General features: G+C 42.4%; 2 protein-coding genes across 3 annotated transcripts in view; both read left to right on the forward strand.

Moving 5' to 3' along the window:
• Positions 1-1,600: 1,600 nt before the first annotated feature.
• rnf217 (ring finger protein 217) lies at positions 1,601-32,673 on the forward strand. The gene is made up of 6 exons (XM_063223105.1): positions 1,601-2,599; positions 20,344-20,787; positions 23,994-24,158; positions 27,989-28,190; positions 28,852-28,923; positions 31,623-32,673. The coding sequence occupies exons 1-6, from the start codon at positions 1,718-1,720 to the stop codon at positions 31,697-31,699; spliced, it is 1,842 nt and encodes a 613-aa protein (XP_063079175.1). The 5' UTR covers positions 1,601-1,717; the 3' UTR covers positions 31,700-32,673.
• Positions 32,674-56,503: 23,830 nt separating this feature from the next.
• tpd52l1 (tpd52 like 1) overlaps positions 56,504-65,000 on the forward strand; it is a 42,882-nt gene continuing 34,385 nt past the window's right edge. For both annotated transcript variants that reach the window (XM_063223098.1, XM_063223099.1), the window contains exon 1: positions 56,504-56,642. In XM_063223098.1, the coding sequence (XP_063079168.1) occupies positions 56,624-56,642 (19 nt within the window). In that variant the 5' untranslated portion in view covers positions 56,504-56,623. The remainder of the gene's footprint in view (positions 56,643-65,000) is intronic.

A 65,000-nucleotide genomic window follows, 5' to 3' on the forward strand; every position in this document is an offset into this window, starting at 1 on the left:
TGACTGACTACTGTACGTACACACGCAATCAGAGTATTTGGCTTTTCATAAATGTGGCAACCGTGCTGACACAAATCTGGCTTAATGTCTTTGTTCAATTTTTTCGGCAATTTGTGTGGCCAAAAACTGCAGAACTAAACCAATAAGTCATAGCTTGCCTGAAACACTCGACTTTTTTAACACTTTGACAATTTTATGAAAAGGTGAGGACAGAACATACTGTAAATGAATAGGGAATCCACCATGACATGCAGGCGATAAGGGACAATAAGACCCTATGTCACCAATGTATTATCTAATAATAGTTGATATGGATTTTAGTTGTGCAATTCACAATGACATAAAAGCTAGTGTCGAAGCATGGCTATGACCTAGAGCATACCAACAACCGTAGTGATGTTCACTCCATCACATTGATAATCAGAGCACACCCACAACCCTAGTGATGGTCACACCATTACACTGCCTTCCCCTTCAGGAAGCAGACCCATACACACTTTACAGTACTCATTTCAGGTGACTCCCACCATACCCCCCACATTCTATGCTTTACCCATCACAACCGGGGTCTGGGGGACCCTTGCATGGCTAACACACTGCACAGTGCTGTAGCTCACTTCTTCTGACACCATTCAGCGAAGGTGAGTTTCCCCACCCAGCTTCAAATAGCTGAGGTAGGCCTACCAAATATGTGCTCTGACCAGGGTTACCACTTCTGTCTGACAAAAACACCTGGACATTTTAAGCTCAATCAACCTTTTTTACTTGTACGCAACGGTATCCTTCATTCCGTTAGTGTCCAGGAAAGTCCCCCCAGATGATCTACAAACATAAATCTAATGTGGTTTTGATGTAATTGTGATGTCAATATCTGATATTGATTTTTAATGACCAAAATGTCACCATTATGTATTTTCCATCAAATGTAGGTAATGCACCTCAACTTTAGTGAGTATATGCTTCAGACCACTTAAATGTCCACAAAGTTTTGTGATACTAATGGAAATTAAAAATAAAAAAAACCTTGAGATATCCTTTCCCCCCTGTGCCTATAGTTAGGCTACTCTACTACCCTCTAGCGTTAATTTGGGTAGGCGATTCATCTCTCCGTTTGACCATGCACAATTTCTGCTCCATACAAACCTAGCCTTAGAAACCATATTTATAATTAAATGTTGGTTAGACCATAGCTCATTTAAAGTGATTTACTGGTAATTGATACTAGGCGCGACAAATGCGCAGGCTAGCCCTGTCGTTTGTTTGGTAACGCTTTAGAGAAAGAAACGTCATACAGACCAAACACTACTGATATATTTTAGTGTCGCAGAAGGGTTTGCACTTGAATTTGGTGAGGTAACTTTTTAAATGCGCATTATCATGGAAATACATGGCAATAAATAACATAGCCTAAATCTCGTGCGTAATTGTTATGTCGTGCGTAATTGCTCTAAAAAACACACAATTTCAGTTTTTTTTCAGCCACATGATGAAAAGTTCTTGCACAGGTGTACAGGTCAGGGTTATTTGAGTGGTTCCACTTTATGTTACTTCACTTCAGCGAGAGTGGCCGCTATGCTGCATCTGTATCTCTAGACTGGGACAGCTGCATCACGGAGTTGTGGAGACCCGGAAGTAGTAGCTACTTGGTCTGTTTGTGTGTGTTTGAGTTTTGCGTAAGAGAATCGACAACACTCGAATGAGAAGTTGAGCGGCGGTGATGGAAAATAATGGCATTGTCCTGAATGCCTACGTGAAGACGATGCCGAGCTTTATTTCTTACGACGAGGACAATGTTAACAATTTAACAGAGGAGTCCAGCGAAATTGCGGCACCCAGCACAGATTTTGTGCTGGCTGATATGGAAACCAAAGTGTGTGTTCCAGGCAATGTTTTGGAATTGCATAAGCATAGACTTGAAAACAAAGATAGTTTGGACAGAGACAGAAAGACTACTGCGGTGGATATTTTGAGAAGAAACTTCGGACGATCTAGATCACGTCGAAATGTTAGTGTTGCAGAGGATTACGGAGACTCGGAGGATGTCGTTTTTACAATTAGCAACATGCAAATGGGACGCTCGGGAAAAAATGAAGAACAATCGGACCACCATGAAGTCGTGGAAATAAAGTTGGAATATGAGACGGAATCGGAATTTACAGAAGCACAGGAAGTCGAAAGAAGGCCCAGCGATGTCGGGGAAACTTTTGAATGTCAAGTTAATTCTAATGAATTTGTCGATGTTCATGGTCTGGAACATCACGTCTACTGCTCCGTTTATTGTATCGCCAATGAGATTAACACAAATCCCGAGGACAATGCTGGTGAAGAGGGAAATAGGAATGTAATTCCTTCGACATCATCGAACACCTCACAAGAACTGCATGCGCTGCCACAACAGAGTGATTCAGAACATTCAGGATATCCTGAGCCTTTTACACTATCCGACCTGGTGGATGCCACAACACTAAACAACGTGGATTCGAATTATTCCGTTGTCTTAACTTGTCGCATTTGTCTGGAAGACAATTACACAAACCCGCTACACTGTTGCCAAAAAGCTGTCTGTGGAGAATGTCTAAAAACATACGTCAGTTCACAGGTAACTACCAGCGCAAAGTTTGCATCCTTATCATTGTTATTATGGTTAGGCGGCCCTATTATAAATTGTACATTTGTTTGTCTGACATCATCTTATGGAAGAAAGTTACACGTTGACAGAGTTGAATGCAATCTGCGGAATGACTACAGGTAGGCCTAAAGCTTTTTTTGGTGAGCCTGTAACTTTAAAGGGACTTCCCAGTCCTTTGTCTGTCTGTGTTGACAGAACTACTGTCGATTGTTCTGAATCTTTGGAGAGTGAGCGCTTCCTGGGCCCGCGTTCACGACGATCCTTGTCTAGATACAGTGACATCAGGGATCTCTTCCCAATGCGCAGACAACTGTAACAACAGATGCCGAGCTTTCTCTTCCTGCCTTTGTGCGCGTCTCATTGGCCGCTGAAGTGAGCAGCCGCTGGCACGTCTCGTCGGAATGGATTAGGGCAACCTTGCCTTGTAGAGCGAGCGAGGGCCTCTGTTTTCCCTCACGGCCGAGGCTTGTTGGGATGTGGGAGGGAGCTTGTAGCCGTGTTGTTTCTGTAATTGATTGCCTAATCACCCAGCTCTGCCTTCCCCGGCCCATAATTACATTACCCTTGCTGCTCAGCAAGGGCCTCCTCGCTGAGGCGTATCTTCACTTCGCCTACACCACGATGCCCGTTGTCTGGCTGGAGGGACGTTGTCACTGTAATCATGTAACCGCCCGCCTGTCACACCAATTTGATTTTGCTTAGTAAGAGTCTCTCTCTCTCTCTCTCTCTCTCTCTGTCTCTCTCTCTCTCTCTGTCTCTGTCTCTCTCTGTCTCTCTCTCTCTCTCTCTCTCTCTCTCTCTCTCTCTCTCTCTCTCTCTCTCTCTCTCTCTCTCTCTCTCTCTCTCTCTCTCTCTCTCTCTCTCTCTCTCTCTCTCTCCCTCCTGTGGTGATTGGGGTTGGAATATTGTAAGGACAAAAACAAAACATTGAAACAATGTACTGGCTTCCTGGAGTTGGAGGGTGATTGCGGGCTTGCAGGTTTTGGTCTCAGTGGAGTGCAGCTTTGAAATCCTTATCAGTGTGGCACTTCCTCTTCCAGTCCCTTTGTGGAGCAAAACGTGTCTGGCGATACAGTTGAGTCCATACCATAGACATGTGTGGGCCATTTCTACACTGACTGCACAACCTGTGACAAGTCGATGGCATCTTGAATGTTGCCAAACCTGTCCTGAAGCTGCTCTTTTGGAGGCGACGTCATGGGTGTGTGTTATGGTGGACCTGGTATGGTGTGTGTGATTGTACGTACAATCACTCATCGGTGAACCTGACCCATGTGTTGGGTGAAACCAAAATGGCCATACATGCCGTAAGACTTTCTAATAATCCCTTGCCACCTCTGTGCATCAAGTGTATATTTGGTGGGATTTGCTGACCTGCTGTGTTGAGGCCTGCCAGCTTTAACACCACATGCAAGTTGCCCTCTGCCCTCTCTCTCTGGCTCTCTCATTTCATTTTCAACCCACCCCCTCCTCCCTCCCTTCCACCACATGCAGTGTACATTACCTCACACTCTCACTTTCTCCTTCTCTCTTGTTTCTTCTCTCTCTCTCTCTCTCTCTCTCTCTCTCTCTCTCTCTCTCTCTCTCTCTCTCTCTCTCTCTCTCTCTCTCTCTCTCTCTCTCTCTCTCTCGCAACACAAAGAGAATGATGTGTGAGTGTTGCACTCCATTCACACACCGTTTACCGGAAAACATAGAAGTACGCCCGTAAATTTCCCTGCAAGAAAAAAAAAAACAACAGTTACTCACAAGGGAGAAAGAGCAACTTGTGCAATCAATACAAGAGTAAACTCAAGGCCCTTTGCCAAGCAGAAAGTGATTGGAAAGCATTATGGAAAAAAATGAGAGTGGAGAAAGAAAGAGGGGAATGGGTGTTTGTCAGGGACGTGTTGTTTGAAAGTGGACAAGCATCACAGAGGAAATGGACTTAAGGATGTTGGAGCAAAATACATCTGAGATGTGGTTTTTTTGTATTCCATCGAGGAGAACCGGGGTATTGGCTGAAAATCATAGGTCGACCTCCCACCACCCCCATAGACTTTTTTCCCCTCATCATGAATTTGCCCTTGTCAGGACCGAAACAAACAAATACAAGCTGGGGCTGAGGCTGCTGGGCAGATGAAAGTCCTGGAAATGTCTCCCTTGATCTGGGTAATCAACTCAGTACAAAGACAGCATGAGCAGAGTAGGCAGCGTTGGTTGAAATGATGGATTTCTAAATTAGACTAATGGTGAAGGAGAGAACAGCTTAGTGAAAGTGTCACATTCATGTTGGAGGATGGGGTAGAACATGATTTGTTGCAAACCTTTTCTGTTTTTGGTTTAGGATAGAGCGTAGCCAGCTTCAGTTGTTTTCTTCTCTTTCTTTTACTTCGGAGCCATGGCCTAATGGTTAGGGAGTTGGTCTGTGAATCAGATGGGGGTGGTTTGACACCCCCCTCCCCCTTTTTCAATAAGAAGAAATGTGTACATGTATATACTGTACGTCCATCCATGGCTGAAGTGCCATGGCTGAAGGCACCTAACCCCACGCTGTTCCAGGGACCATAAAGAAGTAACCATACAATACTGTAATTGTGTCAGCTCTGTGTAATTCAATGTACTAAAACGGCCATCTATGCCACCTTGTTGGGGATATGTAAAGGTTGCCAAGCGATAAACATGATCAAGAGATAAGCTTGGTGATGTACTGTAGGTTCACAAGTTGCATTCAGGATCTTCAGCGTACCTGCATGTTTCTTTTGAATTGCGTTGCTATGTTTTATGCCGGGCCTACACTGTGCTGTGCACTGTGCACTGGGAAATTTTCCACTCACTGTGAAGCTGCATGATTTCATGGTGCAATGACAGAGCTTGGCTGATGCATATATTCTATTATTATACATATATTATGTATATATTATGTTATAACATCCATGTTCTGGAGCTTTCTGCTGTTGTTCCCTGAAGTGTACATTGTAGTGTCCGCTAGACTAGCCTTGCCCTTGTGGTGAAACTGTATGAATTCACTGTACAATGACCGGTCATGGCTGATGCATAGGCCTTGCAACATCCATACTTTGGAACCTTCTATTGTGTAAGTTTGTAGTTTCCAGAAGTGCACATTGTTGTCGATGTGTCAGCTAGACTATCCTTGCCCTTGTCGGGAAACTATTTTCTGTGTAATAATGACCGATCATGGTTGATGCATACAGAACATCCAGTTTGTAGGAGTTCAAATTGTTGTCAATTGTGTCTGCCAGACAAGCCTGGCTCTTGGGGTGTTTTCAACATTCCCAAAGTCTGACTTGGACTCCTGTGAACCCATATGGCAGATGACCCAGCTGATGAACACTTGCTTATTAAGTCTCCTGTCATCCGCCACGGCTATGCTGAGCCACTCTGACTCGGGGACAGAACAGCAGCACAGTTACAAAAACACGGAGCAACGCTCCAACACTCTGTACTTTTAAGGGATAACTTCTGCCAATTTTGACATGCAGTTGTAATGCTCTCACTACCCTGGACTTGTCAGTACCTGAGAATATATTTTATTCAGCCTTTTCCAAAATCCTGGTCATTGTAATGGGGGCAGAGTTTGTTTACATTTCAAAAAAACATTTTAAAAAATGCAGTACCGAGTACTGACAAGTCAAAGGTAGAGTGCGCAATGCAACAGCATATTGAAATTGGCAGAGATTTTCCTTTAACCCTCATCCCAAGTGGGAAAGTCTTGGATGATAAGAGGGCGTCGAGTTCAGACGAGCACAATTCAGGTATTTTTTTTGACGTCAACACCATGTTGTATACAGCACATTTGTGGTGTTACATGCATAACAAAAAGACACCTTTCAGTGTTTTGTTACCAAAAAAATATACAGTTGTAGCATTTGTTGCCGGTGTCATAACTGGTTCAACCAGTTTGTCATGCAGCTTTTCTATTTTTGTTTTGTGTCTTTTGTCAATGAGAGTAATGTGAACAATGGGAATCAGGTGATTGCGCTGTGCCTATTGAGACCGCTATGGTTTTCCTGAGGGCATTTGACCGGGCATGCCATGCTTGGTGCAGACAGAGTTGATCTGTGCAACCTGTCATTAGTCGAAGGGAGCTATTAATAGACAACAGGGGGGCAGAGAAAGTGAGATGACGACTAGCTCCTCCCTTCTTTTATTACCACAAGATATCTTGGGAACACAGAAGCTGTATGTATCATGTTGTCTTCACTCGCTCCTGAAAGGTTAAATGTGAGCATTCATACTCATGCTGGGCTCTAAACGGGGATAAAACACAGTCTTTGTGATTGACGCCGTTTGATCTTACTACCACCTTGTCATGATTCATGTCACATCAAAGAGGGCCTAATTTATGCTCTGACGTACAGGTCTCTGTGAGGATGTTGAAACAACGAGATTTGTTGTGACCCCCTGGGCCATATGAATAAGTGTACACAATATATGGCCTGGGGAGGGAGGGGGGGGGGTGCTATGCACTGTAAGATGTTTAAAACGGCAACTGTAGGCTACATGATGGAGAGCAAGCATGTGCTGTGTCCCACTATACCATGAAGCCCTGACCCTGCATTTACAACCCATTGGATTACAAGGAGTAGCATATATCCCAACAGTAATGATCCACTGGGATGCGATGACAACTTTGCATTGCACTATTGAATATAGCAGTGGTGCTCAAACTGTGGTACGCGTACCACTGGTGGTACTTGAGATATCTCTGGTGGTACTTGGAAGAATTCATTTTTTGTGCATTGATTTGAAGGAGAAGTTGTTGCAGTGGAAAATGTCTCTTTGGTCTCACATTTTGTAATATTGAACTGTATGAACCTGAAAACATAATGCAGAATAATACTGGGCAAGCAAGAAATTTGAAAAACAAACTTGCACTGAATGTGACCGTAGCTGTTGATGCCGTTATGAACCTCTCCTGTAGCCTATTGACTGGCAAAAGTGAATATGGAAGGCCTTTGCTACGATATTCTAATGTTGGTTGTCAAGGTGGTACTCGGAGAGCTCAATATTTTCTCGGGTGGTACTTCACACAAAAAGTTTGAGAACCACTGGAATATAGTATATTCTATGAGAAGATTTGGCTCCTGCACAGTGTGCGATGCGCTCCTAATTGTGACTGCTGTGTCCAAAAGTTGAGAAATCTCCAAGTTCATGCAAATGTATCTTCCGTCTTGTATCGCAAGGCCAGAGCCATGGAATTCAGAGTTGCCACAACTGGGGTACCCGGAAGTAGATTTACGACTTGCTTGAATGTAGCTTGAAACGGTGCCCTGAGGCACCGAACCACAACATAACAAGCCAACATGAAGGAGAAACAAGCTACATTTCAGGGTAATTACCAACAAAAGCATTTTCCGTTTTTGCCCCGCCCTCTCTCATATACTCTTCCTTCCTGCCTCTCCCTGTTTGTGTGTCTCCCTCCCTCCCTCAAGCTCTTTGCCTCTCTCTCTCTGACTCTTATTTGACACTGAATAGCCCACTTACAGAGAGGCATGGGCATAAACAACGTCTGTGCATCGCCTGTGTCACTCATGCTTCCACACAGTGTGGTGGCGGCTATACACCCTGGAGGCTTAGGGTGCGTTCCAATATGTGACCTTACGTCCTCCACTTGTGCTTGTGGCCTCGTACCAGGAAGTAATTCGTTGTGATGACATCACTGACAACACCATTATATTTCAATATCTCGCAAAAGCTCAATTTTAAAGTCATCTTCTCATTTGCTAACTGGACGGTGAATGAAGAATAGTCCCCCAAAAATTGTTGTAGCTAGGCTGACAGCGGGGAAACGTAATTGTTTTCTCCACGGAGGCGGGGCATTAGCAAAATGTGAGGCCACAAGCACAAGTGGAGGATGCAAGGTCGCATATTGGAATGCACCCTTAGAGTGCCTGCTGAAGTGCTGAGGAGGGGAGGACGGGATAGGACAGGAGACGAGAGTTGTCCAGTAGTGATGCCTCTCCTCGCTGGCTGTACCGCACGCACAATATTCTTATCCATCAATGACAATTGTATTTAATGCTAAATTGAAGAGGCATAACAGTAGATATATAATGTAAAATGTACAAAACATGTAACAATACAGCTAGAATGTCTCTTTTTCTCAAGATTAGACATGGCACGTAGGTGCGTGGTGTACAGCCTGGGGGTTCTGTGTCGGAAGAGAGAAGAGATGAGACGTTCAGTGGTGGCGTCAGAACAACTCACCTCTCCTGACTAGCTACACAACACAGCATTCTTAACCCATGGGTGACAATTACATAAAAGGCATAAGTTGAAGAAGGGGATGCAGCTAAATCTAATAGACTATGTATATAAATAAATGTAGACCTACAGAAAGCATGCATTAGGCCTAAGTCTTTGGCTCTCATGCTTGCCCTAGGGCCTAGGCAATAACACACTACATCCTGTGGGGCCTTAAGGGTGGTTTATGCCTCCAGTCCAGCGTCCCTGCGTCGTGATGCAGTGAGCCGCGCAGTTAACGGAGTGAAGCCCCCCCCCATCACGCAGGTACTCTGGGGCACCTCCCCAAAATTGTGTCTCGACGCAGGGAGCGACGGCGTGAAGGGCGAAAATAGGTCTCTGATTGGTCCTCTCGACCAGCCTGCTCTGTCCTAGAGTCGAGAACAAGCGCTACTTTCTTGTTCTAACCTTCGTCGGTCTACGGACTGTGAGCTCTTCATTAAATAAGTTGCCCGTGCTTTGTTGTTTGATTTATTTACACGAACCAAAGACAACACGTGCGCTTGCAAGTTACGACGCTGAAGTTATTTGGACAGTTGAACAGTGGTTCCGAGGTAGAGGAAACATTCCGCTTCGTCCTCGACAAATGAGCCACTTCTTTGTTCCAAACTACTACGGTGGCTGCCAGTGCGATCAAACACGTGATATAAAGATTTAATGTTTCATTTTCATTGTCGTCGAGTCTGTGAATCTAAAAAACAACCGACACGTCTATTTTACTCTTTGTATTGAAGGCAGTTTGAGCGTGGAATGACATCGCGCAGACCGTGCTTCAAAACAGGGCATAAACCAAAATTAACTGCATCATGGCTGCGACAAGCTCACTCTGTGGCACAAGTAGGAAGCATAACCCGCCCTTTAGTGTCCATCAAGAAGGAGAGAGGTGTCCAGTGATGTTGTCTCGTCTCGTCTCGTCTCGTCTCTTCTCTTCTCTTCTCTTCTCTCCTCTTCTCTCCTCTCCTCTCCTCACATGTTATGGCTCCTCTTCCCTCTCCTCTCCTCTCCTCTCCTCTCCTGACGGGTCTATGACTCCACAGTCACCTTACTTGCCAAATGGTTTTGCGTTCATCATCACGATACTATCTTCAAATATCCCAAGGAGGCTCCTTATTAAAACTTCTTGCATTTGATTGGATAAATAATTTTTCGGGTCATCTTTACTCATTTAACCCGACCCGTGGCACAGGTGAGAACGGCATGACTCTCTAGGTAGGTAGGGAAAAAATCCATAACATCAGCCGCCCACAGATGGAAAAACCCACCCAGCGATCCTGATTGGCTCATTCATTCAGAAATGATTCTTACTTTCACGAGACTCAGATGGTTGTGTGTGTGAAGAAACTGGAGGGCCAGAATGGCGTAAGTCAGGTTAGGTCCTCAGGGCCTCCCCTGGGCTTCGTTATCGCCCCCTGGTCAACAGGCAGCATGCTGTGCCCTCGCCAACCAGCCGACTGTGACGTCCCACCCAGGAGTCTGGGGGCCTGAGAGCCCACTCATGTGTCACTCTGTTTGTTCCCTCTCCCGCATCCTGGGAGTCTAGCAGCAGGAAGAGGAGGGCTGAGGAGGACAGAGGAAAGGGGAGGAGTGGGGAGGGGAGGAGAGGAAAGGACAGGAGAGGCTACAGTGTGGTGAAGTGAGATGCTGTTTGTGTCATAGCTGACCTCCTCTGAACTCCTTTGTCTCACTTCAATAAGCTTAACACTGTCACTCACTACTGCTCTCTCTCTCTCTCTCTCTCTCTCTCTCTCTCTCTCTCTCTCTCTCTCTCTCTCTCTCTCTCTCTCTCTCTCTCGCTCATGCGCACATGCTCATGCTCATGCTCTTTGTGTTTTTCCCAGAGTCCCTACGGACTCGCCAAGCATGAGTTTGTTTACCGAGGTCGTCAAGCATCAGCATAGCTGGAAGTCTGGCTCATGCGCGGGGGGGCTGGGGGCTGGGGGTGGGGAGGCCTCCTCGTACAGTACATGGATGTCCCAAGACTTGCTTCGATGACTTAATAAGCCCCTAAGGAGTTGTGGCCATTCCTTGAATTGTTTGCTAAATGAAGCCAAAGGTTTCCTCCTCTTATTTTCTGACTGAAAGACATATTTTATGAAATGAACCTTAAAAGTGTGCCTTCCCAATACTGGCTGGCTGTGTTGCTCCATGTCAAAGGTCATGTCCATCTCAGTCAGGCTGATCAGCCTATTTTCACAACTCTTCTTTGTCTGCAGAAATCCAGAAGCAGGAAAAAACAAACGTCATAGTCCTTGGCCTGATACATTATAGCTCTTCCCCAAGTCATAGAAAAAAATGTTCTATGCCTCAGTGTTTACACAGTAGTACACACTGGTAAGACACCTACTGATCCCACCTCTCATCCTACCCGTGCCTGGGAGGCCATATAAAGCTCCATGGGCTTGATTTAGCAGCCAGGCAACTTATCATTTAGTCATGGGCAGCGGTTCGGGAGTCAGGCATGTGGCCCGAGGTTTGCCGGTCTGATTCTGGGCCTCGTTTCCGAAAGGGCCTTAAGTACTACTTAACGCTACGTGCTACTTAAGTTCACACGTAACACCATCGTAGAGCTCACGGAGCGTTTCCCAAAGCCAACTTAGCAAAGAACCATCACAGGTTGACACGTAACTCTAAGAGCAATCCACGAGTGGTCTAGAGTAGTCTTAACGCGCTAAGATGGGGCACCTAAGTCTCCACCCCTTCCGGGCGGCTTCTGGGGCTGGCAACGGAAAAACTTTTGACTGGGTTGTAATGGACTGATCAAAGCTATTTTCCGACCCACCTCGCATTTCCCCGTGGATCACACATATGCTGTGCCTCAGAATTAATAACAACCAATGGTGTGCTTGTTGACTTCACTTGGCAAGCGATTTTTGAGTTGTGAATGTGCAAAAATATGTAATTATTTGGACTACACAACAGACGTCGCATGTCCGACGTGCAGCCACTTAAGCCACGGTGCAGCGGTAGGGTTGGCTGTGCCTCGGTTCACGTCAGATATGCGAGGCGCAAGTGTAGTCTCCAACACAGTTTTGCACAAAAGCTAAAATAACGTTTCTTGCGTGCCGAAAATGAGTGGTCTTACGACGCAAATCCAAACCTTTCAAATTCACTGTCATCATATGTGAAATCCAGAGCACATGCCAAACGGGATGAGGATTTAGCTTGACTCGCTCCATTAAGCCCATACGACTTCATTGCGAGCGTCGACGTTGCGCAACGGACGTCAGCGAGAACTTGCTGTCACCATGTGGGTGTTATTAAATACAGCGCATTTAAAGTCGGCCACAAATATGAACGAGACGATGAGCTCGCACCGGTTTGCTCTACTAACACACCACGTGTGAGGAGTGGGGGGACAGGCAGTGAGGAGGAGCTGAAGTGGGGACCTGCGCAAACTTGTGTAGAGGTGTGAGACAAGACCCATATACACACGTGAGTGAGTTGTTGACCAACCAGTTCATGGGCGCGTGACCTCGGAGGCAGTCCGCCGACGAGCGCCGACGAGCGTTGAAGGGGATAAGCAACTGCAGAGGGTGCAAGATCTGTCTGCAGCCGCATTCATCCCGCGATAGTTTTACACCATGTGACATGTCACCTCGTCAACGCAACGTCGACGAAATTTCGAAGTTTGACAGGAAATCTAACCGTCATGCAGCATTTTCATCCAGGGTGCATTGCTGTCTAAATGCGCATTCATGCGTTGATGACAACTCGATCGCACCTACTGACTCGCATTCAAAATTTTGCGAGCTCCTGCCCCATGTATCGGAAGTAGAAGGGCGTGACTTAGGTGCCCCATTGATCGTAGCGGCATGGCACAGTGGAGACACCCACAGGATATGAAGGGAAAAGAAGAAACCTGCGCATAAGATTGCTGTTTTAAGACGCGAGAGGCATGGCACAGTGGAGACACCCATAGGAAAAGAGGAAACTTGCGCTTCAAGTTGATGTTTTAAGACGGGAGTGTAGCCTAAATATCATGGCAGCACAGTTGACACTGCAACGAAAATAAGAATGTAACATTAATTGTGGATGTGTAGGCCTATAAAATAAAAGTAATGTGTTTGGAAATAGTTTACAGGTAGTAAAATAGTTCGACTGTGTTTGATAAACCTGGGCATAATTAAACTTTGATCAATCATAATTTGTGTGGGTGCTTCATGAACAAGAACAAGGCAAAATGAATAAGGGGCTTCTTCGGCAACCAGAGACAAGAGTGTTAAAGAGTGATAAAATGATAAAAAGGCAGCGAGTAGATTTTTTGTGTAGATTTTTTGTTTTAATAACAGCAGACTGCCGTGCAAACATGTCCTCACAGTTGTGAAAGTCTTGACCGTGCGGTACTTTGCGCACCGCTCACCACATGTGCCAAGCTCCTCTCCCTATTCCGACTCTAGTAGGCTAAGCAATAACAAAAAGGCAGCGAGGGGATGTGTAAGTTTTGATGGACATTGTTTTTCATAACAGCATGCTGACGTGCTCCCGACAGTTGTCAAGCCTTGAACGCCTTGAGGTTGTAACTTTGCGCATCCCAATTTGGAACTCCAACTAGGCCTAGCCTACTTGTCTTCTTAAATATTAAGCTGCAGTAGCCAAGTGCACGCGCTTTATCTGGGTCTTAACGGCGTAGCTCATTATTGCCGTCAGTTGGGAGTTTTGCATGATTTCATTGTGTGTGTGCATTTTATTTCATTTGCCAACAATAACTCCTGTCGATAGTTGCAAACTGCTACAAATGTAGTCCCACCCTTATAGAAAACAACTTTTGATACTGACACACGCCATGCATTTTGTAAATGGTTTAGCAGCAGATGACAGCGCAGTTCACTCCGAGTACACTTCAGCACCACATATGTGGACAGCGATCCTTAAGAGCGACGCTACGAATGATCTTAGAGGCTGTGCACGCGCGTTCATGTACGAGTGTCTTTGGGAAACAGTCGTAGGAAATCTAAGAACATTCGTAGGATCACTGGTTAACGACACACGTAAGGCTAAGAACCATCGTTATCGGGAAACGAGGCCCTGGACATTAGCAGCAGGTGGTTGGGGGAAATAAGAGACAGAGAGACTGACTGACTGACTGACTGACTGACTGGAAATGAAGAGCTTCCAGGGGGTACAGATGGAGGACTTAGAGTAGGGTTAGTTGATTGCCTTATCGATCGACTTACGATTAATTGATAAGTGGCATTTCCCCCCCGAAATCTCAATGTTTCTCGAAAAAAAACTTGTAAATCTAAAAATTAAAATTACAAAGTGAGATAAATACTACATTTCAATGAATTCTATTTCAATTCTTCTATCCAAATGTGATTTTAATATTCCCTTCACGCTCCTCTTCACACACACTCTTCATATGCCCATTTCATCTGGGTGTCTTGTCAGTTGAATTGGCAATTAATTGTGATTAATGTTTAATGTTTAATCGATTAATCATTTACATTCCTAGTTTAGAGAGATGGTGTAGACTCAAGCCTCAATTGTACCCAGAATGCCCAGTATTGCTGTAATATTCAGCACCCTTCTCTCTCTACCGGACTCCACAGCCAGTCATGGCCACTTATGGTCCTTTTTAGAGATGTCCGATACTGTCTTTTTTGCAGATATCCGATATGTCTATATTGTCCAACTCTTAATTTTCGATTCCGATATTGGCTGATACCGATGCCGATATATGCGGGTTTTCCTCATAAAAATTTTAGGTAACATTACAAATCTGCTGTTGTGGAACAAAATATGCTTAACTCTATTGTAATGCCCCACTAGATGCATTCTCGAATGCAACAAAGCTTTCCAAATATTAACATCGTCTGTGCAAAATAGAAAAATAATTAAGGAGAAAAGTGTACAGTAATTCAAGCATTATTATATCGGTTTTGATAGGTCAAAAATCCGATACCGATATTGACCGATGTCACATTTTATGCTATTATCGGGCCGATAATATCTGTGTGCCGATATTATCGGACATCTCTAGTCCTTTTACATTTCCGTTTGAAACTGTTCCTCTTCCTTGTTCCTCCTCTTGCTGGTTAGATTTTAGACACCCTGCTCGCTCGCTCGCTCCCTCGCTTCCTCAGCTCGTCACCGTGTAATCCTGCATGTTATGACTTGCTTCATCTCTTTGCAAGCGTCTCTGGATGCCTCAGTCACAACCTCACTCGGTGAGGCCCAAGTTGAACTTCAGTTGGTTCGGTTGGCAGCCAAAAGCTCTTTAGTGTTTGGAGGCAGGGTGCGCACATCCACAGGTAGTTGTCCAGGTGCTAGACAAAAAGTAGTAGGTAGTGTGATGAAGCGGTCTGCACACTGTGTATTAACTCCAAAAATACTTAATTTCATTTAAACATATGGCAACGTTTCGATCCAACAGAGGGATCTTCCTCAGGCAATGAGAACAATGGTCTAAGTTGACTTATATCACATGACCTCCAGGTAGGCCACCTGGCAGAAAGGTGAGCGCACCCTAAGGTGACAAGTGGCATAGCATGCGCCTTGGCGCGCTGGCATACAAATTCAAGACCAGTGAAAAGCTCTTTACAACCATATAGCATGTAGTGATCTACTGTATACCACAATGTATAATGCTGTACCTCAGCTGCAGTAGACAATTCAATTTAGAGTGTATTGGTTAACAGCAATGTGCACTTCTAGGTAATAGGCACACATAATGTGCATACATGCATACATGTATGCACAACACCAGTTTACATACATGATGTGACAAAATGCACAAGCTGGGACAAAGCAAGGAGGGAAATGTGGCCATAGACAAAACCATGGGACGGTGGAGTAAAAAATAAGGTCATCTTATGGCATAATTGCTCCCTCCTCGACTCAAGTCCTCGTCATTTTAGTCTCCTCATTCTCTGAAGACAAACTAGTGATTTAGTTGGGCCAAGACGGCCTGAATATCTCTTGACTCAGACACCCCCCCATCCCAGGCAGGCTTTGCCACAGATCCCCACTGTCTATCTTCCTCCACACCACCCTGGCCACTCAAATCAGGCACTAAATGTAGCACTCAGGTCAATGGGACCAAAGGCCCTCCTCAGCTGGCCTTATTTTTACCTTGCCCACGGAGCCGACTGCAAGACCAGACTCCCATGGCAGCAGCTGCCGTTGCCACGACTCCCCCTCTGCAGACAGAGGAAAGGTCACGGAGAAGAGATGGGTCGACTCTGTCTTAAAGGGCTAGTCCAAAACTGCTGTCCCCAAACACCAAAACAGTTTTGGAAACTTGAATTTTAAGGTGGGGGAAAAATACTTACTGTTGCTTTGAATTCAGTAGGTTCGTACGTCCTCACTTACGTATCTGTTTAGTCTGACTAGTGTTTTTTCTTCTCTGGGGGGAGGCTAGCGATAGACAATGGCTACGGTTACATGATGTGTTATAATTCCAAATTAAATAGTTCCGTCGAGTTTACTTTTTGATCTTTCATTTAATTCTGAATTGTGAAGTGTTAACATGACGTTTTCAAAGCGGAATCAACCTTTATTCAGAAATTAAGTGAGTTCATTCCGAATATAGTGTCTCATGCAAACGTAGCAAATGACAACAAAGTTACGTATCATGAGTCATAGCCAAATGAGTCCAATGGCACAGGTACTCTGCCAGTTATGGTGAAGTGCATCTTGAGGACCAGTGGGCTAGTTGACTGCCACTTTATCAAAGGCATACAGTGATTTGCCCACAGCACAGAGGAGACTCTGAAAACACACAAAGTCTACAGCTAGAGTATACATAATATGTGTGTTTGTTGGCACAGTAAGGAGTGGGAAAGTGGACTTTGTCCATTGCTGCTTAACTATACATGGAGCTATACGAGAACTTGCATTGATGGATTTCCCCTAATAGAATCATAAGCTGGCTCTGCGTCCCGCTTCATCACACGGCCTGGACCCGAGGCTGTTTGCACAACCTATTGATTGCAGTGCGGGAGTTTCTGTCGGGGAGCTTTCATGTTTGTTGCTGCAGTTAGATGTTCCTACATGGTAGTCTGCACAAACCCCACTGCTGACTACAGGGGCTTATAAAGAGATTCATATCATAACATTTTTGACATTACATTGCACGTAGCTGACGCTTTAATTTATTCAAAACGACTTACAGTTATTATTTGTCAGGGTATTGGTTACAGTCCCTGGAGAAATGTGGGGTTAGGTGCCTTGCTCAAGGGTACTTCAGCCATGGATGGAGATGTAGGGAGAGATCAGGGGGGATTCGCACCTGGGTCATTTCACGTGAAATCAGACACTTTGGGACCCGACCGTCACGGATTTCAATCATACTTGCTTTGTCTGTTTAGTAGCAAGGTAGCACCCCAGAACTGCCTTTGTGTGAATCTGACAGCAATATTAAGGGAGAAACAGACTAGCAAGGTTTATATATGAGGGTAGGACACTACGCATTCAGCCTTGATTATATCAGTCAGTGCAAGTCACAAAAAGATGTCTGTGGTGTTATTTGAAAGCTCTTTTCTGGCTCTACAAATTACACAAACAGCATGGAATACAACAACCCTCAGAATATGAATTATCATAAATTGAAAAATTTAAAATTGAATATCAAAAAAATATATATTTCAAAATTCTGGACTCGACCGACACGGATTTCAATCATACTTGCTGTGCCTGTTTAGTAGCAAGGTAGCACCCCAGAACTGCATTTGTGTGAATCTGACACCAATATTAAGGGAGGGCAGTCATGGGTGAGCGGTTAGGGCGTCAGACTTGCATCCCAGAGGTTGCCGGTTCGACTCCCGACCCGGCAGGTTGGTGGGGGGAGTAATCAACCAGTGCTCTCCCCCATCCTCCTCCATGACTGAGGTACCCTGAGCATGGTACCGTCCCACCGCGCTGCTCCCCATGGGGCGCCACTGAGGGCTGCCCCCTTGCACGGGTGAGGCATAAATGCAATTTCGTTGTGTGCAGTGTGCAGTGTGCACTTGTGTGCTGTGGAGTGCTGTGTCACAATGACAATGGGAGTTGGAGTTTCCCAATGGGCTTTCACTTTCACTTTTCACTTTCACTAGCGAAGGTTTACATATGAGGGTAGGACACTACGCATTCAGCCTTGATTATATCAGTCAGTGTAAGTCACAGAAATATGTCTGTGGTGTTATTTGAAAGCTCTTTTCTGGCTCTAGAAATTACACTACAGCATGGAACACAACAACCCTCAGAATATGAATGATCATAAATTGAAAAATTAAAAATTGAATATCAAAAAAACGTATATTTTAAAATGGCCAGTTCCTTGTCTAAACATAGCCTGCAATGTCATGAACAACACCTGAAATGCTGGTGTTTGGTTCTTTATTCATTTCAGAGACAATGGGACTCAAAAATATGGCATGATACAAATCACCTAGTAATAATATGGTGATACCATAGTAATATCACATGACAGCATGTCTATCGGAATATGTGAAGGATGGAGATGGTCCATGAGGATGCAGGAAGTTCAGTTTCACCTCTCCAGTGCTCGGCATACTATCCTCAACACATGCTAGCCACTAGTTGCCATCATATACAGCTACAACATACCCTTTGATGCTTGAACATAAAATAAATAAATAACATAAAAACATAAAAATCCTTTACTGAGCTTATTCTTTCAACCCTGCCTTCTCTGAATGCTTAAAATGGTCTAGCTTCCACTGTGTCCATTGACAATGGGCAGAAGCCGTGTAGTTTTTGAGTACCTGGAATAGGGTACCTCAGGACTTGTGTTATCCTTTATCGATTCTTCGTTAGTAGTCAGGAAGGAACTTTGTCTTCGGTTTTTATCTTTACTTTTGGCTTTTTCAATACAGTTTTTACCAGACTGCATCCAGCTCTTGTGTGTGAAGTTTTCTCTCTCCTGCCTTACTCCTTCGGAATTACACACCGAGAACAACTCACTGGTAGTCAGTCCATCATGTGCTCACATATCGACTCCAGGGCTGATTTTGTAGAAATGGCATTGGGCAGTGATGGTATTTGGAACTACAAATATGAGGGCCCATCTGGTCCTAACAGACGAATATTGACAATTGTGTTAATCATCACTCATATTGATGTCAAAGAACCTGACATGTGACACACAGAAAGCCAATACAGTATGCCTGGCTGCTATTCAGTGCTTCTGCACTTAAACTTCTTAATTTCTTATTGCAACAACCATATTGTACCGCAGACCTGTGACCGAGTCATAATACATAAGAAATAATACAGAAACACCTTATAGGAAATGTATCATTAAAGGAAAATCCAGCACATGAAGTGTAAATAAGACATAGTTCAGTGTGTCTACTACTTGTTGTTTTTTTTGTCAAATAACAGTTGAATAGTCTTTGAAGATGCAGTACGACTGTCGTCAGGTCTGTCAGTTGATATGTAACTTAGAGAGAATGTGGTCCAGGGTTGGGGTGCATGTAACCATTGAAACGGGCCATATGCTGACTAGGGATGTAAATAAAATCGAAATGTATCGATGTATCGGAAGTATCGGCCGGCAATTTAATCAAATCGCATCGTATCGTGGGACATTCTTACGAATCGAAAAGAATCGAATCGCTGGCCCCTGTGCAATGCCCTAGCTCCAGAACACAATAGTAGTGGAAAAGTAATTGGAAAAAAAATTAATCTAACCGAATCGCATCGTATCGTGGGGAATTCTTAAGTATCGGGGAAAAAAAATCAAATCCCTGATTTAAGAAATCGATACCGTATCATATCGTCATGAAGGCTGTGATTTACACCCCTAATGCTTACTAGTAGAGTAGGCCTAACGGGCCATATGCTTACTAGTAGAGTAGACCTAATGGCTTGACTGAGAATGAAAACAGAGTAGCGTATTTTTGTTCTGTTCCCTTCTGTAATTTTGTCATTGCTGTCTTTTATTGTGAGTCTCTTTGGCCACAATGGTAAAGTATTCATTATCTATTTTAAAAATAATGACGTCGTTCACTGGTAATCGCCATTTTAACTTTGAATGACCCGACAATGGCATTGTTATTGTATAGTTATTATTACATGGTCACGTGTGTGTGTGTGTGTTTTGTACTTGTATACCTTTCAAGCTTCAGCCTCTTAGGATATTACATGATGCCATGTGCTATGACATGATGCCATGTCTTTGGAACCCGACCGACTCGTATTTCAATATGATTTAGTGTGCCATTTCAATATGATTTAGTGTGCCATTTCAATATGATTTAGTGTGCCATTTCAATATGATTTAGTGTGCCATTTCAATATGATTTAGTGTGCCATTTCAATATGATTTAGTGTGCCATTTCAGTGGCAAGGTAGAACCCCAGAACTGCATTTTTGTGAATCTGGCACTAATATTAAGGGAGAAATGGAATATAAAAGTCCACCACCTCTACCTCCACTAATTATATTGAGATCCCAAAGTGTCTGATTTCCCGTGAAATGATCTCTTTCGTACTTAACCATCCGCCTCTTCCTTGGCCTGACAGGTGCGCGTGGGGAGAGCAGCCATCGCCTGCCCCATCACGGAGTGCAGTGGCTTCCTGGAGGAGGGCACAGTGCTGGCCCACCTGCCGGCCGAGGACGTGGGCAAGTACAAGTACTTCCTGGAGCTCAGCCGGCTGGACGCCGGCACCAAGCCGTGCCCGCAGTGCAGCCTCTTCACCTCCCTCAAGGGCCGCAGTAGTAACCTCAGCAAACGCAGCGGCGGTGGTGCCGGCGATGGTGCCGGCGATGGCAGCAGTGGCGGCGGTGGTGGTGGTGATGATGGCGACAGCAGCAATGGTGGTGGTGGTGGTGGCGTCAGCGGCGATGGTGGTGGTGGTGACGGTGACGTCAGCAGCAATGGTGGTGGTAGTAGTGGTGGTGGTGGTGGTGGAGAGGATCCCTCCACTGCTGTTGCTGCGCCTAACCGCACCGAGCATAAGTACAAGGTGAGTGGTAAGGTGGATGTAGGCTGGTGGGGAGGGTGGTGTGGGGCAGAGCTGGTCTGGGTTAAAAAAATGGCCGGGCATTTTTAGTCTGGACCGGCCCCTCACACATTACACATACATGCTGCTTTCATACTTTATCAGGATTGGCCACTGCCTATTTTGAAGGTGGATCAATGGGCTGCCCCCGCTAACTTGTGGCCAGTCCCCAAGGGGGAAAAAAACAGCAAAACTAGCATCTGCCGCTGAGGACTGTGGGTCCACTGGGAAAATGCCCGGTAGGCTAGATCTTCAGTCCAGGGGTGGGGGCAGGAAGGGAGGGGGGGCACAGGTAGCCCGGAGGAGACGTAGCAGGAGACAGGAGGAGAGAAATGAAGAGTAAGTGGAAGTGTTTGGGAGAGGAACTGAATGTGTTTGTGAGTATGGTGTTGGTGTGGGGGTGGGCGGTGGTGGCGTTGTAGTGTGTCAGAGGAGAAGAGCCAGGAGAAAAATAGAGAAGAGCAGGAAATGTTTGGATAGTTCAACTTTGAGTTGGTGTGTGTGTGCGTGCGTGTGTGCGTGTGTTGGATGTGGGTGAGGGTTGACGAGCCCAAGAGGAAAGGGATGATTAAATATTTCTTGAGGTTCAATCTAACATTATAAGTCAGAGATGGAGGAAGTGATATAGGGGTGAATGGGTTTGGTTTTATGGTATATTGAGATATTGATTTGACAGGTGGAGTGATGACTGGTGAACTTGCCAGCTTCAGGTGCGAAGGATTGCTGGGGGTTTAAGTGCACTGACAAAGTTCACAAGGAGCAACAAACATTTTGTTGTTGTTTGGGTCTTTTCTAAGCAGATTTTCTTTTTTTGCCACGTTATTGCCTTATTACTGAGGATGTAGAAGTGGTCCCCAGGAGCACCACTTCACTCCACCAGTCTGAGCTTTAACTTTCACATCCTTAGTTGCTCCTGCAGTCTCTGCTTATAGCAAACCATCTTCGGTGTTTATCTCATCTACTCAGCTGTATAATTCAGTTCAGTTAAATGGAATTGTTGATGATGACCAAGGCGATCATTATTATTATCTTGATCCCATCTGGTTGCATTGCTGTGTGATTAGCACTATTTGCATCAAAATATAGCACTTTTGTAGACGCTTATAACAACATCAGCGTTGGGGTAATCAGATTTGCTTGTCATGAGTTTGAAAGGCCAAAGATGACTTGGCAGAGCTGTATAAACAGCCTGCCAGTAGAAGTAAAAAGTGAAAGCCCATTGGGAAACTCCAACTCCCATTGTCATTGTGACACAGCACTCCACAGCACACAAGTGAATACTGCACACTGCACACAACGAAATTGCATTTATGCCTCACCCGTGCAAGGGGGCAGCCCTCAGTGGCGCCCCATGGGGAGCAGTGCGGTGGGACGGTACCATGCTCAGGGTACCTCAGTCATGGAGGAGGATGGGGGAGAGCACTGGTTGATTACTCCCCCCACCAACCTGGCGGGTCGGGAGTCGAACCGGCAACCTCTGGGATGCAAGTCTGACGCCCTAACCGCTCACCCATGACTGCCCGCATGTATACATGACTATGCCAGTAGCGCATGTATACAGATCCGAGGGACCCTGCTTGTCCACCTTTTGTGGAGCACGTTGATTGAACATGAAGTCTAAACAAAGGTGGTTGAACCGGCCTCTGGTACAGCAAGGCTCATGTTCCCATTGTTATTTCATTAGAGTTAATCAGCGTGGAACAGACCATGAATAGCCTAGCTGACCCCGGTCGCCACCCACAGTAGGGTCATGTTTGAAAGGAGTTTTGTTGTGTTTTCATGCACTGATATACTTATTGACTTGGCACTCTGGAGAACTCTTCGACATAGATTGGGGATGATTACTTACAGCACTCCACACAGCACAATTGCAAAGTGATGGTGTGTTTAATTAACTAAAAAAAGTAAGTGTTTATTCTTAAAAAAAAAAAACTAAAAAAAAACATTTTTTCACGTAGTGCTTTAATACGATGCATGTCACTTTACTGTTACCCAGGGTGGTAGTCAGTGCTGGGGTTACCAGTGAGCCCTAAAGTTTTTATGTAAGACAATTTATCCCTTTAATTATGGTTAACGATGTGGATTTACACTGATGTCTAATTCCATGTCTGACTATGTAAGAGTGGAGTGGATAGGGGCATGCGTGGTATAATGAAAGCCCTACTGGGAAACTCCAACTCCCATTGTCATTGTGACACAGCACTCCACAGCACACAAGTGTTCACTGCACACTGCACACAACGAAATGGCATTTATGCCTCAGCAATCGCGCCCCAAGGGAGCAGTGTGGCAGGACGGTACCATGCTCAGGGTACCTCAGTCATAGAGGAGTATGAGGGAGAGCACTGGTTAATTACGACCCCCACCGACCTGGTGGGTCGGAAGTCGAACCGGCAACGTAGCAAGTTGGACTGCAGATCACAGGGTTGCAGGTTAAATCCCCACCCTTACCAATCCCATCCTCTCTACATGGCTGAAGTGACCTTGAGTAAGGCACCTATCCCCACATTGCTAACAGGAACTGTGACCAATACCCTGTAATAACTGTGAGTCGTTTTTGATAAAAGCTTCAGTTAAGTGTTATGTAATGTAATGGTGGATGAGGGAAGCTCTGTCTGGTAAACTTAAAATGTTCCCATTGTAGTATACCAAATGTGTTTTTCTAAGAGTTTGTCATATCTATACTTGCACAATGATCAACAATGTGTGAATTAGAGTCAGACTAGGGATTCAAAGTATCGATTAATTCATTAATTGCTCATTCATTGACCTTATCGATCGACTTACGATTAATGGACAATTGGCGTTCCCCCCCCCCCAATCTCAATGTTTCCCAACAAAAACCCTGGTTAAATCTGAAAATTGAAAGCAGATAAAATGCTACATTTTAATTAATTTCTATTTATTATTCTTTAATCCGAAGATGATTGAAATGTTCCCACTGTTCACACACACTTCGTCATATACCCATCTACAGTAGGTCTCTCGCCAGTCGAGTTGGCCATTAATTGCAATTTTTTTTGTTTTAATCGATTACCGTTTTAATCAGACTAAAGTAGATTAGTCGATTAATTGTTGACATCCCTAGTCCAGACCTAATCATACCACCATGACCTTAATCTGAGAATGTCAGCCCAAGCCTCTCTTCTCTTCTCCTTGTCTCATCTTAGATCCAGTGTAGCAAGTGCCAGTTTGTGTGGTGCTTCAAGTGCCATGCTCCGTGGCACGAGGGCCTGAAGTGCCGCGACTACCGCAAGGGGGACAAGCTGCTGCGGGACTGGGCCAGTGTCATCGAGCACGGCCAGAGGAACGCCCAGAAGTGCCCCCGTTGCAAGGTGGGTAAAACATGTGATTGTGAGCCATTATTAGCACATTCTGGCCAACAGACAACTGTGCTGGTGGCCAATCCCGCACCTGATCTCAAATCAACTGATGTGTTCAGTAGGGCTGTAACGATATTGGATCGAACTGAGAAACCGTGATACTCAGAGTCACGATATTGTATTGTGGTGTAAAGAGGCAGTATCGTGATACACCCTTTCAAAGATGTGTTATCCTTCAGCCCAGAAGACAACCACATGATTCAGTGTGATAACACTTCCAAGCTTCAAATGAGATACATTTCAGAAATCGTGGGATGTGTAGAACCGTAGGTCAAAATTCGTGATACGAACCGAATCGTGATTTGAGTATATCGTTACAGCCCTAATGTTCAGACTGGAAAGCTGAGCGTCCAAGAACTGGAAAGTTGGTGCGATGCAAAGCGAAAGATTTTTTTTTACTGCAAACTGTGACAACAACACAGACAGATTCATTGAGGTACCACATGGTTGCATGCAGTAAAATACACAACACAGTGTGAACATGGGTGGTTGGCAAATAAGCACTAAGGTTTGGAGCGTAACAGACACCAGCACCATTCAGGCCAAGATTAGGTGAACAACGTGTTTCGCTATCGCTTCATCTGGGTCTCTCTCTCTCTCTCTCTCTCTCTCTCTCTATCTGTCTCTCGATCCCTGCCCCACTCACTCAATAACTAGCTATTACTTTCTTTCTTTCTTTCTTTCTTTCCGAGTATAAGTGTACGACCCCAGGAAGTCATAAGACTGTGCCATGGGCAGAGGGCAGAAAGTCAATACAGTACATGAATTGCATTTTCGCTGCTGCCCCTTTGTTCTGTATGCTGCTGATGCCGATTTAATGTGCAACACAAACATCACACACAGAAACATGAGCGTGCACTGGGTGTGCGCGCGCACACACACACACACACACACACACACAGACACACACTCAAAGATTTCAAAAATCACACACAGAGTAACACATCTCCATGGTGATGGTGGTGGCAGTGTTTACATACTTTAAAGCATCATCACCGGGACTCTCCTCCTTGCCGCTCAGCCATCCTCCATCACAATGTGCTGACATTGTGCTTAGCTGTTGTTCAGCCTAGTTGCCATCACATACTTGCTTACAGAGCCATGTAACTGATATCCTGCCGTCGCAATAATAGAAGAGAAACATCCACGGAGCAAAAACACACTTATCGCTTACCCCACTGTTGTGGTTTTCAATAAAATAATTCCACATTAGTAGAGATTAGGGCTCTAACGATATTTTATCGAACCGAGAAATCGTGATACACAGAGTCACGATACTGTATCGTGATACAAAGAGGCAGTATCGTGATACGCCCTTTTAACGTTTTGATACCCATCTGCCCAGAAAACAACCACATGATATGAAGTGATAGTGCTTCCTAGCATCCTCATTATTATATAGAAACTTTTAAAAATTATTTGTAGCCTCTTGTAACCTATTCTGTCTTTGAACTATCATAGTTTTTATTCATAAAGATTAGAATGTTGGCAAATGTAAAATCGAGGGGTGTATCGAACCGCAGGTCATGAATCGTGATACAAACCAAATCGTGAGTTGAGTGTATCGTTACAGCCCTAGTAGAGATGGGATTTCTGGCTCTTTGACTGGATCCAAATCATAGTGGCTTGTTCATTTCAAAGAGCCATTTAAAAAAGGTTTTTTTTTTTCAATTATTTATGGTGTTAAGAAGATAGCATTTTTGATTCCATCTCGAGGCCATTTTGTCCAAGCAACAACTCATTGTCCACCTTCTTCTAAAGACTGTTTCTGCCACTCTCTGAGGCAGACACTTGTGTTTTTTTCCCCCCAAATTTAAGTATGTGCTTAAAGGGACACTGTGTGAGATTTGTAGTTGTTTATTTCCAGAATTCATGCTGCCCATTCAATAATGTTACCTTTTTCATGAATACTTACCACCAGCATCAAATTCATTCAAGTATTCATTATGACTGGAAAAATAGCACTTTTCATTCATGCCATTTGAATTTCCAAAAATAGCCATTTTTATCTGCAAAAATGACTATACTTGGACCATACTAGAAAATATTTGTTTAATACTTAGTAAACTTTCATGTAAAGATCAAATTTGGCAATAGGCAGCCCAATTTCAATAAGCAGCATAGTTGCAGTACCTTTTTTGACCATTTCCTGCACAGTGTCCCTTTAAAACAAATGAAAAATGAACGGGAAAAAAATGGTAGAGTGGCTCCCCCAGTTGTGATTCGGTTTCCATCATTCAAAAGAATCGATATTGTTCACAAATGTCACAACACTACACATTATTGCTTGTTGCAATCTGAAGGACAGTTTGGGATCCCATATGTAAATCTTCGCCTGAATTTGGGATCCCAACCACAGAATAGGGAAGGAGAGCCAGGTATATTAGTCAAAAGGAAGCTTGTGGTTTGTTTACATCCATAACGTCTATTGGCGATAAAAACAGCTTTCCATAAAGCTTTAGTAGTGTTTTAAATAGTTTAGTTTTCACGACACTTAAGAGGGTTAACCCCGAAACCTATATCTAACTATATCTCAGTTGTGATGACATAGTCAAGTGATAGCCAGCCTTAACGATAGGATTATTATACTTTGGTTTTGAAGAATGGGTTGGACAGCACAGGCCAGGGGACATGTGAGAATGTGAATCCTTTGACCTGACTCAGAGAAAGGAGAAGTGGGGGAGTAAGAACGCGTCTAGTTTCAGTCTAAGTATGTCTAGTTTTGCGATACACAGGCTACTGCGTAATTACAGTCTTGACGTTTTGAGGCCTTAGTTAATTTCCCACAGTGGATTAAGGAAACCGTTCAGGTCATGGAACATACTGTCGCCAGTAGGGGATAACCAAACCCACACTGCCCTCGACTGGAATGCACAATTGCACATCGTCATACTTTTGGTCGAGAAGTAATGACAAGCTTCTGAGGTTTGTTTTTAGACTCCAGTTTGTCAGTGTGCATTCTCCTCCCACATGTTTTTTTTTGCATTAGTCACTGTGAGTTTTTTTTGATCCAGTGATCCTTTTTAAAAATTTGTCAGGGTTTTTTGTTTTACCTCTAAAAGCTTCATCTTTTTATTTTTGCTTTTTGTGTGTGTGTGTGTGTGTGTGTTTTTTTTTTTCTGCGAGAACTGCTAGCATTCCACATCTGCCTTGTCAGATCTGCATATACATGGCCATTGGCCATATATACCAGGCAGGACACGTAAGTAAGTACAGATTTAGCTTAGCACGACAAAAATACTTATGGAGATGACTAGACAGTTGAGCAACAGCAACTGATGATGCTGTCATCTCTTTTGTTTTAAAGTTCATTGCAATTATGTCAAGTCAAGTCAAAGTTTATTTATAGAGCACTTTAAAAATACAACAAGATAGCTGACCAAAGTGCTGGACAGGCAGATAAAAGGACTTGAGGACCCATTAAGACACACAAAGACAGCCAAAAGAGACATAGAAACGTCTAATCTTTGAACAAAAAACATGATGTAAATAAAGCAATCTAATACCCAACAGAAAATACATATATTTAAAAAATCAAGACTTAAAACTCATCTATTTCAATTAGCCTATTCTTTATGATTCTTTAACTGTATTTTGTTTTATTTTATTTTTATTTATTTTCTATATATTTATGTTTTGTTTACAATCTGTTTATCTGTCTTGTTTTATTTTGCCTCTCTCTGTACAGTGTCCTTGAGTTTTTTGAAAGGCGCTTTTAAATAAAATGAATTATTATTATTATTATTATTATATATTATACATATATTATACCTTTCTATCAGATCCACATCCAGAGGACGGAAGGCTGCGACCACATGACCTGCACGCAGTGCAACACCAACTTCTGCTACCGCTGCGGCGAGCGCTACCGCCACATGCGCTTCTTCGGCGACCACATGTCCAACCTGAGCGTGTTCGGCTGCAAGTACCGCTACCTGCCCAACAAGCCCCACCTCAGGCGCCTCGTCAGGGGCTCCGTATGCGGTGAGTGTGGCTGAGATGATGTTGATGTCGTTGTTGTTGGATAAGTGAATAAAGTGAACGTGCTGGAATACACACAAATACTGATATTATGTCATACTTGAGGTCATACAAATATGAACAGACTTGGATCTTTGTGCAATTACAAACATAAATAGACAGGGTATTATTATGACCTGTTACATTACTGTAAGTGAACTTGCTGGAATACATACAAATACTGATATTATGTCATATTTGAGGTCATACAAATATGAACAGACTTGTATCTTTGTGCAATTACAAGCATAAATAGACAGGGTATCATTATGACCTGTTACATGTAATGTGAATCAGTGTGTATTCTAGAAGCCAAGTGAGTAATCGAGAGACTAGCATTATACACAAACTCGTACACGTACAAGGACGGGTACAAACAGTGTGTGATGTGTGCAATAACTGGCCAGTGTCTGATTTCATTTCCGTCGCATCACCCTGGTCTTCTTTTCTTTGCAAAACTGCTATGCTAATTTGGGTTCACGTTATCGTTTCCCGTTTAATATGAACCGATTTATATTTACACTATTACCGCTTTGTCGCATGCATTACTGTATGTTGTTAGATCATAAAACATCACTATCGCATTGCGTGTGTGTGTGTTTGTGTTTGTGTTTGATCTCCACAGTGACCAAACTGCTGTTATGTCCACTAGTGATTGTCCTCACAGTGGTGGTTGGAGCTGTGGTGATTGTTGCCGGTAAGACTCCTTATTGTAGCAGTGTCTATTTCAGAGTATTGACCACACTGTGAATGTACAGTACATCTATAACTACCAACAGAAAGACACAAATAGGACCATGATCTTGCAACAGAATGTTGAGAGAATACAGTACGTGCACAGTTGGAGTGGAAAGGTACACACGGCTAGTGTTCCAGATATGATGGTCAGCTTGTTCCAGAATGTTACTGTGTGTAATGAAAGTAGACAGCAATGCTCGACTCCTTGGTCGGTTTCACCTGATCATAACACATCTTCCCACATGCATTTGGGAGATTACAGAAGTATTTTTTGCAAAATTTACCTCACCAAGATTGAACTTTTTGGTCATAATTCAAAAGGGTATGTTTGGCGCAAAACATCACCGCAATAACACCATACCTAACATGACGTATGGTGGTGGCAGCATTGTTCTTTTGTGCTGTTTTTCTTCAGCTGTTACTGGGGCCCTCATTAGGGAGGAGGGAATTATGAACATTTCCACAGGGGCCGTGGTAGTGGCACAAAACCTCCGACCCCCTGGTAGAAAGGTGAAGATGCAGAGGAACTAATCTTTCAGAACAACAATTTCTCCAAGCACACGCCTAAGTTTACAAAAGCATGGCTTCACTAGAATAAGATTGAGGTTTTGGAATAGCTCAGAGAAGCCCATAGGTGCTGCAACTAAGTATTAATTTAAGGGTGTGTATATTTATGCAACCATGTTAATTGAAGTTTTTTATTTTCTATTGTTTCCCTTTAGAGCTTTAAGTTTGTTTCTCAATTGAATTGTACAGGTTAATAGTTTAGATTAAAAGTGGAAAAAGCTGTGGATTTACCCATTTTTCTGTCCTTTTTACATCACAAAAACCTGAAATTTGAAGAGGGGTGTGTAGACTTTTTTAAGGCACTGTATGCTAGCTTGGAGGTAAAATTGCACTGCCAGACTCTGATAATGGCTGGAAGCACAGAAGAAATGTAAAACTCAATCATTTAACTCAAGGGGATGTGCAAAATGAGCTTATTTAACTCAAGGGGATGTGTAAAATGAGCTTATTTAACTCAAGGGGATGTGCAAAATGAGCTTATTTAACTCAAGGGGATGTGCAAAATGAGCTTATTTAACTCAAGGGGATGTGTAAAATGAGCTTATTTAACTCAAGGGGATGTGCAAAATGAGCTTATTTCCAGAATTGCTACGGTATCACTTTAAGCAAAAACTCTGGATGTTAACATCATCACAACCGTGGCCTTGTGTTTAGAGAGGTGGTCCTCAGAGGGGAGGGTTAAAGGTTCTAATTTTCACCCTTACCAGTTGGGAGATTATGCATGGTCTCCCTGCACCTTTTTCCATGGCTGCAGTGCACTTGAGCACCTGACCCGACATTGCTCCTGGGGACTGTAACCAGTATCCCGTGCCTAAATTATTTGTAGGTCACTTTGGATAAGAGGGTCAGCTAAGTGCAATGCAGCGTAATCGCTTTGGATATTGCGTAATGTCCTGTTGAGGACTTATGCGACGCTAGTTATGCGCTGAATTTGACACCCTTTCGAAAGCCAACATTATAAAAGCATGGTCCGCTCATTTAACATTTACACCCCATATGATGGAGCATACTGGTAATCAGAGGTGTCAAGAGTAAACGTAAAAGTAAATTCATGGTGTAAGCACAATACTAGCACATATGGCTTAGCTGTTACACCATATACTGTAGTATATCTAATGATGTAGACTGTGTTGTTCCTGATAAACACTACGGGAGTCCACCACAAACTTGATCCAACCAGCGCAGAGTCAGCTGATTGTAAGACAAGTACACAGCTCAACTGACTAGTCAGATATACCTTTGGAAAACCTTTACCTTTAAGTTCAAAGGAAACAGTGTTTCTTTTTTTTTACTTTTACTTTTACTTTTTTGTCATTTTACTTTTGACACACCCTTTTGACACACTAATGGACTTATGAAGACAATAATTAACATCTGCTGAATGTTCTTATTTCAATAGTCATTACAGCAGAAATTGGTGACATGATATTATTTTTTATTTTATTTCACTTAAAATTATGGTCAGACTTAACTCCAGTGGTAGCTGTTGATAAAGTGAAGGGTTTATTTGCAAAACGGTGTATCTCCATTTTTTGACTTTTGCATTTTACTATTGGAAATGACTGTTCAGTGGTCATATCACGCATGTGTGAATTCTTACCAGTCAAATATTTTGAGAACATACTTTTTTAAGCTATATAAAATGCATTTTGTAATGCATTTCAATGGAATGCCCAGTTCAAAAATGTCAATTTCCCAACATTCTATAAAATGGAGATACACCGTTTTGCAAATAAAGCCTTCAAGTCTTGCCAAGGATTCCAAAGACACACTGCTTGATAAAGTTAAAAAGCCTTTAAAGTGATGGCTTTCTGCACTTATGTCTGACCATCTCATCGCTCCTCTGTTGTGTCAGAGAGAGTAGAGAGAGAGATGTTCCATTGACCCATTGTTTCCGGGTTCTATTATTGCGGGGGGGAATCCCCCTTTAGGCAGACCTAGGCAGACCTGAGGACTGTTCTATTCAATGCTAGGAGCATTATGACACGCCCCTTTAGGCAGACCGGAACCTGGTCACATTAGGTGCCCATAGAAACCTATTATGTTGGCATATCTCTATACTTAAAGAATCTCTGGTTGTGTCCTCCACAGCTCTACTGGTCTTCCCCTTCTACTTCTGCAAGCAGCGCAGGAAGAGGCCCCAGGGGACGGAGTACTGGTTTTCCTGAAGAGCCCTCACCTCCACCTCTCGTCTTAGATAAACTGAAAGAGACCGCGGGCTCTTTTTTTGGTCCAATTCCCAGTGATTTATTAAAACAACGTTCCGGTCTGAGGCCTTTTTCAAAAGAAACCGTTGTTTTAATGAATGACCGGGTCGGAAAACGAGTGAGTTGATTTTCCTACAGTTTATCTACGAGCATGCGTTCTGAGAGCAGCACTTCATAAAGCCACTGGGCTGCGCTGATTTCTCCTGCTTTAAAAGCCCTTGTCGTTCTTTGTCACCACCACCACCTCCTCCTCCTCCTCCTCCTCCAGTCCCCAGTGCCTCCTCTTCCTGCTCCTAGGAGCACCTCCTCACCCAAGTGAGTTTTGGTTCTACAGTACCAAAAGCCCACCACCACACCACTCCCTGCCAACACCGCCTCCTCTTCCAAGAACCAAATCTGAATGGTCCCACCACCACCTGTGAATTGATTAGTCCAGCCAAACCTCCTCCTCCTCCTCCTCCTCCTCCTCTTCCTCCTCCTCCTCTTCCTCATCTTCCATCTTTGACTTCTCCAGTGCCAGTGCCCCAGTTAGCTGCAGGTTCAGCCCCCGGGGCATGGGGGTGAAGATGGGACATGTCTGAGGAGGGGGCGCCCTCCCCCCTCCCCTCCCCCTCTGTGGACATTGACGAGCGGAGAAATCAAAACAACACGAAGACATGCAAATACCATGCAGGCACGCATGCATGCACCTGCACACACACACATGCTTGGACGCACGTTTCCACCTTCCTGACCTCACTCCACATTCCTCAGCAGGAAAGAGAGGGAGAGATAGAGAGAAAAGAGGAGGAAGGAAAAGAAAGTGAGAGAAAAAGAGAGACAAAACTAACCTCACAGCCATCACCACAGAGGCGGATCGAGAATGAGACACTCACTAGCACAGTGCTGTGAAACTGTGAATTCACTTCAGTTGACCACACAGACATGCACACGTGTACACACACACACACACACACACACACACACACACACACACACACACACACACACACACACACACACACACACACACACACACACACACACACACACACACACACACACACACACACACACACACACACACCACAGTTTTAATGTGTGCATCTACATGGGAATGACATCACTTAAATGTATATAAGTGACATTTCGATTCAGCTACATGTTGATGGAAGCTTTTAGATGAGCACCAGTCAGTTGGAGCCCCCAACACCCCCCCCACCCCCCCCCCCCCCCCAAAAAACAAATACTCAACAACACTCTTCACGACCTTAAAACATGGTAGCCTACAATCTATAGTTTGTAGATTACAGTTACTGAGGGATTTTCCCAGTAGGCTATACATGTTTTCCCCAAACAAGGTGTGTACACACCCAGAAAATACTAATGCTGTTTCCAACTATCAGGGATGTTTGTCTTGCTTATGACAGTGGACAGAATATTTTTGTGTTTTTCCCGCTGGCCTTTGTGAAAGAAGATGACTGATAAGCAAATCTTGGCCCCCGACACACAGTTAGGACAGCCGTTTTGATTCCAAGCTACTGATAGCGACTGACTGCCAATGTTGCTAAGCAACTGGAGATGCTAATGCGGACTGGCCAAGCGTTAAGTGATATGAAATTATTACCGTTGCGAGCACCGCACACAAACTCATTTGAGTTTGCAAATAACTGTGCACGTGCTATCAACCGTTTACAAAACAAATGTGATTTGAGGTTCATAGCAGGAGCTGTGTGATTATATTAACCAAAGTGTGACCTGTTTTGCTAATGCTATCACAACCTACGTACCAGGTGTTTCCTCAAATGAACCTGGCACTGATTTGAACTCTCTTGCAGAAGCCTAGTCTGGGAGAAAAAAGAAGTATAATGAACCTCTGAACGGAGCCAAAGTTAACGTCTTTCCTACAGAGCTAGCATGCCTCATATTCCTGGTGTTTCTGCGTGCACGCTCATCTGGTTGTGTTGCCAACCAGGCTGATTGTTCTAGTGCCCTCTGTTTTGCTAAGCACCTGTCTCTATAATCTCCATTCCCTTCGAATCCCATGGGGTTGGCCATGCCAAGCTGCCTGGTATTTGCCTCACTGACAAAACACATTCAAATCCAGCACATTTATTTGGGTGGGGGGTGGTGGGGGTTTTGGGAAATGAGTTGGAAGAATGTAACAATAGGTCACCATAGTTTCAGAAACACATACTGCTGCAAATTCAGTGCCAATGGAAGAGTCTCTTTTTTATATAAATATTGTGTACAACACGCCCTGCATTGTGTTTCTCTATGGCAGATGTTTTGTTTGTTTGTTTGTTTGTTTGTTTTCCCCATTCACAACAACAACACATCCAAAATCTTTGGAAATCACAAAACAATGAAAAAAACCGAAGTTGAAGTTCTGTTGCTCTCAGGATTTTGCACAACTGTAAGGATGGATGAAAGAAAGGAGTGCAGGGTTGCTGGTGACCCGAGGTCAGATTCCTCATCAAGAATGTAACAGTTGGCGTGGTCAGAAGGATATTATTTGTCAAACTTTACACTTTACACCCACCCTACCTTCCTTAGACATGCATGTCATTTCTTTTTTTAATACTAAACTTAACGTTTTTGCACAACAGGCTTTTGCATGTACATCCTCAACCTCCAGGGCAGGGTGTAGGGAAGGAAGGAACATTTAAAAGCTGCTACGGCTTAAAGGTCACAGTGCATTAGTGTGTGTTTGGGGATGGGGGGAGAACAGTGACATCAGAAGGTATTTATTGTAGCATGGCTCAAGGGCCTATTATTTTTTCTCCAATCCCCAGGTGGAGACCTACTACACTGCATGAAACAATCACTGAAGTTTTTTATTTTGTTTTGCTTTGTTTGTTTTTTGTGTGTTTTCTTTTCTTTTGTATTTTTCCTTCTAGTTTATTTTCCAATATTGTGAATAAGTCACTGCACTGTTAAATGCCTAACACCATCCATTCCGTAATATTTGGCATTTACCATATTTCAGTGATCGTGCTTGACATGGATCCATTTAAGGATACTTAACCATATTAGAAGATATCAAAATACCCATCATGTTTCATACTGTTAGGCTAATCATGTTTGTTAGAAGGGGCCAGATGTTGTATGTGTGTGCTGCTGTATGATAACCTAGAATGTGTGGGTTGAATCCTACTGCAAGACTTCAGTCAGGTCGTTTGTGCCATTTAGCCAAAGGGGCTTTCAGACACGTACTATGCTCCAGAGAGCTGACCAGACCAGGCACTAACTCTGCTGATGTATCCTGGGCTGGAGTGTCTCTGGCTGGGTCTGACGAGTCAGTGGGGGCCCCATCAGGTGGATCTATTGGGGCTGGTTGGTTGGTTGGTTAGGTAGGAGAGGTCAACCACATCACACACTACAGCCTACTTTTTCTTTACCATCTTCTCAAGCTTGAGGGCCCTACACACACACGCACACACGTGCACACACACACACACACACACACACACACACACACACACACACACACACACACACACACACACACACACACACATGCGCGCACACGCCGAGAGAAGTAGTTCTGGGCCTTAGACTGGAGAAGGAGATGCCCATTGTGCGCCACTGACACTGTAACTCGGCAACCCTCCATGCTTTGCGCTCATGTCACTCATGTCCAGACAGATGGGCAGTAGTGAAGTGGCATAAATACCTTATTTCCAAACTCCTCCAGTTCAGTTCACAGCTGCAAGAACTATGAGTAATCACTGTTAAGGGTCCTTAGAAGTGACCTCCTGAGATGTGATATTTGCATTAGTCAAGTATGAGTGATTCTTCTCAGGGATTGCTGTACAAGAAACTGCTGCGGTTACCCTCACACTCCCTATCTCCCTTGGGTACACTATTAGGCTACTCAAAATTAAACCAAACAGAAGATGTGAGTGTATGAGTCCTTGAAGTCAAACCGTTCTGTTTCTGAGATCACTGTCTTATTTTGAGTTTATTTTTTGGCCCATTTTTTTTTTGTGTTCGTTTTGTTTTCTGAGGAATGACTGTTTACAAAGAATACTGTTAACACTTTCTGAATACTATTCTGTGCCCCTACTTCTAAAGATTTGACTTCCACCCGCCGTTTAAACTTTGAAAAGAAACAAGTTGCTTTGATGCAATCAATCCCTGATTGTTGTCACTCGTGATGACATAATGCCTTTCCCGTGCCTTTTACCTGTATATTATTTATATGGGGGATTTATTTTGTATAAGATGTGTGTATCTACTTTTGTCAAGAGAATGATCAGGATTGCGCTCCTTAGAAATCGTATCGCACACAGAAGGTTCATTTCCTTGTTGATGTACACGTCAGGTACTGTGTATACACCTGTGGTCTAAGTGCAAGGAATGAAATTGCAAGAGACGTGTTTCTCTTTCTCACTCATAGCTTTCAGGAATAATAAGAAAAAAAAACATTATGCCAAATCATTGAAAAACGAAAGCACATTACGCTTTTCTCCTCTTTTTTCTCTGAGATGTTTTGCTGCTGCACTTTATTTATCTCCAAAGTCTGGTGAAAAAAAGATTGTCAGGCAGCCACTGTGCATATCTTATGGTGGAATTGTGAAATCCATTAAATGTAACTGAACTCAAGTATCTTCGTCTCTGTGTCCGTCTCTCCGTACATGCCTGCGCGTGTGTTCTGTTACCTATTTAAATGGGCCAAATTCCGCTTCATATCAGCTATCATGCTTTGCGCAAATCCCTAGATGTGCAATAAATCTCCCAGTGTATTGCTTTTTTTTCTTAAACGTTTATATTGATTTCTGTAATGGTCTTTGTTGGCTATCAACTTGCATGGGTCTGAGTGCTTCCTGGTGTCATTCTATCGCACCATCAAAGCACCTAAAATGGAAGCACGTGCATGAAATGAGCCACATAAACAGATGCAGCTTCTGATCTGACAAGTCGCATTGCTTCAGTTGGATGAGCAGCCATGGCATCAGTCGCTGGAATCTGGCAAATGCTTCCTCCTCACGTTGATATCAGTGCACGAGCTGCTGTCTGCCCCTTCCATAGTTGGGGACACTCCAGTCCTCCAGGGGGCGTTGTTGAGAAGGTTAAGAGAGGTGGGACAGTTGTCATTTGTGCATTCCAATATGCTACCTTGCGTCCTCCACTTGTGCTTGTGGCCTCGCCCCGCCTTCTGGCCCCTCCTCCGTGGAGAAAACAATAAAGTTTCCCCACTGTCAGCCTAGCCAAAACAATTTTGGCGGACTATTCTTCATTCACCATCTAGTTTGCAAATGAGAAAATGACTTTACAATTGAGCTTTTGCAAGATATTGAAATATAATGCTGTTGTCAGTGATGTCATCATGACATATTACTTCCTGGTACGAGACCCCAAGCACAAGTGGAGGACGCAAGGTCGCATATTGGAACGCACACATTGAGGGGCATTAGTCCATAAAAGTCCACTAAAGTGGGGTGCATTGGCAAGCTTACGATGGCTCAGCTCTCAGCTGTTCCCAAGGTAGGGAATATGACCACCACGGAAGCAGACAGATGCTTTCTTTTACAGTCCCCTTCATTTCACATTTGGTAGCACTTTACAATAACCTTCCGCTATAAACAGTTAATAAACAGTTAGCAAACAGTTAGCAAACAGTTAACTATTAGTTAACTAAAGGTTTACTATACATTTATAGGTGTATACTAAACACAAAGTTTTAAAATATATTTATTAGTCCTTCTGTAACACTTAATAGAACATAATTATAGGTTACTTAATATATTATTAAAAATACTTTTATGATTAATTAACCAACATATCAACAGTAACGTAAGCATAACAAGTGACTTATAAACTGTTAACTAATTATTACTTAATATATTATAATTATTAGTTGTAGTTTACAATTTATAGTTCAATATTAACCAAGTACTTATTATTTAATCAATAATACATTGTAATTAAATGTTTTTAAATTGTTAATATTAACTAAACTATTGTTAATTACTTATAAATCATTTAATAATAATTATGTATAGTATTTACTAATGTATAACTAATGTTTAAAATTCTGCATTGAGAACCTTATTGTGAAGTTGGTTGAGCTTTACTAATGTTTTACTAATGTTTAAAATCCAGTATGGGGAACCTTATGGTGAAGTTGGTTGAGTTTTATTAATGTATAACTAATGTTTAAAATTCTGCATTGAGAACCTTATTGTGAAGTTGGTTGAGCTTTACTAATGTTTTACTAATGTTTAAAATTCAGTATGTGGAACCTTATGGTGAAGTTGGTTGAGCTTAATTAATATATAACTAATGTTTAAAATTCAGTATGGGGAACCTTATGGTGAAGTTGGTTGAGCTTAATTAATATATAACTAATGTTTAAAATTCAGTATGGGGAACCTTATGGTGAAGTTGGTTGAGCTTAATTAATATATAACTAATGTTTAAAATTCAGCATGGGGAACCTTATGGTGAAGTTGGTTGAGCTTAATTAATATGTAACATTAAAGTGATACTGTCCCATTTTTGGACATAAGCTCATATTACACATTCATGAGTCAAGTTATTGAGTTTTACCTTTCCCTTATTTTTTGTTTTACCTGTACTTCTTGTCGTTCTCTGAGTACGGCAGTGCAAATTTTATCTCCAAGCTAGCAGTTAACATTGAGTTCTGAGACCAGCTAGCCGCCAGCTGGTCTCATAGGACTCAATGTTAACTGCTAGCATGGAGGTAAAATTTGCACTGCCATACTAGAACGGTTGAACATACAAGAGGAGAAAGGTAAAACCAAAGAAAATGGAATCTTGTACAAGAACGACAACTAGCTGGTGTGGCCAGGAGTGGCACTGCAGCTATGTTATCGCAGCCAAGTAAATAATGAATGGGTGCCAATGGGGCTGTACGCTTCTCATAGAACTATCTGCCCGTGTGTTTTTTTCCCTGGAAACAATGAAGTCGCGTTCGATAGATATGAGTAAGTGAAAGCATTTGCCGACACGTTTGCATCTTGTCAAGTGTTAGATTCGTGAAAATGACCCTTATTTCAACTATAGCAATGACATAACACGTGACAATCGACTTTACGGCACTACGCCATTTGTTTTGTAGTTTTAAGTCTGACTTCAGATGCCGATGTGTTTAAAGTTATGTTAGGATTGTTGCGGACACCTGTTATTTATTGCATTTAAGGTGGTGGAAAAGCGGCATGTGTACATGGGGTAAATGGTGAAGTTGGTTGAGTTTTATTAATGTATAACTAATGTTTAAAATTCTGCATTGAGAACCTTATTGTGAAGTTGGTTGAGCTTTACTAATGTTTTACTAATGTTTAAAATTCAGTATGTGGAACCTTATGGTGAAGTTGGTTGAGCTTAATTAATATATAACTAATGTTTAAAATTCAGTATGGGGAACCTTATGGTGAAGTTGGTTGAGCTTAATTAATATATAACTAATGTTTAAAATTCAGTATGGGGAACCTTATGGTGAAGTTGGTTGAGCTTAATTAATATATAACTAATGTTTAAAATTCAGCATGGGGAACCTTATGGTGAAGTTGGTTGAGCTTAATTAATATGTAACATTAAAGTGATACTGTCCCATTTTTGGACATAAGCTCATATTACACATTCATGAGTCAAGTTATTGAGTTTTACCTTTCCCTTATTTTTTGTTTTACCTGTACTTCTTGTCGTTCTCTGAGTACGGCAGTGCAAATTTTATCTCCAAGCTAGCAGTTAACATTGAGTTCTGAGACCAGCTAGCCGCCAGCTGGTCTCATAGGACTCAATGTTAACTGCTAGCATGGAGGTAAAATTTGCACTGCCATACTAGAACGGTTGAACATACAAGAGGAGAAAGGTAAAACCAAAGAAAATGGAATCTTGTACAAGAACGACAACTAGCTGGTGTGGCCAGGAGTGGCACTGCAGCTATGTTATCGCAGCCAAGTAAATAATGAATGGGTGCCAATGGGGCTGTACGCTTCTCATAGAACTATCTGCCCGTGTGTTTTTTTCCCTGGAAACAATGAAGTCGCGTTCGATAGATATGAGTAAGTGAAAGCATTTGCCGACACGTTTGCATCTTGTCAAGTGTTAGATTCGTGAAAATGACCCTTATTTCAACTATAGCAATGACATAACACGTGACAATCGACTTTACGGCACTACGCCATTTGTTTTGTAGTTTTTAAGTCTGACTTCAGATGTCGATGTGTTTAAAGTTATGTTAGGATTGTTGCGGACACCTGTTATTTATTGCATTTAAGGTGGTGGAAAAGCGGCATGTGTACATGGGGTAAAGGAAATGACTGCGCTCATCCTTAAGAATTTGGGCACCTTCAATTAACATGTTGGACGGTGGTGGGGGTTGAGGTGTGTGACCGTAGATGTCTCTGCTAGGAGGATCAGTCAGAGTACGTCTCTCGTCAGCTCTGGTCGTGAATAGTCGCAGAGATTCCTCAGCCAGCAGGTATTAGCCGAATGCTAGCGTGTTGCAGGACAAAACTAACACGTCTTTGGGAGAACAAAGCCATGTCAGGAACCTTTAACTTCACTTCTAATACAACTTCCATGATAAGGTACAGAATGTGCACACATCTTTACAAACCAGAGAACAGAATCGTCACAAATCCCTGCTGAGCCATTTAGCCCAATAGGCTCCCATTCATCTTTTACTTGGCTGCGTGCGCCAACGGGGCTATAATGGGAGCCAATGACAGACGCCTATCTCATAGCTTAGAACATTTCTGGTAAAACTCAATACGGTAATTTAACTCAAGGGGATGTGCAATATGAGCCTATTTCCAGAAATTGGACAGTATCACTAGAAATGATCACAGTACAAATGATTTTCACTTGGTCTCAAGAAATACATTTTCACACTGTTAGAAAGAGAGAAAAGAATTATCAATGATGTTAAACTGTTGTTACCCACTACTGAGTATGGTACACGTCAATGGTAGGCCAGGATCAATGGGCTACAGAATGTGACACTAGGCTTTGGGTAGAGTGAAAAAGATACCAATTAAAAGACAACATACAATATGTTTCTACAACATTTTCACCATTTATATTAGAGCATGTCAAATCAAAAACCCCAGCACGCTACAAAACAGAGAACTTGCCAGGGTCACAACACACATTTCCCATATCAAATTCCCTTACAATACAAAAATAATTTCTAACATACAAATGTAGCATTAACACAAAACATTAAGTTTCTGTCCTTTTATGTCCTTATTAGATCCACAGAGGCGAGCGCAAGCCGACAAGTGACGTCCCGTGAATTGAAACAGTCCAAAACAAAAAGGAAAGGATATCGAAAGCAAAATGAACGGGGAAAACCATAATGTTCGTGTCAAATGTCCATCTTGCATAAATAATAATAATTATTATTATTTATTTATCATTATAAATAATCATGTGTCCATAGAAAATATTGTATGCAACCCTAATGAAGAATGACATTCTTAAATACAAACAAAGGATATAGGGAAAAATAATAAAATGGGCATTAACAAAATGAAATAAAAACATCACAAGTAAGAGATTGAAAAGTTTAAATACAGTCCCAGGAAAAAGTTTGTACACCCTTTGAAATTTCTTACATTTCTGTCAAAATTGATCATAAAACATGGTCTGATCTTCCCGGAAATCTCAAGAAGGAACAACCAGAGTCTGCTTTAATTAATTCCACCCAAACATTTACATGTTATCATATTTTTATTGGTCATAAGGCCATAACATTCACAGGAGAGCAGGGCATAAGTAAGTACACCCTTGCATTAAGTAGGTTTTAACCCTCGGTTAGTTGCAATATCATCAACCAGACTTGTCCTGTAGTTGCAGATCAGATTAATAAAACAATCTGTTTGTATCTTGTCTCCCTCTTCTTTAGAGAACTGCCTCTCGTCAGCAAGGTTTGTGGGATGTCTGGAGTGCATAGCTTTCTTGACTTCATGCCATATAATCTCAATTGTTTTTGTCAGGGCTTTGACTGGGCTATTTCAGAATGTGTATTTCATTATTATGAAGCCATTCTAAAGTCGATTTGCTTCTAAAGTATGGGTTGTTGTCACATTTCAGGACCCATACTCTTGTGTGTTTCAACTGTGTGACAGACTTCCTCACGTTTTTTCTGTAAAATATCACAATAAATTTGAGTTCATTGTTCCACTGATAATAGCAAACTGTCAAGGGCCTGAGGCAGCAAGGAAGCCGCATATAATGATGCTCCCGCCACCATACTCAGAAGAGGAGATGTAACCAAGAATAGCTAAAATTGGGATTAATTCTGCCAATCTAAAATTAATGGGGTTTCTGACCAAAAAAATATTGCTTCACCTTTGAGGTTTGCGAAAAAGCATTTATATGCTTCATAGAATTACTGCAAAATATTCTGTAGACCAACGTTGAAACCAAAGTTGAATTGTTCAGGGGAACACACAATGTAATGTTTGGAGGAGAACTGGAGAACCACACCTTCACCAAAACATCATCTCCACCTTTGAGTATGGTGGCGGGAGCATCATTATATGCGGCTACCTTCCTGCCTCAGGCCCTTTTCAGTTTGCTATTATCAGTGGAACAATGAACTCAGAAGTTTATTGAGATATTTTACTGAAAACAGTGAGATAGTCTGTCAAACAGTTGAAGCACACAAGAGTATGGGTCCTGAAATGTGACAACAACCCATACTTTAGAAGCAAATCAACTTTAGAATGGCTTCGTAATAATGAAATACACATTCTGGAATAGCCCAGTCAAAGCCCTGACAAAAAACAATTGAGATTATATGGCATGAAGTCAAGAAAGCTATGCACTCCAGACATCCCACAAACCTTGCTGACGAGAGGCAGTTTTCTAAAGAAGAGGGAGACCAGATACATCCAGATTATTTTGTTAATCTGATCTGCAACTACAGGAAACATCTGGTTGAGGTTATTGTGACTAACTTAGGGTTAAAACCTATTGAATGCTAGGGTGTACTTACTTATGCCTTGCTGTCCTGTGAATGTTTACATCTTATGGCCAATGACAATATGAAAACTTGTAAATCCTGGGGTTGAATTAGTTAAAGCAGACTCTGGTTGTTCCTTCTTGTGATTTCCGGGAAGATCAGACCATGTTTTATGACCAATTTTAACAGAAAGGTAAGACATTTCAAAGGGTGTACAAACTTTTTCTTGGGACTGTATTTACAATTACCCCCCCCCCCCCCCCCCCGCCCCCCAAAAAGGTTTGAACATTTAAAGAAAAAAAAAAAAAATTGAATTGTCCTTCAAAAATTGGAAATAGTCCTTTAAATCCTCAAAAGAGACGATGTAGAGAGTTCCTTTAAGAAAAAGAAAAATAGCTCCTTTCAAGCAGTTCAGTTCAAGGCGTTGAAGTCAGTCATAGTCAGTGATGTGACACGAGCAGGCCACAATCCTACCAAATATGCCATGCACAATGTAGAACAGGATCACATTCGAATGAGTGGGTGGCTCGCCATCTAGTAGTCGACGAATCCTCAGCAGAATCCAGATCCAGCTCAAAAACGTCACCTATGTGAACATATGTCATCAGTTAAGTTTGGTTTATTTGATAGGGACAGACACATCATGTAGCCTAGGCTGTAGAGCAGCATAACAGAAAAGCATCATAGCAGTTACAGCCGTAAGCTACACACCCGGGACAATGTTGAATTCCTATCAAATATCATCAGTTTAAACTTAAAGTTGTGCAACATTTAAAATCTATCTTCTCAAAAGAAAAGCTATGCAAACTGCAAACCTGCAAACACTTTGTTCCTACTGCATTGCATACCATTCAGTTAAATAACCATTATCAAGTAAACAGGGTGAATACTATGAAATAACAACATAGTGTACTGAAATTGAGGTAACCTTGCAATTATACAGTGTTCAACACAATGTTATGAGGAGGGGCAAGACACTGGCAGCCAAACATGTGATATAACATTTTGACCGTCAGCGGTTTCCAACAATCAGAGGTGGAGTTGTGCACAGCTAGGTTCGCGCAGTCAGGCTATAAACAACATTTAGAACCCATGTATAGGCCTAGAGAATTACACCTTGCACGCAATGGGTGCGTGATCACAGCATGTGAAATACAGTCTGCTTACTCCGAACTCATTTCAACCAGCCAATATCAAACTTAAAGGGACAGTTTGGTCAATTTCAACATGCAGTTGTATTGCTCACGCTACCCTTGACTTGTCAGTACCTGGTGATGCCACATTTTTCGGCTCAGCCCTTTCTGAGATATGAGCAATTCTAATGGGGGCAGCGTTTGTTTACATTTTTAAAAAATGAAACATAGGCCAACTCCAAATATTTTCCCAAAAGGTACTGCTGTTTGCTAGTTGTCTGCTGATGTTTTATAACCTTTTGGATGTTTTTTGGGAATAAATAAAAATGTTTTTTTGAAATGTAAACAAAGAGCTGCCCCCATTACAATGACCAGGATCTCGGAAATGGCTGAAGAAGAAGAAAAAAAAATCTCAGGCACTGACAAGTCCAGGGTAGTGTGAGCATTACAAATGCATGTTGGAATTGACCAAACTGTCCCTTTAAGTATTAACAAAACAAAGTACAAATTGCAGGTTTCACCTGAAGTATTTGGCAGTGATAGACAATATAAGACTTAGGTTACAAAAGTATGGGGAAAAATAGACAAGTTGCCTTACCAAGACGATTGAAACAGAAGAAATACTCGATGGAATACTCCATGGAATCCATACTGAAAAAGAAACACAAAGGACAGGAGAGTCATAACATACACAGGGCAGCCGTGGCCTAGTGGTGAGGCAGCCGTGGCCTAGTGATAAGAGAGTTGGTCTTTCAATCTGGGGGTTGCAGGTTCGAATCCCTCTGACCGCTCCCTACATCTCCATGGCTGAAGTGCCCTTGAAAAGGCACCTAAACCCACATTACTCCAGGGACTGTAAACAATACCCTGACATATAATAACTAAGTCGCTTTGAATAAAATGAAAGTGTCAGCTAAGTGAAATGTAATGCAATGTAATGACATCACAGTTTGAAATCATTGGCTCATGACTCAGGAGTACATGATCGATGCAAACAAATATATCTCCAGCACATGCATTACGTTTTTTGTCTAAAGTAAAATGTATTCCATGGCAAACTATTATCAGTTTTTTTTTTTAAAGAGGCTTGGTTAACACATGCCAGTTGAATTATGACTGAACAAACTAACCACGGTATGCGAATGATGATTCTCCTCTTTGGCTTCCATACCTGCAAACTCAGGAGGGTTGAAAAAGGTGACAAACTAATCGCGGCATCGCGGTGCGGCGAACCAAAAAAAAGCAGGGAAAAAGACGATATTTTATTTACTAGGCCTACACTAGAAATCAGACTTCTGAATTAATTGTATTCTTCACCAGCCAATATATGTCTTACAAGCCAAACATACACTCACCCAGAGGCAATTCTAGGTTAAGCTGGGACCCCAAGCGAAAATTCTTAGCTGTTATTTACCATCTAGTTTGGGGGCCCCAAGCGGCTGCCTATCTAGCCTAGTGACAAGAAGCGCCTCTGCACTCACCACCTGTCAAAATTTAAGTTGTCCTATTTACCAGCCAAAAGGAGGGAGCACATGGTCACTTAGGTTGTCTTAACTTTGAGCCCCACTGCATTTGACTATGAAATTAAAGCATTTGCTGTTTTTGTTTTTAAAGAGGGTAATAGGGAAATCTAGGCCTATAATATAATTAGCTATATAAAATAGAACCAAGGCATTTTAGAGAATTTATGACTGAATGATAGTCGAATTTCAGCATTTCCCCAATAAAATGGTGTTGTACTATGAAGAAGCATTAGATTGTAGAAAAAGATAAAGACAGATGTCATCTAGGTTAATAGGCTATTTAGATTAATAATATTATGTCCTTGGTGGCTAACATTAAAATCATGATCGCACACGTTGCAAAATATGCGGGGGCATGACAAATAGCCATTGCTATGCATTCCTCTGACGTTTATGAAGGTTTCATCGAGTGTGTAGTGGGCCTCTATTCACGGTTAAATTATCTGACATAAGGGAACCAAATTTAGTTATCTGCTAATCTGCCAATTTATAGCGCAGTCAGGCCCTGCCTACCGTCATTCTAACACATTTTCTCACTCTGAAGTTTTTAATACCGTTTCAAGATATTGCCGTCAATTCAAATAGAGCTCTTCAGCGTTGACGTCAACTTGTATGCGGCGTTTGGACTACCGGTTCCCTGGCGATTTTTTACATTGCAAAACGCCATAGAGATTCAGGTTTGGCAAAAATATAAGTTGCACGGCAACAACGAACATTAGCGTGTCCCCGCATCCCTTTCTCATTAGTGGAACGGATCGGATCATCATGTTGGTGTATTCACATGTTAAATCATGACGATTATAATTCAATATTGCTAACCCCTTTCTGATCATTAAAACTTCCGAACTACATACTTTCCTTTGGTTGCCATGGGTACAACCTTCCGCACGTACATGCCGTTAGATACTGGCGCCGTTTCTGTAGTCGCCAAAAGCTTCCGGGTTTAGCATATGGACGCAACATCGTATTTATGTCGAAGTTTGACACAAAATGATCAACCATGTCATACCTACAGCCTATTTTTAACACCCTCGACAGTTTGCGGGGGTTCGCTAAGCGCGTGCTTGCACTCGGAGCTTATTTGAAATTTACACCTATTCATTCCCAATGGAGGCCGGAAGCCGATAGGAACCAGGACGTCCTTAAATGCTAACATGAAAGACTACAATCATAGCCTTTCTACCTATAGCCGTCCCACAGGCTATTCGCCCCATTATACAAAATTTGGCCGCAGTTCAATGGATTTGCATTAGGGGCGCTGTTCAGACAGAGCAGATTGGGGTTCCCCTATTGGGCTGGGGCTAATGGCCCACAATAAGTCCTCCCTAGCAACTGAAACCTGGACATATTACGGTCGTCTCTGACTGCAAATTAAACATTAAAATTTAAAACACAGTAACCTAGGAGTTATATCCGTCTAGTTTCGTACAGCTTCGACATTTGTGAGTCAGTCTTCACTAGCTTCTAGCTAAGGAAATGACGACATCCAATTGGTGAATGGGGAACTAAACCGGATGCTAACGTCGGCGAGACGTAGCCTAGCCACAAGCTAACTGACAAACGTGAGGCCAACAACTCGGCCGATCGTGATGTACGCCACAAATAGACCAATCGACCTCATATTTAGACACTACAATGTTGATTTCTGCCTTCGATTTTCATCAGTTAAGAAATCTAGCGTCGGATTAACACATTTTTAAGGTAGTAAAAGCGAGTTGGCGCCATGTTTGTTTTCCAGAATCACCCGGGTAGTGAGCTCACGTGCTGCATTCTGGGTAATTGAGTTTCACGTTATTCATGCACAAAATGCGTGTTTTTAAAAAAATGCAATTACTTTAAAAAATCAAACCAAATGCCATTTGGAAGGGCAATTTACACTTCCTTTAGGAAAAATAAAATGAAAACCGGTGACCTTCCATATCGGACACATCAGTTGCGTCTATTGTGGAGCTTCATAGGACCCCCATTCATTCTGACGGCTCTCCTCTGCTTGAACATCGCCGCCCCGTGGACAGTACCACCCGGAAGAAGCTGCCAGTTTGGCCTCTCCTCTATAAATCCTCTCTGCTACAATCTACTACATGCTTCCGCTTCCGCTGAAGAACTCTATAAAGCAAAACATCCATGTTAGGACCGCAGACCTTCTACCATGGGCATGGGGCACCTAAGTCTCCACCCCTTCCGGGCGGCTTGTGGGGCTGGCAACGGAGAAACTTTTGACTGGGCTGTAATGGACTGATCAAAGCTATTTTCCGACCCACCTCGCATTTCCCCGTCGATCACACATATGCTGTGCCTCAGAATTAATAACAACCAATGGTGTGCTTGATGACTTCACTTGGCAAGCGATTTTTGAGTTGTGAGTGTGCAAAAATATGTAATTATTTGGACTACACTACAGACGTCGCATGTCCGACGTGCAGCCACTTAAGCCACCATGCAGCGGTAGGGTTGGCTGTGCCTCGGTTCACGTCAGATATGCGAGGCGCAAGTGTAGTCTCCAACACAGTTTTGCACAAAAGCTAAAATAACGTTTCTTGCGTGCCGAAAATGAGTGGTCTTACGACGCAAATCCAAACCTTTCAAATTCACTGTCATCATATGTGAAATCCGGAGCACATGCCAAACGGGATGAGGATTTAGCTTGACTCGCTCCATTCACTCCCATTCAAAATTCTGCGAGTTACACCCCCATGGATCGGAATTAGAAGGGCGCGTGACTTAGGTACCCCATTTATTTTCACAAGTGGACGGGCTTAGCTAATGAAACGATTCACAATTCCCAAACCCTGCTCAAATTCCATTTACCTTTGAAACGGTGATTTGGACAACGGTCATTTGTAAAAGCAAAGCGACAGTACCAAGGTAGAAGATAATGACAGGGGGATGCGTGTGTTTCGCGACCACCGTTTCATCAGCTGTTCACTCCGACTGGTGCCTCGGAAAGTTTTGCCGCTAACTAGCATTTTGAATTAGCGCGCTGATTGGCCAATGCTTCCCCCCACACAGTTGCCGGCCAATGGAAACGGCAGGCAGAGACAGATCAATAGAATGTCGCTCAACCGTAATGTCTGTAAAACTAGCAGAGATTCTATGAGAAGTATTACCGTATCCAGTCTATCTGTCTGTAGTCTGTCTCCGTCTGCCTACCCCCCCCAAAAAAAACTCTTCGGATCTACACGATTCACGTAAGTGACCTATTTTGAGATGAAAACGGCGAATTTCGCCGAAAGGTGACAAGTTTGCAGGTATGGGCTTCTCTGAAGTCCAGGCGAACAAAGTTGGCAGGCACAGCATCCTTTATTAGCGTTGTCATACCACGGGTGGCCTTAACAAAGCATTGCTTCTCAACGTGCTCAGATCAAACCTCGGTCTCAGCGTTGATCTGTAACCATAAATACCAGCATGTATTTTAGTTCGTTAGCAAAACAACTTCATTTTGGCACAAGTATGCTACTGGTTCTGGTAACACATCTGGTAAGCCATCGGATCGCTTAACACAAAATTGAAAGCATACTTTTGAAATAGCGATCTGGAAATACAATATAAATGTAGCGTTGTGTAATTACACATTCATATATTTTTTAATTAGGCTTCATTAGGCTACATGAGTCATGACAAGTTTGGCGAGCTAGCTTATTTGTGCTAGCTAATGCATATGATTGGACATAATTATGCATCTTACCTTGAAATATGGACCAGGATCCCTCTTGATGTGATTAATTCATTCACGCCGAAGTGCCTGCTCTTTGGCGAAACGGTGGAAAGTCTGTCCACGGTAGGATTTGTTTCTCTTTGAGGACGTGGGCACACAGCAGTGAGGCGCCAAACAGCTGGTGTGCAGCCGGGTGTACCCCTGAAGTGTACCCCTCAACGTCTTTAGAAAGTTCCGGGTGAATAAGGCGAATTGAAACAAAACAAATACTCGATGAAAGGAAGCCTCTAGTCTTCAAAACTTACATAATTCACAGAGCTGGACGCAAAAGGAAACTTAAACTTCATAAAAAACGAAATATTTTCTTTTGATTGTTTCTAGCTCCAAAGAAAATTCGACTGGCTCGGCAGACGACAGACTGAAGTGAACGGCTCCAAGGGAAGCCACAGCCGGTTTCAAAGTAAAAGTCCCAAATCGTAATTGTCACAGTAAAGGTTCTGCTATTTCAAATTCATTTGAGTCATGTTTTTAACAATAACAACCCATAATTAAATCATTGTTTCACCAGAATTACCTCTATTTATTATCCCATTTTACTGTGTATGCTTTTTATAAACTATTTATTTTACATTTTCAATAGGCATTTGTCGACTGGGTTGCAGATGAAATAGGCTATCAAACAACTAGAACAGCATACAATAAATAAACAGAGGAAAGATATCAACCTAATCAGCTGATTTATTTTATTTATTTCAATGACTTGAAAATAGAAGACAGTTCAGTGCAATAGAAACTTTAACTTAAAGGTGCAATTATATTTACCAATATAAAACGTAAGATTGTTTATGACTGAAAACTCAAAATTGGGAAGGTCCACTTTTTTGTGTATTAATGTAATAAACATTAAAACCACTGCTAAAACAAAATATTTGGTCACCAGCCTTGAACCACAAGAGTACAACAGTAGGTGCCATCCCATTGCCAACTAGGCCCTCATAGGCCTATTTACACAAGAGGAGAAGAGAAAATAGAGAGGGAAAGAAGAGAATGATAATAGAATGGAGGAAGAAAGGAGAGATGGATGAGGAGGAGTGAATGGCAGAGAGGAGTTGTTCTCTTTCTCTTGTGCACACAGTCTTCTCTCTGTCCACCCTCTTTCTGTCTCTCCCCTCCCCTCTCCTCTCCTCTCCTCTCCTCTCCTCTCCTCTCCTCTCCTCTCCTCTCCTCTCCTCTCCTCTCCTCTCCTCTCTTCTCCCCTCTCCTCTCTTCCCCTCCCCTCTCCTCTCCTCTCCTCTCCTCTCCCCTTCCCTCTCCTCCCCTCCCCTCTCCTCTCCTCTCCCCCCTCCCATCTCCTCTCCCCTACTCTCCACCTCCTCTCCTCTCCACTCTCGTCTTCTCTCCTCCCTCTACTCTACCCTCTCCTCTCCTCTCCCCTCCTCTCCTCTCCTCTCCTCTCCCCTCCTATCCTCTCCCCTCCCCTCCTCTCCTCTCCCATCCTCTCATCTCCTCTCTCCTCTCCTCCCCTCTCCTCTCCTCTCCTCTCTTATCCCCCCCTCTCCTCTCTTCTCCTGTCCTCCCCTCTTTTTTCCTCTTCCCTGTTCTCCTCTCCTCTCCTCTCCTCTCCTCTCCTCTCCTATCCCCTCCTCTCCTCTTTTTCCCCCTGCCCTGTTCTCCTCCTCTCCTCTCCTCTCCTCTCCTCCTTTATAATTTGTAAACTACAACTAATAATTATAATATATTAAGTAATAATTAGTTAACAGTTTATAAGTCACTTGTTATGCTTAAGTTACTGTTGATATGTTAATTAATTAATCATAAAAGTATTTTTAATAATATATTAAGTAACTTATTATTATGTTCTATTAAGTGTTACGGAAGGACTAATAAATATATTTTAAATGATTTATAAGTAATTAACAATAGTTTAGTTAATATTAACACGTAAAAATTATTTCATTACATTGTATTAATGATTAAATAATAAGCACTTAGTTAATATTGAACTATAAATTGTAAACTACAACTAATAATTATAATATATTAAGTAATAATTAGTTAACAGTTTATAAGTCACTTGTTATGCTTAAGTTACTGTTGATATGCTAATTAATTAATCATAAAAGTAGTTTTAATAATATATTAAGTAACTTATTATTATGTTCTATTAAGTGTTATGGAAGGACTAATAAATATATTTTTAAAACTTTGTAAGTGTTTAGTATACACCTATAAATGTATAGTAAACCTTTAGTTAAATAATAATTAACTGTTTGCTAACTGTTTGCTAACTGTTTATTAACTGTTTATAGCGGAAGGTTATTGTAAAGTGCTACCTCACATTTTAAATTTTCCTTTTGTGAGTCACAGTGACGTCAAGTTAGCCAGGCCACACCCTTCCAGTGACGCAACACCTTCAGCTTCTAGTCAGGCCAGGAGCAATACAAACTAGATTGCATTCTCACAGAAAATGCTGGAAGCGGGCTTGCCTTTTGGGGCAGAGATGAGCAGTTTTATTTTTGATATCTCTATCCCTAAATTACAAACAAACTACTATTGAGAAAACAAAGCTAAAAGAAATGTTGGAAAAAAATCCATCCACCCAGTCAGAAGTTATGGGCCAAACAATTCAGCCATCTTAGATTCAGCCATCTTGAAAGTCATGTAGCTCTGCGTTTTGGGGATATACTAAATGACATAATGGTAGATATAATTTTGAAAATCAACATGGGTCCGAGTGAGATTCGAACTCCCAACCTCCATATCTCTAATCCAGCACATTTGCCATTGATACTAAATGACATACATGATATTTGAAGTTGGCTAAGGAACACAGCATATGATACAATTTTGAAAATCAACATGGGTCGGAGTGGGATTCAAACTCCCAACCTCCATATCTCTAATCAATCAGCATTCCCATTGAGCCATGCAGCTGGCTGTCTTAAACATTCCAGCAAGACAATATCAGATTGCATTGAAGAGCTGAACAATAGACTTCTAGAACTGTAGTTGCAGGTGCTCGTTAAGAATAGAATGTTGAGAGAAAGTGATAGTTGAGATGGAATATATTGGCTGCACCTGTTCTGATTGACTTTATGGCAGTTAGTATGGTGCTCTAAGGCAGAGGGCAGAATCCAAAACAGTTTCTAGGGCTTTAGATTATCGTTGTAAAAAAAAACTAAAAAGAATTGACACATGTCCTGGTCACAGATTGGAGTCATACGTGTGATCTTTCTAACAGTCTTTGAATGAAGTTTATAGGTTAAACGGTTCAGTCACAAATGGACCTCTTGTGGAACATGCGCTGACACTTCAAGACTCGATGGGAAAACCAATGTAAAAGCCCTGTCGTTTTTACACACCTGCCATTTAAAAAGTAATGGGAGTTGGGAGATAAAACTTTGACAATTTGGAGACATCCCATAGAGCTCGCTAAAAGCGCGTCAACTAAACTTCTAGGTGAAAGTGTTGATGTTTTATGACCGAAAAAGCCTCCTACACTCTGATCTCTAGAGTGGCGGAACCTTGATTCATGAAGGTTCTACCATTGTTTTCAATGGGGACCCAAACTTGCACAAATTCGCCAAAAACCGGAAAACGACAAGAGACACGGAGCATAGCAGAACAAATCATCTCCAAGCCGAGCCGGTCGTTTTAGTGTTTGAACGGTGTCTCTATCTCGAAAGGCCTAGGAGGAGATCCATTTTCTATTTTTACTGCCCTGCACAAGAGAATCAAGAAAGCAAGCAAGCAAGCAAGCAAGCAAGCATAAACTTTACTTAGAGATTACTAGAATCGGGCCTTGCTCTGCAAGCCCGCTTAATAATAATAATAATAATAATAATAATAATAAGATTAATAAGATTAATAATATGACCCTGAGCACGGGGGCTCCGCAAGGTTGTGTTCTCAGCCCCCTGCTGTTCACGCTGCTGACACATGACTGCACAACGACCCACAGCACTAACCATCTAGTGAAGTTTGCGGATGATACAACACTGGTGGGCCTCATCACTAAGGGCGATGAGACCCACTACAGAGAAGAAGTAGACCTGCTGGCCAGATGGTGCAAAGACAACAACCTCCTGCTGAATGTCAACAAGACCAAGGAGATTGTTGTCAACTTTCAGAGAGTCCAAAAACAACTGCCACCACTGACCATCGACGGTGATGCTGTGGAGAGAGTGAGCAGCACCAAGTTCCTTGGAGTGCACATCAGCGACGACCTCTCTTGGACCACCAACACTACATCACTGGCGAAGAAGGCCCATCAGCGTCTCTACTTCTTGCGCAAACTAAAGAAGGCAAGTGCTACACCCTCCATCATGACAACATTCTACAGAGGAACCATAGAGAGCGTCGTGTCCAGCTGCATCACAGTGTGGGGAGGAAGCTGCACGGAGAAAAACAGGAAGACACTCCAGCGTGTTGTGAACACAGCGAAGAAGATCATTGGAGTACCACTCCCCTCCCTGCAGGACATTTACACCGCACGCCTCACTGAAAGCACTGATGATCATCAAAGACACAAGCCACCCTGCACACAAACTGTTCAGCCTCCTGCCCTCTGGAAAGAGGTACAGGCGCCTCCGTTCCCGTACCACCAGGCTTGCAAGCAGCACGATGCATCAAGCAATCAAGATACTGAACACTCAACCCACTCTACCTCCACTGTCAGCCTCTAGCCAGCCAGGCCACTGACAACCCTCCCCCCCTCATCCCCACCACCATATCTGCGACTGAACATGCCACCTGCACTACTACATCTGTGACTGAACTTTCAACCTGCACTAACTCAAACATACACATGCACACACACACACACACACACACACATACACACACACACACACACACACACACACACACACACACACACACACACACACACACACACACACACACACACACACACACACACACATACACACAAGCACACCGCACTTTCTGCACTAAACCCAAACATACACACACTGACACACAACTCATACTCACACACACACACACACACACACACACACATACACAGATACACAGACACACACACAGACGCACACCGCACTTTCTACCTGCACTAAACACACACACACACACACACACACACACACACACACACACACACACACACACACACACACACACACACACACACACACGCACACAAAACACATACAAACACACACACACACACATACTGCTGCTGGTGTATTTAATAAACCTATTTTAATTATTTATTTTCTTCAAATGCTACTATTACTATGTCAGAACGCCATAAAGGACTTTTAGAAAAAGCACAACAAAATACCTCCTCTTAATGTATGTTCTCTACAAGTCTTCTGTTGTCCAGTCTTGCACTTTAAATGTCTGTATGAGCAATGTCTATGTCCATACTGTCTTATGTCCATGTATGAGTACTGTCTATGTCTATACTGTCTATGTCCTTACCTAGATTAGTCTATGTCTGCATGGGAGAGCAAGAAACGCAATTTCAAATTCTTTGTATGACCAGTGCATGTAAAGAAATTGACAATAAAACTTGACTTGACTTGACTTGACTTGAATAACTAAACAGGACTTAGAGATGACTAGAATCGGGCCTTGCTCTGCAAGCTCGCTTAATATTGTCTCTGAACTCCAGAAAAATCGGGAACCCCTCCCACTTTGGCCGGAAGCAAACAAGCAGTAGCACCCAAGGGAGGCAGGTCAACCATGCCGTTTGGGAAAGGTTAATTGTTATGCTCTTGGTCAGAGCAAGTCTCGAAGAAATTTGAAAGTCAATGATTATCAGGCTAACGTCAAGTATCACTATTGTGAACCACTAAGGCCAAGTTTGCCACAAAGATGCGGGTAAACAACAACCTGACTCTCACCAGCTAGTGTTTCGCCTTTGTCTTCACAATACCAATTGGTAACTTTTTTCAGGGTCAGTTCATTCAAATAGCAACCATTGCTAAAATGCTCTCAATGTGTATCCTTATGAATATGACTGAGCCTACATTTCTATGTATAGGCCTACTGTAGGTTTTTTTTCTCATCATGGCCATATGGTCAATGACATAGGATGTAGAGTAGTAATGAAAAGTGATTTAGTCTGATTCAATGTATTTAGACTGTCACAAGCTTTACTCAGCAGAGGAATTGTTTAGGCAGTTATTTACATGGGCTCAGCCATTATGTTCCTACAGCCCATTGGTCCCACAGCTTATTCTTGCAGTTCCATGTTACCACATGTTAAAGAAATTATTCAAATATAGACCCTATTTTCCACAACTCCATGTTCCCACATTTCAGAGTAAACTAAGAGAACCTGCTTTTCTCCCCACCATGGGACATAGGGCCTAACTTTGAATAAATTCTTACAAATGTGGTAACACGGACCAGCAGGTATAAGCTATTGGACCAATGGGCTGTGGGCCAATGGGCCGAAAAATTAATGTTTAAAGTCTTAGTGATTTGGGACCAATGGGCTGTGGGACCAATGGGCTGTGAGAACATAGACACACTCCCATTTACATGGACTTTCTTGTGGTGTCTGTTTGAACTTCATAAGAAATTTCTAGCTGAAGTTCAATGCATCATTAAGTGGCACAAGTGTTTCCTTTTCCACAAATATTTACAAACATCCTTAATTTGTAGTATTCATTATGAGTGGGGAAATAACATGGTCCAGAAATAGACATTTTCAGCTGCAAAACTGTACTTTGGTCATACAAGTAAATATTAGTTATTATTATTTAGCAAATATTCACGAAAAGAGCCAATTTGGCAATTAGCAGCACAGTTACTGAACATTTCTTTTTGTGTTTGGTCTTGGTTTTGGTCACCACTTTTGTTGTGAAGGGCTAGACATACTTTTCAATTGGAGAAGTGAATGAAACACAATTCACTGCTGTGTTTAGTAGAGTATTTAATAGGCCCTACACACTGTCAAATTATGATATCCTATGTATTTCACACACAAAAGTGAAAACCATATGAATTGCAATTCATTCATTCATTCATTAATGTATTCAATCTGTCAGTCATCAAGTCTGTCAGACTGTAAACTAGTTGATTCATTCATTTTTAAAGCGGCAGTTGTATTTGCCATTGTTGTACAGCCGATGGCAGTGTTGGACAATACAATGGTTCATTCTAAATTTCAGTCAACTGTGAGTGAATTCATGTCTTTTGATGTGATGTAGCAAGCCTATTCGCAAGAATATACAACACCTGAACAATGAAAAGATATTTCTAAGAAAGGTATTCCTGTGAAAATTCTTGGCATGCATGCAACCCTTCTGCAATGCACAAGTAGAAATTAGGAATTATTTTCTAAAACATCACTCTTTAAATACCCTTGCTTAATATTTATTTTTCGTTGATTTTGTAATAAGGACACAAGCATAGGCTACTCTACTGTACAGATGCGTGTTCATGTTGCACAAATAATAATCCCACATATTCAGTAATTCGAAAGGCCCCGCCCGTGGAGGCGGTGACGCCAGGGTCGGCATGCGTAATCTCGTAAACAAGGATTTTGAAGAGCAGACGCGGAGACAGAGCACTGAACAGCTGATCGAGGACCCGTCCGTGTCGTGTGTGTGTGTGTTTGAAGTTCTGGACCTGTTCGTGTACTGGATCTGTCGGTAGGAACAGTAACCTACCGCTGTCATGGAACCGCGGCAACAGGGTAAGGATGTATGGAAACTACCAAACCAATTAATATCGGATGGAAACAAATACTTTTGCGCCGCGCCGTCGATACTCTAGGAAGATGCGCATACAGACGGCTGAGCGGCTGTTATTTGCATGTCTAAGTCATAATAATATTACAGCTTTTCAGGAACAAGTTTGCATGTCAACCAAGTACATTCTTATGTGTCGTTTAATTTTGCAAAGAATTCTTGATAAGACGAAAGCTGGCGCGCGCATTACTTTCATGGCAGTTCAAAGCTAGCTAGCCAGCCAGCCGTGACCTGTTTTGCCTAAGTGGCCGCATCTTGCCCATTTATTCTAGGGAACATGTGACAACTTCTCCACTGCCAGATAGCTTAAGCACGTAAACAAATTATCCACTTCAGTGGAATGCAACTGTCCATTTCAACGGATGTTCATTTGGCCGCTTCGGAAACCATATGACTTGCTGGCGGTCACCCATTTTTGTTCCCCACGTGATCTACAGTTTCCAAATAATTAAAAACTTGTGACCTCAGGTATTTCCTGGTTCAACCTTGTTGTATCGCCCTGCTATAGAACATGTCATCTTACATTCGTTTTGTGCTCCCCTTTTTAGTGCATATCTTTTTTTACTGTATGGCTTAGACTGATGGAGAGTGTTCGTGTGCGCACTTGTGTTTGTAACCTTCATTTTTGTCTCTCATCTCGTTTCCAAACACCATGTCACAGAGCTGTACTCTAGTGTACTGAGTCCTGAGGCTGGGGAATGGGGTAAGACCTCAATCTCCGACGAGTGGGTTATGCCAAGCAATTTTTCTCTTCATCTCAACACTGAAGGTGACAGGCTTGCCTTGGCCTTGAAATCCCCCGCCTCCACCTACTTTCGACCCCCAGTTTAGCTGTGAATGCCTCCCAGTGCGTGTTTGTTAGAATGAAATAGCTTAGATCCGATTGATGGGTGCAGTTTGAGGTAGGCCTGCAAATGACATAGTAGGCCTAATCCGTGAAAGGAACTGTCTTGTGTGTTGTATTCAATAGCCCCCTGTTATATTGTTACAGTAGGCCCATGCATGCAGTCTCTTTTTGGCTTCTTCTTCTTTTTCTTTATTTGACTGTTTTGTGTTCATGAAAACAGCGCTGTTAGTTGCCATCACCAATACTAGGCCTACTTTGATGTGTAGAGTGTGATGTGAATTGTGAAGACCATCCCAATTGCATGGTGTGTTCGTATTTAGCCTGCTCCTTGACACATTGTCTTCTGAGTTAGTTAGTTGCTACCTGATGGTTCTTGGTTGTTTGGCATGAGAAGGTGCTTCTCTTTACAGAACCTATATCAAATCTGTGTCGTAGTGGCTCAAATGTATGTCTTAGGGCAAAATTATGCTCTGTGTGTGTGCGTGTGCGAGCGTGTGTGCTGTGAAAATCCACAGCACATTTTGCCATTAAAATGTGTACAATGTAGGGCTGTAACGATATTGGATCAAACCGAGAAATCATGATACTCAGAGTCACGATGCTGTATCGTGATGTAAGGAGTCAGCATCGTGATACGCCCTTTCAAAGTTTTTTTTATCCTTCAGTCCAGAAAACAACCATAAGATTCAATGTGATTATACTTCGAAGTTTCAAATGAGATACATTTCAGAAATCGTGGGGTGTATCGAACCGCAGGTCAAAAATCGTGATACGACCCGAATCGTGACTTGAGTGTATCGTTACAGTCCTAGTACAATGGAATCCAATGGATAAAACAAACAACCCGCAATCATGTCTTGATGCAACTTTTCTGTTTGCCTTTTGTGCTTGCCTTCTCAAGACGCGGGACATCTGAGAACAGGTAGGTCCACCTTTCTGTGTTGTGGCAATTTCAAACCAGCGTTGTCATCCACTGATCACGCTATATTTAAGCACGTGCCATGCCATGTCTCTGTTTGACAAATGTTATGCAAGAAGCCCAACCGTGGCCTCTCCCTGCTGTCGTACCCCCCCCACAGACACACACGCACTCATTACCCCTCCTTCTCATCCTCTGTGGGGGCCATCTTTGACATGTCGCCTGTGTGCTTAGTGCCGTGTTTTTGTGTGTGTGCGTGTGTGTGCGTGTGTGTGCGTGTGTGTGTGTGTGTGTGTGTGTGTGTGTGTGTGGCGGACCATGCAGCGCTGGTATAAATCCCATCCGATAATCCGTGAGGAGAATCCCTGATTATGGCTGCATTGCCAAGTGCAATTGGACTCCTCAATGTTGAGCATCAGTAGTGTATGTGTGTGTGTGTGTGTGTGTGTGTGTGTGGGGGGGGGGGGGGTGTGATCTGTCCCTGTGGATCCTGACATGTTAGCCCCCTGTGACACAAACATACTGTGCACTAGAGAACACCACACACACACACACTCACTCTCTCTCTCTCTCTCTCTCTCTCTCTCTCTCTCTCTCTCTCTCTCTCTCTCTCTCTCTCTCTCTCTCTCTCTCTCTCTCTCTCTCTCTTCAATGAATTGATTGGATTTATCTGCGCCAAAAACTGAGTTATCTTGTTTGTCTGTTTGCGATCTGGTCGCCTTTTGCCACGAGAAAGGCATGCTGTATCCAGGGGACAGGGATAGCCTTGGTTACTGTCCACAGTGATATGTTGCTGGGCATTGATGCGGGCCATGCTGAACTGGATTGGGCAGGCTAGCTAGAGTAGTCAATTAGTGACTTGTCATGAGCACCACTGCCTCTAAAGAGAGACTAAGACGTTGCCGATTACACCACACCTCCCCTGAAAATGTTGGGCTATTTCCAGGGGTTGCCCCTGGAAACCACCCCTGATATTCAAGAGTTCAGCTGTGGCCTTGGCTGTGGCTCACACGGCTAAGGTGTTGTATTGTTACGCGCTGGACCCGGGTTTGACTCTATCTTCCTGAGGTGATTTCCAGATCCTCCCCCATATCTATCCTACTACTTTCCTGGTTCCATCTTCACTGTCCCATCTCAAATAAAGGCATAAAAGTTCATAAAAAAGATAACCTGTAAGCAACCCATGTGGTGCAGATGATGGGAGGTCAGGAGAAGTAGCTACCAACATTTTTCTCTACATCTTCCGAGGCGTACCAGTATCTAAGCTGAAGATCAAAATCGTCTTGTTGCTTACAGCTTAAAAGACTTTGGACTTGTCTAGCTCCTCAGTTGTCTTTCTGTAATACTTCTATTCAGATTTACTGCTAAACATGGACCTGATGTCTCAAAGATCTTTAGTGGTTTGATTATTGGTTATATCAGTGGTTCCCAACCTTTTTCTTAAGGGACCCATGTTTTTACTATTGTAAGCTTTGGTGACCCAACCACGCGAGCGCCCGCACGAGACGGAGTCACAAGATGCCCTCCGTTTCCTGCGAAAACTTATTTTATTCCTCAATTTGTCTTTGGTCAAATATAGAATAAATGTTTAATTTAGCACTTACAATTTGTTGCGTCTATGCATTTATTAGTTGAATACTTTGTCTTTTATTCAACATGGGCTATATATATTTAAAACGAAACCCCTTAAAATCAAGAGGGCTCCGCGACCCCCTGTGGATCTTTGGCGACACATAAGGGGGGTCCCGACCCATAGGTTGGGAACCACTGGGTTATATGATGATTGGGATTGTTTTACGCATTACATGCATTACACACATAACACCCCCCAAAAAAGTGATAAACTTTGGCCTGGATTGAACGGCAGATGACTGAATTGCTACGTTTACATGACGTTTTTTAATTCCAAATTAATAATTCAGACGGTAACACTTCCAAATAAGGGGCCATAATTAACAGTAAAGTAGCTACAACCTAATACTTACGTAAGGGTTAATAATCATTATTTAATGCCATATTAGACACATATTAATTGTTATTAATGCATATGTTGAACATTAGTAAGCAGTTACTTAACTATTGGTTAACTATTACCTTGTGTTACAAGTTAATAGCATATTATTATTTAACTAATAGATAAGTAAGGGCACAGTTAATAGTTAAGTAGCTATCAGGTCATACTTAACTAAGGACCAAAATGAACACTTACTTAATACAAAAGCAAGGCATAACTAATGGTTAATTAATACATAATTATTGGGTTTTGGGACCCTTATATTAGAGTTGGCTGAGGATAACTAATGGTTAATTAATAGATAGATATTGATATTTGGGACCCTTATATTAGAGTTGGCTGCGGATAACTAATGGTTAATTAATCGATAGATATTGGTGTTTGGGACCCTTATAATAGAGTTGGCTGAGCATATATCCTAATAGTCAAGTAATTAATTTACTGTGACATCTAGTTTTCACTCGTTCAAATCACTGTAGTAGTGGCAACAGGAGCCATTATATAGCAAGGATTGGACGTACACTTCTCAATGATGGTGGGGTAATGTGATGTAATTTTTTCATGTACCACTTATTAGTTTTAACGGTAAAAACCCTACAATAAATGCAGAACATTATGAAGAGTAATAGTTTTGAAGCGAAACTAAACCATTCCTTTGTGATAATTAGGTTAATGTTTGAGAATATTAGCTCCAAGAAGAGCAGTGCATGATGGGTACGCAATCTATAGACAACAATAATTCGGTATTATTTAATCATTAGATATGCCTTACTTGTGTATTAAGTAAGTGTTAATTAAGGTCCTTAGTTAAGTATGACCTAATAGCTACTTAACTATTAACTGTACCCTTACTTATCTATTAGTTAAATAATTATATGCTATTAACTTGAGACACATGGTAAGGGGCCATATATATAATTATAATTAACATAATTAACAGCAAATTAGCTATAACCTAATACTTTAGTAACAGTTAATAATCACTACTTAATGCCACATTAGACACATATAAACTGTTATTAATTCACATGTTAAACATGAGTAAGCAGTTACTTAACTATTAGATAACTATTACCATGTGTCTCAAGTTCATAGCATATAATTATTTAACTAATAGATAAGTAAGGGTACAGTTAATAGTTAAGTAGCTATTAGGTCATACTTAACTAAGGACCTTAATTAACACTTACTTAATACAAAAGTAAGGCATATCTAATGATTAAATAATACCGAATTATTGTTGTCTATAGATTGCGTACCCATCATGCACTGCTCTTCTTGGAGCTAATATTCTCAAACATTAACCTAATTATCACAAAGGAATGGTTTAGTTTCGCTTCAAAACTGTCACTCTTCATAATGTTCTGCATTTATTGTAGGGTTTTTACCATTAAATTTAATAAGTGGTACATGAAAAAATTACATCTCATCATCCCACCATCATTGAGAAGTGTACGTCCAATCCTTGCTATATAATGGCTCCTGTTGCCACTATTACAGTGATTTGAACGAGTGAAAACTAGATGTCACAGTAGATTAATTACTTAACTATTAGGTATGCTCAGCCAACTCTATTATAAGGGTCCCAAACACCAATATCTATCGATTAATTAACCATTAGTTATCCGCAGCCAACTCTAATATAAGGGTCCCAAACACCAATATCTATCTATTAATTAACCATTAGTTATCCTCAGCCAACTCTAATATAAGGGTCCCAAAACCCAATATTTATGTATTATATAACCATTAGTTATGCGTTGCTTTTGTATTAAGTAAGTGTTACTTTTGGTCCTTAGTTAAGTATGACCTGATAGCTACTTAACTATTAACTGTGCCCTTACTTATCTATTAGTTAAATAATAATATGCTATTAACTTGTAACACAAGGTAATAGTTATCTAATAGTTAAGTAACTGCTTACTAATGCATGAATAACAATTAATATGTGTCTAATGTGGCATTAAGTAATGATTATTAACCCTTACTTAAGTATTAGGTTGTAGCTACTTTACTGTTAATTATGGCCCCTTATTTGGAAGTGTTACCATTCAGAATTAAATAGTCCCATCGATTTTACTTTGATCTTTCATTAAATTCCGAATTGTGAAGTGTTTACATGCCATTTTCAAAGCAGAATTAAGCTTTATTCAGGATTAAAATAAGTTCATCCGAAATTAAAATCGTCACGTAAACGTAGCCATTGTCTCATTCCCCATAGTGATGGTCAGCCAGCCTGCGTGCAAACAAAACTGATGATCGCTGTCTATTATATCCTCATTCGAAGGGAGGCTAAATGCTCCTCTCTTTATATCACACACACATACACACACAGGAGTGTTTGTGACCAGTGTCTATGGTGTCTGGGAAGCAGTTGAGGCACACAAAGATCACTTTGAGAGGCCTGCGTGGGTGGGAGTAGGGGTGTGAAAACGAGAGAGAAAGCATAAGATGGAGAGATGGAAGACGAGCAGAGATGATGAAGGAATGAAAGAGCACAATGTACAAATGATGAGAGTGAAAGAGAGAGAAAAGGAAGGAATGAAAGAGAAGGAATGAAAGGGACGAGACAAAATGTACAAAAAGGGGGATGAGGATGGATAGACCCAAAGATGGAGAGAAAGACATGGGAATGGAATGAAAGAATGTAGAAGACCGACTGCAGTGAAGAGAAACATGTTATGTTATGTGACAATGGATGGGGGAAAATCATATAACCTGAGACGAGATGACAAGACAAGTGTAGGCTACATACAGTAATTGGGCTGTCTTCGCTATGGAGTGCTAGAAATGGAGAAGGAGATGTAATTGTCATTCCAACAGGCCAGTCTTGCTCGATATGACTCATGCTAAGGCAGTCTGTCATATTCTTGTCTTTAAAGGCAGTGAGGATGCACTGTGAGTCGAGAGCCTTCAGGCAACCCCTTGCATGCCTGGCTGCACTGCCGAGGTGACAGTGCCGGGTTCAGATAAGGAGATGCAGAAATAATGTTACAAAATGTTTGTACTGTTGAAGTCAGCAGTGATTGCTTGAAGTGTGTGTGTGTGTGTGTGTGTGTCGGTCGGTCTGTGTGTGTGTGTGTGTGTACATATATTTATGATTGTCCATTGTTGAGACGTCTTAGTAGAAGGGCAGACGGCCTTGCTTATCATGGTTACAATCTAGTGTGTCTGCGAGTGTGTGTGAGGGAGAGAGAGCGAGAGTGGGGGCTGTGAGTGGGATAGTTTGAGTAGCAAGTCATGTGTTGAAGGGGGTAATGTGATGTGCACATGACTGCCTTTTTTTCTTCCCTCCCTCTTGTCTGTCCAAACTCTTACCCTCAAATCAGAGAGACCCTAAGTGCATTCAAATATGCGCACTCCCGTCCTCCACTTGTGCTTGTGGCCTCGCCCCACCTCCGCCTCCTGGCCCCTCCTCCGTGGAGAAAACAATAAAGTCAACCAGCTGTCAGCCTAGAAACAATAGCTTTTGGGGGACTGTTTTCCATTCACCATCCCAATTGCAAATGAGAAAACGACATTAGAATTGGGATTTTGCAAGATATTGAACACGTTTTCTGTTGTCAGTGACATCATCATGAAGTCACAAGCAAGTGAGTAAGGAAGGACGGAAGTCCGCAGATTGGAATCCACCCCTTTAGAGCTCCTCTGTTTGCTCAATGGAGGTGAGCGAGCGCGCAGGTCCAGCCTGATAACTGGATTTGGCAAAAGCCATTATGCGGCCGCTGATATGAGCTGTAGCACCTGCAGCGTTTCACAGCTTTAATGTCTCGATTTCACAGCTTTGCCTACTTAACTCAGCCTTCATGTCAGGTGTTGCCTGGAAGCAGGCATTGTGGGTTTCATGCCTATTTTTTGCTAGTTTTTGCTGTGGATATTCAATCTTCTTGTTGCTCAAGTTAATTTCCAAGAAGGGAAAAAAACACGCCCACGACCTCAAGAGTTATATTACTTTAATGGGATTAAAAGCAGAATCAATTAAATTAGATCCATCCCTCCTCCTGCTTTATCGGTTAAAAAGGCAAATGAAAAGTGCTTTGTCACAGCCAGTCAGTGGTGGACAACCCAAAGCAGAGTGGAAACAATAGACCAGCTCCCTGCCAATAGCCTAGCAAAACAACATGTCTGCTGTTTTCTTCCTCTTGCAGAACCTGGCCTTCTAGGCAGTAAATCTGTCTCTAGTGAGGGAGTCAGTGGTAAAGACAATGTTGAGGATTGTTCCGGATGCAGTGGGGGGTTTCCGAGGGATGCACTCTGCCAGGTTAAATAAGGAAGCAATGATGCAGGGTAATGTATGCCACCTCCCACTGAAATAAGATTTGGCTTAAATAGACAAACAACCGCCACTGCGAGAGCTCCGATCGCCCACCCCTTGTTCATCCAATAGTCTACAAACAGGACTGATTCAACCGATAGACTATAGTCAGTCGAGTCAGGTCCAAAGACTCTCTACTGTGCTTCTCTGTGATTGGTGATTTTTTTAGCTTGTTAATTGTAACTGATTTGTAATATCAGCTACAGCA

The sequence above is a fragment of the Engraulis encrasicolus genome, chromosome 18, assembly GCF_034702125.1.
Source record: "Engraulis encrasicolus isolate BLACKSEA-1 chromosome 18, IST_EnEncr_1.0, whole genome shotgun sequence".
NCBI classification, from domain to species: Eukaryota; Metazoa; Chordata; class Actinopteri; order Clupeiformes; family Engraulidae; genus Engraulis; species Engraulis encrasicolus.

Coding starts and splice junctions, on each gene's coding strand:
- rnf217 (XM_063223105.1), top strand. CDS start 1,718: ATGGAAAATAATGGCATTGTCCTGAATGCCTACGTGAAGACGATGCCG. Junction 2,600..20,343: donor AAACATACGTCAGTTCACAG/GTAACTACCAGC, acceptor TTGGCCTGACAG/GTGCGCGTGGGGAGAGCAGC. Junction 28,924..31,622: donor AGCTGTGGTGATTGTTGCCG/GTAAGACTCCTT, acceptor TGTCCTCCACAG/CTCTACTGGTCTTCCCCTTC.